This window comes from Nicotiana tabacum, chromosome 11 (assembly GCF_000715075.1).
Source record: "Nicotiana tabacum cultivar K326 chromosome 11, ASM71507v2, whole genome shotgun sequence".
NCBI classification, from domain to species: Eukaryota; Viridiplantae; Streptophyta; class Magnoliopsida; order Solanales; family Solanaceae; genus Nicotiana; species Nicotiana tabacum.
Window position 1 is genome coordinate 17308475 of NC_134090.1, and position 72089 is coordinate 17380563.

Below are 72089 nucleotides of genomic sequence, written 5' to 3' on the forward strand. Positions count from 1 at the left end.
GAGATATTTCTTGATATAAACGTCGTCGTGAAAACATTAAGATGAACATCTACTCATTATATTTGTGGTCTTTCAAAATGCATGAGTTCGTCTTAATTTTGTCATCCTGCAGATGGGATATCAACGAAATTGATCGGCTTCCTGATTACATGAAAATCAGTTACAAAGCTATTCTAGATCTTTACAAAGATTATGAAAAGGAATTGTCTAGTGCTGGAAAATCTCATATTGTCAGCCACGCAATAGAAAGAGTATGCTTGATCAACTTAACTATCGAAATATGTTTTTTCCTTATTCCATTTCTCACTTTATTTTACCTTGTATACGTCTTTTAGTGATCATAAACTTGATACAGTTAATCAAAAATTTCTAACATTTGAACATGTATGTTTTGTATTCACAGATGAAAGAAGTAGTAAGAAATTATAATGTCGAGTCAACATGGTTTATTGAAGGATATATGCCACCTGTTTCTGAATACCTAAGCAATGCACTAGCAACTACTACATATTACTACCTTGCGACAACATCATATTTGGGTATGAAGTCTGCTACGGAGCAGGATTTTGAGTGGTTGTCAAAGAACCCTAAAATTCTTGAAGCTAGTGTGATTATATGCCGAGTTATTGATGACACAACATCATACGAGGTATGAGTTATATCTCACGATAGTATATCGATACTTATATGAGATTTAGACAAACAAAATGTTTGTGACGACAATTGAGGCAATATAAAAGCTAACCCCTAATCTATCTGCCTTTCAGGTTGAGAAAAGTAGGGGACAAATTGCAACAGGAATTGAGTGCTGCATGAGAGATTATGGCATATCAACAAAAGAGGCAATGGCTAAATTTCAAGGAATGGCTGAAGCAGCATGGAAGGATCTTAATGAAGGATTTCTTAGGCCCACCCCTGTATCTACGGAGATTTTATGTCGTATTCTAAATCTTGCTCGTATTGTTGAGGTTACATATATACACAATTTAGATGGATACACTCATCCGGAAAAGGTCTTAAAACCTCACATTAATGCCCTACTTGTGGACTCCATCGAAATTTGAGCTGCCATTTGTTGCTCACCTTAAGGTTCATTCTTCTATGTTGAGAAAGTAGTTACATATTTGTTTCATTTTAACTCAATTGTATATTAAGCTGTTAGGGAGTTACGGTTGGCAGTACACTTCCTAATTAGGACCTCCTTAAGATCCTTGTACGAAATAATCTACAAGTATTATGAATCCACTTGCATTGTTGAGAAATCTTTTTATATAACAATAGATTCTTATAAATAGATTCTCTTGGAAACTATTTTTCAGTGTATGAAAAAATTTGAGCCTTTTTCTCGTTCTTGCTTTAGTAAGAATTGTTTCGCTAATCATAATAAATTATACATGATTAAGTTATTTTAATAATGATCGGGTTTAATCAAGAGATGATGATAGAAAGTTGAATCATAAGATCACTCGATATTAAGTTTCAATTATTGACAATCTCAAACAATATCATTTTTTACATATTATAATTAAAATTTATATTATAATATACATGTGGAAAAATGACATATATAAGATAGAAAGTTAATAAAAATTAGTTATATTTTTATGAATGTAAGTTAATTTTTCTATGCTTAGAAATTAAACTTAATGCTTTTCAATCATAAGAAAGATTAAGAGGGACTATTTCTACCCAATTATTATTATTTTTATTATTTTTCAACACACATAAAATAATACAACTAAAATAGCATAGGAAATCACACAAACAGTCTCTTCACTACCCCATATTTAAACTCTTGCTCGTTCTCGAGCAACTTAAAATTAAGCACATGGCAAGTAACCCAATTCCAAAACAAACTCAAGCATCATAGCAATGACAATGGTTTGTATCAACGCTTAGAATCCAACATAAGGGCTATTGACATCTTTCCTCATTTTTAGACCAGTGCCAAGACTATTTAAAATATTTATGTGACTCTTCTAATATCTTAACCTCAAAAATTGACTCCTCTACGTTCCATTCTATAACTTGCTTCTTGTGCCAACTCAAAAACCAAGAACTTCTCCAATCCTTTGCAAATCATGTGCACTCACCACCAAACTACAGGGAGAAATAGTCCACAGACTTAAATATATATAAGTTCAAGTATAATCTAAGGACTCAAATATTGAAAAACTTCACTAGCTCTCACAATAAAACTCGTATGCCTCACAAGTCCGTACCATAGTCTTGCCCATAGTATAAAACTTGACTAATTTAAGCTTGAAAAATTTAGGATCAAGTAGGACTTTGTAGGTTGTAATGTAGGCTAAAGAACAAGTAGGATATATATAGAGAAAAACAGTGACTAACCCTCCTAAGCACTTTAGTATATCACACTTCACTTTTAAGCACATTTTCTTGTCATGACCAATTCAAAATCTTGCTATGAACTATACACAATTAAGCCATTCTTCATTAAGCACATCAAAATATAGATACACACTAGCCCAAATAAAGATATGGGAGGTGTCATTCATTTTTTATTTTCTATTTTTTTCTTTCTTTTTCACTCTCCTTAATTTGGTATTTGTGGCGAGTACATCTCTTAAATAGAAGTGCACCTTTTCGTCCTTTCTATGGTTCCACTAAAAAGCTACCAAATTTATTTCTTTACTCTTTCAGCGACTTAAGTGCTTTCGGAAGTAAAAGGTAAACAAGATAAAATTTAGAACAAAATAGAGGTTGGCTTGTAATGTTAGTGCCAAAGAAAAAGGTCTATAGGCTCAAAAGGACTGACTACGGATAATGTTATCACTGGTAGGCAAATAGGTTCAAGGGTCAATCAAAGAAATGCCTATATCATTTCCTCAACTCACAAGACTTAATCTTTTTGCTTCGACTCACACACGGGGAAAGTTCTAGACTAACAAAGGATGATACAGAGTACAACCAAAATCTCACCTCACACAATGCACATGATTTACTTAGGATAGCTAAGACCTGACTCTCAAGTTAAAGCAACTAGCACAGTCATTATATAATCCAAACACTAGAAAGTAACAATAGGATTCAATAAACGAGTCCAAGCGTCAAAAGAAAGTCACACATATTCTCGAGGCATATAGTCGCAAAAATCAAGAAGAAGATACGCATCACAAATGCTCCACCTCTAAGCCCCAACATAAAACATGTCAAAAGGCATAGATACTCAAGTTCTCCCCATTCCATTATCAGTTGAAAAAAAAAATCTTTTTGTATTTTTCTTTAGACTTTAAACCCTCAAGAAAACTGTCTAGTCAATCGTAGGGAAAAGTCCAAAACCGTTTAAAAATTCTACCTACCAAAAAAAATACTACGTGGTTCAAAGAGTCAACCCTTGGAAAAGAACCGTGGCCATAAGAAAAATCAAGAGGGATTATATCTAGCTAATTATTATTTTGATATTTATTTTTATTATTTTCTACACACATAAAATAATACAACTAAAATAGCATAGAAAATTACACAAACAGTCTCTTCACCCCACACTTAAAATTGTGCATTGTCCCTAATGCACACCCAAAAATACAAGAGGGTAAAAGAAACTCCCTAGTAGGCCAAAGGCCGAAGCATTAGCAGCTCAGTGGGTACCCAGACTTCTCCCAGACATGACTCTTGTGCGGGTACCCCACACTTAGTTCTAACCATCTAGCTTGTTGTGGCATCCTTCCAATAGCTTTTGCTTCCCATTCTCCAAAAAAAGCGACACTACAAAAAAAAATACAAATAAAAAGACTAAAAATAAAAGAAAGCGGTAAAGTTGGATTGCCTCCCAATAAGGTCTTGATTTAACGTCGTGGCACGATATGAACCACGTTTTGCCTCCACCTCGAGCTTATAAATTGGACCCCCAATTTGGCTTCAAGTTTGCATTTATTCACCAGGGGTGGTGGAATAAATCTTGTTGGCCCAAATAACCACTGTACTATTCTACACTTTTTTGCCTTTAGATGAGGTACGTAATCTTGTCTTTCTCTCATGAAAAGTTCTAGAATGTATGGTTCGGATAACTCTATTTTCATATCATCATTAAAACCTAATGTGAAAAAATGCTTGGAGTGAGGACCAATGTGCACTCCAGGACTTTCAACATCCTCAATATCAATGACACTAGAATCAACAAAATTTGTATCTTTACTATCCTCGGCTAACTCAAGTATCATGTCTTCAACACCGGCTTCCTCAAGTTATAGTTGGATAGGTTGTTGGTATTCTACTTTAACCTCCTCCACCAGAGTGTCAACTGTTGACTCTAATTCATATTGTTTTCGGCTTCTATCCACAATATTGACTTTTGGAACATTCAAAGCTTCTACCATTCGACTCACTTGAGTCTTCAAGTTGTGAATAGTTGCCTCTTGCCTTTGTATCCGTAATTGAGTGTCATTATTTTTTTCCACATGGTACCTTAGCATATTCTTGGTCTCTTTTAGGTCAGCATTCCCAGGTTCTTTGTTCCTATTAACCTTAGAAGTAAAAGTAGAACCATCATAATAAGGGATGAAGGATAAGAAATATAATACCACCATAAAAGTGACTATCTTGACTACCAAACATATCACATACATTCCACATATAATATTGAGTTGGCGCCCATAACTCACTCTCTGAAATATTTTGATAATTTTGTCATGTTTGGTTTCCTCCATAATATGCAAAAGAAGGATCAAAAGTAGAATTACTAACATCAAACCTCACATAATTCCCAAGATTCCATGTCTCTCAAATAAAATTAAAAAAAATACAAATAAAACAAAATAAAAGTTCAAACTTGACACCAAGCAATATTTATAACTACAACTACACCACTAGTTTCCCGACAACAATGCCAAAATTTGATTACGCCCAACTCTAGTCCTAGAAAGGATAAGCGATCGCTGCAAATATTATTCATTCTAAGAGTCCGGAGTTGAATCCCACAGAGAACTAAGGTTTAGCTACAATTTTTTATTATCACCAAGAATACAAGCTCGAACAATTCCTAAGTTATTGATGTTTTATACTTCAATACCACACAGGAGGGGGGGGAGGTGACCAATTTTTTGCTTAAACTGATTATGGAAGGACCTGGTTCTTTTAAGTGTTCCTTAACCTACTATTGCAGAAATAGTAAATGTGGAAAGTAAAGAACACAAGTATTTTATGTGGAAAACACCTGGCTCAAAAGGTGAAAAAGCCACGACCTACTTTCCAGTAGAACTTTTCCAAACTCTCCACTAAAATCACGGAGCCAAAAACTGCATTAAAAAAACTCTTTTGTAAACCTAGGACTAACTTTAATCCCTTTGTAGCACACGGCCTATAACTGTTGCGACAACTTCAAGTTAACTCTAACTTGAATACTCTGAGTACCTATTACAATTGCCTCTAGATAAAGCTTAAAGGTACAATATAAAACCATCTACTACAATTGAACTAGAATAAAAGACAGACACTTGGAACTAGTGGATGCTCCAGCAGCACTAGTTCAGGCACCAGCTGTGCCCATCGTGATTTCGGGTCTTCAAGAGGACTTGGCACAGATCTTATCAGTTTGCATTGGCCTGGCTTAGGCAGTTTCATCCACTACAGCAGTAGCTACTTCACAGGCCGGGGGAGGCAATCAGACCCCCGCTGCTCGCACACCTGAGCAGGTAGTGTAGGGACTACAGACAACGGGGGCACCTCCAGCTCAGTCGGTTGCACCAGCTCAGGAGTTTGTTGTGCCAGTTATGCCGGATGATGAGTAACGTCGTCCTGAGAGGTTTGGTAGACTCCAGCCTCCGTCATTCAGTGGTGTTGAGGGCGAGGATGCCTAGGGTTTTATTGATAAGTATCAGCGGATGCTTCGTATAGCAGGGATTCTTAAGACTAGTGGTGTGGCATTTACCACCTTTCAGTTTACTGGGGATGCCTTCACTTGGTGGGAGGCGTATGAGAGGCGTAGGACGGTTGGAGCAACGCCCCTTAGTTGGCATGAGTTCTCCACTCTCTTCTTGGAGGAGTATGTACCACAGTCCCACAGAGAGGAGCTGCGTAGACAGTTTGAGTGGTTATGACAGGGGGATATGACTGTGTCACAGTATGAGTCGAGGTTTTCTGAGTTGGCTCGTCATGCCGTCTGGATGGTTCCGACAGATCATGAGAGGATCAGGAGATTTGTTGATGGCCTTAACTACCATCTCCGTATTCTGATGACTAGAGAGAGAGAGTGTTGGGTGCTACGTTCGAGGAGGTGGTTAATATCACTCACGAGATTGAGACGGTTCGCCGTCAGGATCGGGAGGAGAGGGAGGCCAATAGGCCTCGAGGATTTGGCAGTTACAGTGGTGCTCCTTCGAGGGGCCAGTTCCAGCATGGTAGAGGTTGTTCTTAAAGGCCTGCTCAGTCAGCCCGCCCAGGTTATCGTGGGACATCTTTAGGTCATGGTTATCACGGTACTCAGCAGGGCCAATCATCACTTAGTGCCTTCCAATGTATGGTTCGGATAACTCTATTTTCATATCATCATCAAAACCTAATGTGAAAAAATACTTGGAGTAAGGACCAATGTGCACTCCAGGACTTTCAACATCCTCAATATCAATGACACTAGAATCAACAAAATTTGTATCTTTACTATCCTTGGCTGACTCAAATATCACATCTTCAACATCGACATCCTCAAGTTAGTTGGCTAGGTTGTTGGTATTCTACTCTAACCTCCTCCACCAGAGTGTCAACTGCTGGCTCTAATTCATATTGTTTTCAGATTCTATCCACAATATCTACTTTTGGAACATTCAAAGCTTCTACCATTTGACTCACTTGAGCCTTCAAGTTGTGAATAGTTGCCTCTTGCCTTTGTTTTCATAATTGAGTGTCATTATTTTGTTGCACAAGGCACCTTAGCATATCCTTGATCTCTTTTAGGTCAGCATCCCCAGGTTCCTTGTTCTTATTAACCTCACAAGTAAAAGTAAAACCATCAAAATAAGGGATAGGGGGAGGATAAGAAATATAATACAACCATAAAAGTGACCATCTTGACTACCAAACATATCACATACATTCCACACATAAGATTGAGTTGGCGCCCATAACTCACTCTCTGAAATATTTTGATAATTTTGTCATGTTTGGTTTCCTCCACAATATGCACAAGAAGGATCAAAAGTAGAATTACTAACATCAAACCTCACATAATTCGCAAGATTCCATGTCTCTCAAATAAAAATTAAAAAAAAATACAAATAAAACAAAATAAAAGTTCAAACTTGACACCAAGCAATATTTACAGCTACAGCTACACCACTAGTTCCCCGACAACAAGGCCAAAATTTGTCCCCGACAATATTTACAACGCCGAACTCTAGTCCTAAAAAGGATATGCGATCGATGCAAATATTATTCGGTCTAAGAGTCCGGAGTTGAATCCCACAGAGAACTAAGGTTTAGCTACAACTGTTTATTATCACCAACAATACAAGCTCGAACAATTCTTAAGTTGTTGATGTTTTATACTTCAATACCACACAAGAGGGAGGGGGGAGGTGACAAATTTTTCGCTTAAACCGATTATGGAAGGACCTAGTTCTTTTAAGTGTTCCTTAACCTACTATTGCAGAAATAGTAAATGTGAAAAGTAAAGAACACAAATATTTTATGTGGAAAATACCTGGATCAAAAGGTGAAAAAATTACGACCTACTTTCCAGTAGGATTTTCCCAAACTCTGCACTAAAATCACTGAGCCAAAAACTGCATTAAAAAAAACTCTTTTGTAAACCTAGGACTAACTCTAATCCCGCTGTAGCATATAGCATATAACTGTTGCGACAACTTCAAGTTAACTCAAACTTGAATACTCTGAGTATCTATTACAATTGACTCTAGATAAAGCTGAAAGGTACAATATAAAACCATCTACTACAATTGAACTAGAATAAAAGATAGACACTTGGAACTGGTTCTTCTATTTGGTTCAAGTAGCTTCAGGTTTGCACATTTGAATCACACACGAACTGCTTGCAAAATTGCCTTGCTATTTTGCTCTCAATTCACGTTTAAATTCTGCTTATGTACGTTATCTGTAAAAGAGAACAACACTGATATTTATAGAGTTAGTAAATAGAGATTGACAAGAATTCTGATGCAACTCTCCCTTGGTGGAAGAGTTCTAGTTAATCTTAACATCTAACTCCTTCCCTTTCTTAACTCGTGTTCTCTTTGAGTAAGGAGTCCTTCTCCTTATCCAATATGCAACCTTTTCGATTAGGATCAGGAGATATCACTTCTGTCAAGTTAGGTTTATCTCCTTCATGTGCATCCCACATGCTTAAGTCTATCCGTATATGTGCTCCACTGGGATGGACTTGGTTCGCCTCCTCGGGTGTTTTCTTACCCTAAAGTAGTGTCCCCTTTAAAAGGACGTTTTATGATGTATCTATATCAATTAGGGTTGATGTGGGGTGTCCTTGATATCTCGTAATTCGAAAAGGATACGCTGAGTCGCGTGCTAGAGTTGGTGCAACGCGCAACTTCTAGCACACTCCCAGCTAAATTGTGTAGTTTGACTAGTTTATATGCTTAGCCAAACACCCTCTCATTCAATTTATTACGGCTTTCATATCCAAATTATCTAATTCTACTTTTAAATTGCCATTTAACCACATTACAAATTGGAGAATCGGAGAAGGGTAACAACATCTAAGTTTTACTCGTTAATTAACTTAGAACTCTAACGAGAAGTATCACAAATTTCCAATATTGTTCTCAAGTGAATGTTTTTAAATGATTCTTGAAAAGCAAAACAAGATATTTAATATAATTCGAATAGACGTAGTACTCTGTAAAATTTATACTTAACTGTTTTAAAGGAAACTTAATTCTTCGTTTTTTAGAAAGAAAATATATATTTTTTTATTTTTATTCTGTTGTATAAGTAAGTTGTTAGGGGGCTGCTTTTGTGTGTTGTGCAGTGCATTTCCCTATCTAGGATCTCCTTTAGATCCTTGTAATCACAATATTTTGTATCGATGAGAATCAAATTTTTTGTAGTCGTCAACCATTTGTCCTTATATACTAATTTTATGTTTTCATCCATTTGTCCTTATATACTAATTTTATGTTTTCATTCTTGACCTTAATCTGAAAATCTACTTCTGTCTTGTCTGTTTACAAGAAAAATTTAAGATCTACTCACTAGATACCTGTGTATTGATAGGGAGCTGTATATGACATCTAGGATGCAATAATAACTCTAAATAATATTTTCTCCGTTCCAATTTATATGATAACCTTCATGTTCGTTCTAAGCTCGAAGTACTATTTGTACAAATAAAAATTCCCTGCTTTACATGATTTCTTCTTCATGTAAATAGACATAGGATTTATGAGGCAATTACTTAGAAGTATGCTTTGTGCTACAACCTTCCTATCTGATAGAAAAGGATCCATGATCCTGAGCCGATCTTATAACCTGGGCTCCCAGTCAGAAAGCAGTTAGCCTTCCTCTACAAGGAACGGAAGTGTGGATGAGTACACATCAAATATAGGATTGTTGTTGTACACGATCGATCTCCATTTTAGTAGTCCTAGCTATCCACTCCACTATGCGGTAGAGTGTTCGTCCCCACCCCTTCGCTTGTTCTAAATGTTTGACACCATTTTATTGTTATATACAATTTTCATAACTTTCAAGAATTCAAGTTCATTAAACTATTCAAATTAAAGTTTAAAACTTTGGTATGTTTTTCCTATCACACTCACTTTCAAACCATTATTTTCATAAATACTTCTGTCACTTATATGTATGTATAAGTCAATTTAGCACCTAGGTGTATGGCTGTGACGACCCGGCCAGTCGTCTCATGAGTTATCGCTCCGTTTTCCCCATTTCTGCTTCTTTATGCTTTGTTATCCGTGCTTTGTGTGGTCGAGTTGATTGGTTTGCGTTTGGTATGGTTTTGGTAAGAAATAAGACACTTAGTCTCTTTTAAGAAGGCTTAAATTGAAAAAGTCAACCGGATGTTGACTTATGAGTTAGAGGGCTCTAATGTGAGTTCCGATGGTTTGGTTAGCTTCGGGAGGTGATTTGTGACTTAGGAGCGCGATCGGAATGTGTTTTGGAGTTGTAGAGAAGATTTAGGCTTGAATTGGCGGAATTGATATTTTGGCAATTTCTGGTTGATAGGCGAGATTTTGATATAAGGGTCGGAATGGAATTCCGAGAGTTGCAGTAGCTTCATTTTGTGTGCAAAATTTCTGGTCATTCGGACGAAATTTTATAGACTTTTTGAGCGAAAGCATAATTTAAGTGTTCTTGGAGTTCTTAGGCTTGAATCCTATGTTAAATTGGTGATTTGATGTTGTTGTAAGGTTCCGAAGTGTTGAACAAGTTTGAACGATGTCATGGGATGTGTTGGTACAATTAGTTTGAAGTTTTGGGGGTCCCGGGCAGGTTCCGGGATGTTTTAGGTCAAAAATTATAGTTGTAGCAGGTCCAGGAGGGTTGCAGGCCTCGAAAACCACCCGCGCAGTCCGCACAAAAAGAAGTGCGGCCGCGGTATGTGCTGTGCGGACCGGACAAAAAGAAGTGCGGCCGCGGTAGGTGTCATGCGGACCACACAAAATAGTGTGCGGCCGGTGGGGAACGATTCGCTGGTCCTACTTCAGAAGCTCATATCTTTGATCTATAAGGAATTGTGAGATGATTCAAAAAACAAAAATTGTAGCCCTTCGTGTCTAGTTTCTAGAAAGATAAAGATATTGCAATTTAGACATCTGTAGAAAAAGTTATGGCTAAAATACTAAAGTATGTCACTGCAGAGGAAGGCCTGTGCGGCCGCGGTTGTTTTACGCGGACCGCACTGGCTTGTGCGGACCGCGGTCGATTTGGTGTGGAGCGCGGAGGCTGAAATCTGAGGGGTACTCTATAAATATGAGCTTTTGGGTTTTATTTAATATTTTGACCTAGAGAGCTCGGATTTTGGCGATTTTTCGAAGGTTTTTCAAGAAATTCATTGGGGTAAGTGATTTTAACTCAGATTTGGCTAGAATACATGAATCTATCACTGAATTCATCATTTAATTCGTGATTTGGGATAGAATTTGGGAAGAAAATTGTGAAACCTTTCAAAAATGTAAAATGATGATTTGAAGGACCAAATGGTATCGGAATTGAATAATTTTGGTATGGTTAGACTCGTGAGGGTATGAGGATTCTGAAAATGTAAAATTTACCCGATTCCGAGATGTGGGCCCGGGGCTCGGGTTTTGGTAATTTCGGGAATCATGCCCTTTGTTTATTGTTTTCGCTTGGGCTTTGTTCCCTTAGCATATTGCGACGTATTCGTTCTGATTTCGGATAAATTCGACGCTCGTGGAGGCCAATTTGAGGGGCAAAGGCATCGCGAGCTAGAGATTTATCCGATTCGTGGTGAGTAATGATTACAAACCCCGGATTGCACATCGTAGTGCTATATTGAGGCAAGATACGCGTTGGATGATGAGCGTGGGTTTTTTTACTACTGGGGATTGTGACTTGATCAGTCCTGATTGATGATTTTACCGCGTATTTGAATGAAATTCATTTGTTATCATCATGATTTGGGCCGATTGCCATATTTGGGTTGCGTGCCTACTATTTGAACCATTCGGTGATTTTTATCACTGTTTCCTCACTGCTTGACTTATTATTTGAACTCAGTCCTGTTGATATCTATTGTTTTACAAATTCAGCTACTTTTACTCAGATTTGAAACTTAAATGATATTTCTACATCATGTTTTGGGCTGAGAACTACTGTTTTTCTAATTCCCAAGGGGTTTGTGATGATTTTTGGACTGAGTGAGGCCGAGGGCCATATGTGAGGATATGCTGAGTGATATGAGGCCAAGGGCCTGAGATACTTTATATGCCACGAGGTAGCTTGAGTGATGTGAGGCCGAGTACCGAGTGATGATGCCACGAGGTTGCTTGATATAGCGCTTGAGCTGTAAAGGGCCCCTCCGGAGTCTGCACACCCATAGTGAGCGTGGGTTTCCATAATGATCTTAGAGTGAGCCCGAGGGGCTGATACTGTTTTGAGTGATTGATACTGTGCCCAAGGGGCGGATTTCTACTTGATATTTACCTGTTAAGATTTCCTATTTTACTTGTTTTAAAAAGGGATTTCATTTGACTTCTTCACTGATTTACTACCTTAAGTGATTTACTGCTTGATATGGAATTCCTTTGTACCTTTACGTGTTTTCATACTTTCAGCCATTATTTATAATTATTACTCACTGAGTCGGAGTACTCACATTACTCCCTACACCATGTGTGCAGATTCAAGCATCGCAGAGTCCGCTCCTGAGTGTTGATTCACCCAGTCCAGGCAGTGATTCGGAGACTACGAGGTAGTTGTTGGCGTTCGCAGCCCTGTGCCTCCCTTATCTTATCATTTTCATGTTTATAGAACTATCGTATCGGATTTAGTGTTCAGTAGACTTATATCCGGATTCCTTAGTTGCTCATGACTTGTGACACCCCGGTTTGGGCTGTGTCGGTATGGTTTCCACTGTTGTTATCATTAAATTTTTGCAATCTATGGATATTATATTATGTTTATTACTGTTTATGATAATTAACTACTTAAAGAGGTGTTTCGTTTTGGTCTGGCTGGCCTTGTCTTCACGAGAGGTGCCATTACGACCGGGTTCGGGAATTCCGTCGTGACAAGTTGGTATTAGATCCTAGGTTACATAGATCTCACGAGTCATGAGCGGGTTTAGTAGAGTCTCGCGGATCGGTACGGAGACGTCTGTATTTATTATCCTCGAGAGGCTGCAGAACCTTTTTAGGAAAAACTTCATATTCTTGAAACTTTTGTCGTGCGAAATTGTTGGTCCGAGTACTAAACTTCTGTAATCCTATTCTCTCACAGATGGTGAGGACACGAGCTACCGGACGAGGCGGACGACCACCAATGCCACTAGTGGAGGCCACCAAAGGTCGTGGACACGGTCGTGGTCGTGGCAGAGGCAGAGCAGCCAGGGCAGCACCTGTAGATCCACCAGCTGCCCTAGCTCCGGATCAGGCTCCAGTTATGGATGCTTCAGCAACACCAGTTGTGCCCATCGTGATTCCGGGTCTTCAGGAGACCTTGGTACAGATCTTATCAGTTTGCACCGGCCTGTCTCAGGCAGTTTCAGCCACTACAGCAGCAGCTACTTCACAGGATAGGGGATGCAATTAGACCCCCGCTGCTCGCACACCTGAGAAGGTAGTGCAGGGACTACAGACACTGGGGGCACCTCCAGCTCAGTCGGTTGCACCAGCTCAGGAGTTTGTTGTGCCAGTTATGCCGGATGATGAGTAACGTCATCCTGAGAGGTTTGGTAGACTCCAGCCTCCGTCATTCAGTGGTGTTGAGGGCGAGGATGCCCAGGGTTTTATTGATAAGTATCAGCGGATGCTTCGTATAGCAGGGATTCTTAAGACTAGTGGTGTGGCATTTACCACCTTTCAGTTTACTGGGGATGCCTTCACTTGGTGGGAGGTGTATGAGAGGCGTAGGACGGTTGGAGCAACGCCCCTTAGTTGGCATGAGTTCTCCACTCTCTTCTTGGAGGAGTATGTACCACAGTCCCGCAGAGAGGAGTTGCGTAGATAGTTTGACTGGTTGCGATAGGGGGATATGACTGTGTCACAGTATGAGTCGAGGTTTTATGAGTTGGCTCGTCATGCCGTCTGGATAGTTCCGACAGATCGTGAGAGGATCAGAAGATTTGTAAATGGCCTTAACTACCATCTCCATATTCTGATGACTTGAGAGAGAGTGTTGGGTGCTACGTTCGAGGAGGTGGTTGATATCGCTCGCGAGATTGTGACGATTTGCCGTCAAGATCGGGAGGAGAGGGAGGCCAAGAGGCCTCGAGGATTTGGCAGTTACAGTGGTGCTCCTTTGAGGGGCCAGTTCCAGCATGGTAGAGGTCGTTCTTTCAGGCCTGCTTTGTCAGCCCACCCAGGTTATCGTGGGGCATCTTTGGGTCATGGTTATCACGGTACTCAGCAGGGCCAGTCATCACTCAGTGCCCTTCTAGCCCAGAGTTCATCTCGTGCCCCATCAGATCAGGGTTCTTCTATGCCGAGTGCATCAGTTGGTCACTCCAGTGCGAGGGGTTCCCTTTAGTCCCCTTCTCCAGCCCCTGGGAGTTGTTTTGAGTATGCAGAGTTTGGACATGTGTGGAGACAGTGTCCTCATCGTGTTGCTAGCTCATCTCAGCAGAGGGGTCATCCCTCGACTTCTGCTCCAGTTACTTCACCACCCGCTCAGCCAGCTAGGTGTGGAGGTCAGGCAACTAGGGGTCGCCCCCGAGGGGGAGGTCAATCAAGCGGTAGCCAAGCTCATTTCTATGCACTTCCAGCTAGACCCGATGTTATTACTTCAGATGTTGTTATTATAGGTATTGTTTCAGTCTACCACATAGATGCCTCTGTATTATTTGATCCCAGTTCCACCTTTTCTTTTGTGTCATCATACTTTGCTCGTTATTTGGGTACGCTCCGTGAGTTTCTTGCTTTACCTGCTTATGTATCTACCCCGGTGGGCGATACTGTTGTTGTAGACCGTGTGTACTGGTCATGTGTGGTGACTATTGGGGGTCTGGAGACCCGAGTGGATCTATTGCTATTGAGCATGGTGGATTTTGATGTCATTTTGGGCATGGGTTGGCTATCTCCGTGTCGTGCTATTCTAGACTGTCATGCTAAGACAATCACTTTGGCTATGCCGGGTGTACCGCGGATCGAGTGGCGTGGTGTGACTGATTATATCCCTAGTAGAGTGATCTCTTTCTTGAAGACCCAACGTATGGTTGGGAAGGGTTACCTTTCATATCTAGAATTTGTGAGAGATGTTGAAGCTGAGACTCCTAGTATCGATTATGTCCTAGTTGTGAAGGATTTTCCCGATGTGTTTCCTACAGACCTGCCGGGCATGCCACCAGACAGGGATATTGATTTTGGTATTGACCTGGTGCCGGGCACTTAGCCCATTTCTATTCCACCATATCGTATGGCACCAGTAGAGTTGAAAGAATTGAAAGAGCAGCTTTAGAAACTCCTAGATAAGGAGTTCATTCGGTCTAGTGTGTCACCGCGGGGTGCGCTGGTTCTGTTTGTGAAGAAGAAGGATGGCACAATGAGAATGTGCATTGATTACAGGTAATTGCACAAGGTAACAATTAAGAACAAGTATCCTTTGCCTCGCATTGATGATTTATTTGACCAGCTTCAGGGAGTGAGGGTGTTCTCTAAGATTGATATCCGTTCGGGCTATCACCAGTTGAAGATTAGGGATGCAGATATTCTTAAGACTGCTTTCAGGACTAGATATGATCACTATGAGTTTCTTGTCATGTCTTTCGGGCTGACCAATGCCCCAACAATGTTCATGCATTTGATGAACAATGTATTTCGACCTTATCTGGATTCGTTCGTTATTGTATTGACTGATGATATTCTGGTGTACTCGCATAGTCAGGAGGAGCATGCGGAGCATTTGAGAGTTGTATTGCAGAGATTGAGGGTGGAGAAGTTTTATGCAAAATTCTCCAAGTGTGAGTTTTGGCTCAGTTCAGTGGCTTTCTTGGGGCACGTGGTGTCCAACAAGGGTATTTAGGTTGATCCGAAGAAGATAGAGGCGGTTCAGAGTTGGTCCAGACCATCTTCAGCCACAAAGATTCCTAGCTTTCTTGGGTTGGCAGGTTATTATCGCCGGTTTGTTCAGGGATTCTCGTCTATCTTATCTCCCTTGACCAAGTTGACTCAGAAAGGTGCTCCATTTATATGGTCGGACGAGTGTGAGGAGAGCTTTCAGAAGCTTAAGACAGCTTTGACCACAGCTCCAATGTTGGTTTTGCCATCAGCTTTAGGTTCATATACCGTGTATTGTGATGCTTCGAGAGTTGGGATTGGTTGTGTATTGATGCAGGAGAGTAGAGTTATTGCTTATGCTTCTCGTCAGTTGAAGCCCCATGGGAAGGACTACCCTGTTCATGATTTGGAGTTGGCTGCCATAGTTCATGCATTGAAGATTTGGAGGCACTACTTGTATGGAATATCTTGTGAGGTATTTACTGATCATCGCAGTCTTCAACACTTGTTCAAGCAGAAAGATCTTAATTTGAGGCAGCAGAGATGGTTAGAGTTGCTTAAGGATTATGATATCAGTATATCATACCATCCGGGAAAGGTCAATGTGGTGGCCGATCCGTTGAGCCGAAAGGCAGTGAGTATGGAGAGTTTGGCATATATTCCAGTTGGGGAGAGACCCCTTGCAGTTGATGTTCAGTCCTTGGTCAATCGGATTGTGAGGTTGGATATTTCTGAGCCCAGTCAGGTGTTGGCATGTGCGGTTTCTCAGCCTTCCTTATATGATCGCATCAAAGAGCGCCAGTATGATGATCCGCATTAACTTGTCCTTAAGGACAGGGTTTAGCATGATGATGCCATAGATGTGACCATCGGTGATGATGGTGTGTTGAGGATGCAGGGCTAGAGTTGTGTGCCCAATGTGGATGGTCTTAGAGAGTTGATTCTGGAGGAGGCCCATAGCTCGCGGTATTCTATCCATCCGGGTGCCGCGAAGATGTACCAGGATTTGAGGCAGCACTATTGGTGGAGAAGAATGAAGAAAGATATTATGGGATTTGTAGCTCGGTGTCTCAACTGTCAACAGGTAAAATATGAGCATAAGAGACCGGGTGGCTTGCTTCAGCAGATGGTAATTCCCGAGTGGAAGTGGGAGAGGATCACTATAGACTTTGTGGTTGGACTTCCTCGGACTTTGAAAAGGTTTGATGCTATTTGGGTGATTGTGGATCGGCTGACCAAGTCCGTGCACTTCATCCCTGTGTGTACTACATATTCTTCAGAGCGGTTGGCAGGGATTTATATCCGGGAGATTGTTCGGTTGCATGGTGTTCCAGTTTCCATCATCTCAGATAGAGGTACTCAGTTTATTTCCCAGTTTTAGAAATCTGTTAAGCGAGAGTTGGGTACTCAGGTGGAGTTGAGCACAACTTTTCATCCTCAAACGGACGGACAGTCTGAGCGTACGATTCAGATATTGGAGGACATGTTGCATGCTTGTGTTATTGACTTTGGAGGTTCATGGGATGAGTTTCTACCGCTTGCAGAGTTTGCTTACAACAACAGCTACCAGTCGAGTATTCAGATGTCTCCGTATGAGGCTTTGTACAAGAGGTGGTATAGATCTCCAGTTGGTTGGTTCGAGCCCGGCGAGGCTAGACTATTGGGGACAGATTTGGTTCAGGATGCCTTAGAGAAGGTGAAGGTGATTCATGAGAGGCTTCATAGCAGTCGCTTCAGAAGAGTTATGCGGACTGGAAGGTTCGAGATGTGTCCTACATGGTCGGTGAGAAGGTCTTGCTGAAGGTTTCGCCCATGAAGGGTGTTATGAGGTTTGGGAAGAAAGGGAAGTTGAGTCCGCGGTTCATTGGGCCTTTTGAGGTGCTTCGGAGGATGGGGGAGGTGGCTTATGAGCTTGCCTTGCCACCTAGCTTGTCGAGTGTGCATCCAGTATTTCATGTTTCTATGCTCCGAAAGTATATTAGGGATCCGTCTCATGTTTTGGACTTCAGCACAGTTCAGTTGGATGATGATTTGACATTTGATGTGGATCCAATAGCTATTTTGGGTCGCCAGGTTCGGAAGTTGAGGTCAAAGGATATAGCTTTAGTGAAAGTGCAGTGGAGAGGTCGACCCTTAGAGGAGGCTACTTGGGAGACCGAGCGTGAGATACAGAGCAGATATCCTCATCTGTTTGAGGCTTCAGGTATGTTTCTTGACTCGTTCAAGGACGAATGTTTGTTTTAGTTGGGGAGGATGTGACGACCCGGCCAGTCGTCTCATGAGTTACTGCTCCGTTTCCCCCATTTCTAATTCTTTATGCTTCGTTATCCATGTTTTATGTGGTCGAGTTGATTGGTTTGTGTTTGGTGTGGTTTTGGTAAGAAATGAGACACTTAGTCTCTTTTAAGAAGGCTTAAGTTGGAAAAGTCAACCAGATGTTGACTTAAGAGTTAGAGGGATCGAATGTGAGTTCCGATGGTTTGGTTAGCTTCGGGAGGTGATTTGTGACTTAGGCTCTATCAGAATGGGTTTTAAAGTTGTAGAGAAGATTTAGGCTCGAATTGGCGGAATTGATATTTTGGCAATAACTTCGTTGTGTCATTTGGGATGTGTGTGCAAAATTTTAGGTCATTCAGACGAGATTTGATAGACTTTTTGAGCGAAAGCATAATTTAAGAGTTCTTGGAGTTCTTAGGCTTGAATCCTATGTTAAATTGGTGATTTGATGCTGTTGTAAGCGTTCCGAAGTGTTGAACAAGTTTGAACAATGTCATGGGATGTGTTGGTACAATTAGTTTGAAGTTTCGGGGGTCCCGAGCAGGTTCTGGGATGTTTTAGGCCGAAAATCATAGTTGTAGCAGGTCCAGGAGGGTTGCAGGCCTCGGAAACCACCCGCGCAATCCGCACAAAAAGAAGTGCGGCCGCGGTATGTGCTGTGTGGACCGCACAAAAAGAAGTGTGGCTGCGGTAGGTGTCATGCGGACCGCACAAAATTGTGTGCGGCCGCAGTGGGGAACGATTTGCTGGTCCTACTTCGGAAGCTCATATCTTTTGATCTACAAGAAAGTGTAAGATGATTCAAAAACGAAAGTTGTAGCCCTTCGTGTCTAGTTTCCAGAAAGGTAAAGATAGATTAATTTGGACATTTGTAGAAAACGTTACGGCCAAAATACTAAAGCATGTCACAGCAAAGAAAGGTTTGTGCGGCCGCGGTTGTTTTTGCGCGGACCGTACTGGCTTGTGCGGACCGCAGTCGATTTGGTGCGGCACGCGGAGGCTGAAATTTGAGGGGTACTCTATAAATACGAGGTTTTGGGTTTTCTTTTATTATTTTGACCTAGAGAGCTCGGATTTTTGCAAATATTCGAAGGTTTTTCAAGAAATTCATCGGGCTAAGTGATTTTAACTCAGATTTGGCTAGAATATAGGAATCTACCATTGAATTCATCATTTAATTCGTGATTTGGGATGGAATTTGGGAAGAAAATTGTGAAACCTTTCAAATATATAAAATGATGATTTGAAGGACCAAATGGTATCGGAATTGGATAATTTTGGTATGGTTAGACTCGTGCGGGTATGAGGATTTTGAAAATGTAAATTTTACCCGATTCCAAGACGTGAGCTCGGGGCTCGGCTTTTGGTAATTTTGGGAATCGTGCCCTTTGTTGATTGTTTTCGCTTGGGCTTTGTTCCCATAGCATATTGTGACGTTTTCGTTCTGATTTTGGATAGATTTGATGCTCGTGGAGGCCGATTTGAGGGGCAACGGCGTCGCGAGCTAGAGATTTAGCCGGTTCGAGGTGAGTAATAATTGTCAATGATGTCCTGAGGGTTTGAAACCCCAGATTGCACATCGTAGTGCTATATTGAGGCAAGATACGCGCTGGATGATTAACGTGGGGTTTTTTTACTACTGGGGATTGTGACTTGGTCCGTCCTGATTGATGATTTTACCGCGTATTTGACTGAAATTCATTTGTTATCATCATGATTTGGGTTGATTGCCATATTTGGGCTTCGTGCCAACTATTTGAACCCTTCGGGGATTTTTATCACTTCTTCACTACTTGACTTATTATTTGAACTCAGTCATGTTGATATCTATTGTTTTAAAAACTCAGCCACTTTTACTCAGATTTGAAACTTAAATGATATTTCTACATCATGTTTTGGGTTGAGAACTACTGTTTTACTAATGCCCAAGGGGCTTGTGATGATTTTTGGACTGATTGAGACCGAAAGCCATATGTGAGGATATGCGGAGTGATATGAGGCCGAGGGCCTGAGATACTTTATATGCCATGAGGTGGCTTGAGTGATGTGAGGCAGAGTGCCAAGTGATGTGAGGCCGAGTGCCGAGTGATGATGCCATGAGGTGTCTTGATTTAGTGCTTGGGCCGTAAGAGGCCCTTCCGGAGTCTACACACCCAAAGTAAGTGCGGGTACCCATTATGATCTAAGAGTGAGCCCTAGGGGCTGATACTGTTCTAAGTGATTGATACTGTGCCCGAGGGGCGGAATTCTACTTGATATTTACCTTTTAAGATTTCCCGTTTTACTTGTTTTAAAAAGGGATTTCATTTTACTTCTTCACTGATTTACTGCCTTAAGTGATTTACTGCTTGATACGGAATTGTTTTATGCCATTACATGTTTTCATACGTTCAGCCATTATTTATAATTATTGCTCACTGAGTCGAAGTACTCACATTACTCCCTGCACCATGTGTGCAGATTCAGGCATCGCAAAGTCCGCTCCTGAGTGCTGATTCTCCTAGTCCATGCAGTGATTCGGAGACTACGAGGTAGTTGTTGGCGTCTGCATCCACGTGCCTCCCTTATCTTATCATTTTCATGTTTATAGAACTATCGTATCGGATTTAGTGTTCAGTAGACTTGTATCAGGATTCCTTAGTTGCTCATGACTTGTAACACCCCAATTTGGGTTGTGTCGGGATGGTTTCCCCTGTTGTTATCGTTAAATTTTCTCAATCTATGGATATTATATTATGTTTATTACTGTTTATGATAATTAACTACTTAAAGAGGTGTTCCGTTTTGGTCTGGCTGCCCTTGTCTTCACGAGAGGCGCCATCATGATCGGGTTCGGGGATCGGATCGTAACACGTTGGTATCAGAGTCTAGGTTACATAGGTCTCATGAGTCATGAGCGGGTTTAGTAGAGTCTCGCGGATCGGTACGGAGATGTCTGTATTTATTATCCTCGAGAGGCTGCAGAACCTTTTTAGGAAAAACTTCATATTCTTGAAACTCTTGTCGTGCGAACTTGTTGGTCCGAGTACTAAACTTATGTTATCCTATTCTCTCATAGATGGTGAGGATGCGAGCTACCAGACGAGGTGGATAACCACCAATGCCACCAGCGGAGGCCACCAGAGGTCGTGGACGCGGTCGTGGTCGTGGCAAAGGCAGATCAATGAGGGCAGCACCTGTAGATCCACCAGCTTCCCTAGCTACGGGTCAGGCTCTAGCTATGGATGCTCCAGTAGCACCAGTTCAGGCACCAGTTGTGCCCATCGTGATTCCGGGTCTTCAGGAGGCCTTGGCACAAATCTTATCAGTTTGCACTGGCCTAGATCAGGCAGTTTCAGCCACTACAGCAACAACTATGTCACAAGCCGGGGGAGGCAATCAGACCCCCGCTGCTCGCATACCTGAGCAGGTAGTGCAGGGATTACAGACACCGGGGGCACCTCCAGCTTAGTTGGTTGCACCAGATCAGGAGTTTGTTGAGCCAGTTATGCCGGATGATGAGCAACGTCGTCTTGAGAGGTTTGGTAGATTCTAGCCTCCGTCATTCAGTGGTGCTGAGGGAGAGGATGCCCAGGGTCTTCTTGATAAGTGTCAGCGGATGCTTCATACAGTAGGGATTCTTGAGACTAGTGGTGTGGCATTAACCACCTTTAAGTTTACTGGGGCTGCCTTCACTTGGTGGGAGGCATATGAGAGGCGTAGGCCGATTGGAGCAGCGCCCCTTACTTGGCATGAGTTCTCCACTCTCTTCTTAGAGAAGTATGTACCGCAGTCCTACAGAAAGGAGTTGCGTAGACAGTTTGAGTGGTTGCGATAGGTGGATATGACTATGTCACAGTATGAGTCGAGGTTTTTTGAGTTGGCTCGTCATGCCGTCTGGATGGTTCCGATAGATCATGAGAGGATTAGGAGATTTGTTGATGGTATTAACTACCATCTCCGTATTTTGATGTCTAGAGAGAGAGAGTGTTGGGTGCTACGATTCGAGGAGGTGGTTGATATCGTTCGCGAGATTGAGACGGTTCGCCGTCAGGATCGGGAGGAGAGGGAGGCCAAGAGGCCTCGAGGATTTGGCAGTTACAGTGGTGCTCTTTCGAGGGGCCAGTTCCGGCATAGTAGAGATCGTTCTTTCAGGCCTGCTCAGTTAGCCCACCAAGGTTATCGTGGGGCATCTTCGGGTCATGGTTATCACGGTACTCAGAAGGGTCAGTCATCACTTAGTGCCCTTCCAATGTATGGTTCGGATAACTCTATTTTCATGTCATCATCGAAACCTAATGTGAAAAAATGCTTGGAGTAAGGACCAATGTGCACTCCAGGACTTTCAACATCCTCAATATCAATGACACTAAAATCAAGAAAATTTGTATCTTTACTATCCTTGGCTGACTCAAGTATCACGTCTTCAACATCGACATCCTCAAGTTCTAGTTGGCAAGTTTGTTGGTATTACACTCCAACCTCCTCCACCAGAGTATCAACTGCTGACTCTAATTCATATTGTTTTCGGCTTCTATCCACAATATTGAGTTTTGGAACATTCAAAGCTTCTACCATTCGACTCACTTGAGCCTTCAAGTTGTGAATAGTTGCCTCTTGCCTTTGTATCCGTAATTGAGTGTCATTATTTTATTCCACAAGGCACCTTAGCATATTCTTGATCTCTTTTAGGTCAGCATCCCCAGGTTGCTTGTTCCTATTAACATCACAAGTAAAAGTAAAACCATCATAATAAGGGATGGGGGGAGGATAAGAAATATAATAGAACCATAAAAGTGACCATCTTGACTACCAAACATATCACATACATTCCACACATAAGATTGAGTTGGCGCCCATAACTCACTCTCTGAAATATTTTGATAATTTTGCCATGTTTGGTTTCTTCCACAATATGCACAAAAAGGAACAAAAGTAGAATTACTAACATCAAACCTCACATAATTCCCAAGATTCCATGTCTCTCAAATAAAAATTAAAAAAAATACATATAAAATAAAATAAAAGTTCAAACTGAACACCGAGCAATATTTACAGCTACAGCTATACCACTAATTCCCCGGCAACAACGCCAAAATTTGATCACGCCCAACTCTAGTCCTAAAAAGGATAAGCGATTGGTGCAAATATAATTCGGCCTACTTTCCAGTAGGATTTTTTCAAACTCTCCACTAAAATCACTGCGCCAAAAATTACATTAACAAAAACTCTTTTGTAAACCTAAGACTAACTCTAATCCCGTTGTAGCACACAGCCTATAACTGTTGCGACAACTTCAAGTTAACTCTAACTTGAATACTCTGAGTACCTATTATAATTGCCTCTAGATAAAGCTGAAAGGTACAATATAAAACCGTCTACTACAATTGAACTAGAATAAAAGACAGACATTTGGAACTGGTTCTTCTATTTGGTTCAAGTAGCTTCAGTTTTGCACACTTGAATCACACACGAACTGCTTGCAAAATTGCCTTGCTATTTTTCTCTCAATTCACGTTTAACTTCTGCTTATGTGCGTTACCTGTAAAAGAGAACAACACTGATATTTATAGAGTTAGTAAATAGAGATTGACAAGAATTCTGATGCTACTCTCCCTTGGTGGAAGAGTTCTAGTTGATCTTAACTTCTAACTCCTTCCCTTTCTTAACCCGTGTTCTCTTTGAGTAAGGAGTCCTTCTCCTTATCGAATATGCAACCTTTTCGATTAGGATCAAGAGATATCACTTCTGTCAAGTAAGGTTTATCTCCTTCATGTGCATCCCACATGCTTAAGTCTATTCGTATCTGTGCTCCACTGGGATGGACTTGGTTCGCCTCCTTGGGTGTTTTCTCACCCTAAAGTAGTGTCCCCTTTAAAAGGACGTTTTATGATGTATTTATATGAATTAGGGTTGATGTGGGGTGTCCTTGATATCTCTTAATTCGAAAAGGATACGCTGAGTCGCGTGCTAGAGTTGGTGCAACGCACGACTTCTAGCACGCTCCCAGCTAAAATGTGTAGTTTGACTAGCTTATAAGCTTAGCCAAACACCCTCTCATTCAATTTATTACGGCTTTCATATCCAAATTATCTAATTCTACTTTTAAATTGCCATTTAACCACATTACAAACTGGATAATCGGAGAAGGGTAACAACATCTAAGTTTTACTCGTTAATTAACTTAGAACTCTAACGAGAAGTATCACAAATTTCCAATATTGTTCTCAAGTAAATGTTTTTAAACGATTCTTGAAAAGCAAAACAAGATATTTAATATAATTCGAATAGACGTAGTACTCTGTAAAATTTATACTTAACTGATTTAAAGGAAACTTAATTCTTCGTTTTTTAGAAAGAAAATATATATTTTTATTATTTTTATTCTGTTGTATAAGTAAGTTGTTAGGGGGCTGCTTTTGTGTGTTGTGCAGTGCATTTCCCTAACTAGGATCTCCTTTAGATCCTTGTAATCACAATATTTTGTATCGATGAGAATCAAATTCTTTTGTAGTCGTCAACCATTTGTCCTTATATACTAATTTTATGTTTTCATCCATTTGTCCTTATATACTAATTTTATGTTTTCATTCTTGACCTTAATCTGAAAATCTACTTCAGTCTTGTCTGTTTACAAGAAAAATTTAAGAACTAATCACTAGATACCTGTGTATTGATAGAGAGCTGTATATGACATCTAGGATGCAATAATAACTCTAAAGAATATTTTCTCTGTTCCAATTTATATGACAATCTTCATGCTCGTTCTAAGCTCGAAGTACCATTTGTACAAATAAGAATTCTCTGCTTTACATGATTTCTTCTTCATGTAGATAGACATAGGATTTATGAGGCAATTACTTAGAAGTACGCTTTGTGCTACAACCTTCCTATCTGATAGAAAAGGATCCATGATCCTGAGCCGATCTTATAACCTGGGCTCCCAGTCAAAAAGCAGTTAGCCTTCCTCTACAAGGAACGGAAGTGTGGATGAGTACACATCAAATATAGGATTGTTGTTGTACACGATCGATCTCCATTTTAGTAGTCCTAGCTATCCACTCCACTATGCGGTAGAGTGTTCGTCCCCACCCCTTCGCTTTCATTAGCACGTTCTAAATGTTTGACACCATTTTATTGTTATATACAATTTTCATAACTTTCAAGAATTCAAGTTCATTAAACTATTCAAATTAAAGTTTAAAACTTTGGTATGTTTTTCCTATCACACTCACTTTCAAGCCATTTTTTTTATAAATACTTCCATCACTTATATGTATGTATAAGTCAATTTAGCACCTAGGTGTATGGCTGTGACGACCCGGCCAGTCGTCTCATGAGTTACCGCTCTGTTTCCCCCATTTCTGCTTCTTTATGCTTCGTTATCCATGCTTTATGTGGTCGAGTTGATTGGTTTGCGTTTGGTGTGGTTTTGGTAAGAAATGAGACACTTAGTCTCTTTTAAGAAGGTTTAAGTTGGAAAAGTCAACCGGATATTGACTTATGAGTTAGAGGGCTCGGATGTTGAAAGAAGGTTAATTAATCTTGAGCTTTCTATCTTGAAATACCAGAAATTTTAAAAAAGGTTAATATTGTGTATTCTTCCTTGAAAACCAGAAATTTTCAGCAAATTCCAAGATGAAAATGGCAAATTCAAGGAGTCTCTTGCTAGTGATGTCTTAGGATTATTGAACTTGTATGAAGCTTCACACATAAGGACTCATGCTGACGATATCTTAGAAGACGCACTTGCTTTCTCCACTATTCATCTTGAATCTACAGTTCCACATTTGAAATCTCCGCTTAGAGAGCAAGTGACACATGCCCTTGAGCAATGTTTGCACAAGGGTGTTCCTAGAGTCGAGACCCGATTTTTCATCTCATCAATCTATGAGAAGGAAAAATCAAAAAATGATGTGTTACTTCGATTTGCCAAATTGTATTACAACTTGCTCCAAATGTTGCACAAACAAGAACTTGCTGAAGTATCAAGGTACGATATATAAAAACGATGGACCCTTTTTTGATTGATCATATCTCAAGTATTGATGGTAATTTGTTATGATGTAGGTGGTGGAAAGATTTGGATTTCGTAACAACACTTCCATATGCTAGAGATCGAGTAGTTGAATGCTACTTTTGGGCATTAGGAGTTTATTTTGAGCCTCAATACTCTCAAGCTCGCGTCATACTCGTTAAGACCATATCAATGATTTCGATTGTCGATGACACCTTTGATGCTTATGGTACAGTTAAAGAACTTGAGGCATACACAGATGCCATACAAAGGTATGAACTTCATCAGTTCACTTATTCTTTGATAGTGAATGTCGTTGTGAAAAGAATAAGACGAACTTCTACTCATTATAGTTGTGCTCTTTCAAAATGCATGAGTTCACCTTAATTTTGTCATCCTACAGATGCGATATTAACGAAATTGATCGGCTTCCTGATTACATAAAAATCAGTTACAAAGCAATTCTAGATCTTTACAAGGATTATAAAAAGTAATTGTCTAGTGGTGGAAGATCTCATATTGTCTGCCATGCAATAGAAAAGGTATGTTTGTGCAATTTAACTATTGAAATATGTTTTTTCCTTAATCTATTTCTCACTTTGTTTTACCTTGTGTACGTCGTTTAGTGATCAAAAACTTGATACAATTCAATTAAATTTTCTAACACTTGAACATATATATTTTGTATTCGTAGATGAAAGAAGTAGTAAGAAATTATAATGTCGAGTCAACATGGTTTATTGAAGGATATATGCCACCTGTTTCTGAATACCTAAGCAATGCACTAGCAACTACTACATATTACTACCTCACGACAACATCGTATTTGGGCATGAAGTCCGTTACGGAGCAGGATTTTGAGTGGTTGTCAAAGAATCCTAAAATTCTTGAAGCTAGTGTGATAATATGCCAAGTCATTAATGATACAGCCACGTACGAGGTATGAAATGTATCTCAAGAAATTATATAATTATATGAGATTTAGACAAACAAAATGTTGTGACAACAATTGAGGCAATATAAAAGCTAACCCGACCCCTAATCTATCTACCTTTCAGGTTGAGAAAACTAGGGAACAAATTGCAACAGGAATTGAGTGTTGCATGAGAGATTATAGCATATCAACAAAAGATGCAATGGTTAAATTTCAAGGAATGGCTGAAGCAGCATGGAAGGATATTAATGAAGGATTTCTTAGGCCCAATCCTATATCTACGGAGATTTTATCTCGTATTCTCAATCTTGCTCGTATTGTTGAGGTTACATATATACACAATCTAGATGGATATACTCGTCCGAAGAAAGTCTTGAAACCTCACAATATTGTCCTACTTGTGGACTCCATCAAAGTTTGAGCTGCCAATTGTTTCTCATATTAAAGAAACTTCATTCTTCTGTGTTGAGAAAGTAGTTATATATGTTTTTTTTAATTGTATAATTAAGTTGTTAGGAAGCTGGTTTTGCGATTGTGCAGTGCACTTCTTAACTAGGACCTCCTTGTAAGAAGTAATCTTCAAGTGTTATGAATTCTCTTGTGACCTAATTTTCAGTGTATGAAGTAATCTGAGCCTTTTGCTCGTCCTTCCTTTAGTATTTCTTTTTATCATACTTGATCTCACAAAACGTACATATAATGCATCTTTTAAATTAATGTCTTACCACTATCAAAAGAAAATTTTAACAGATAATACGACAAATTACATAAAGTCATTGTGGAGTTGAGGTACAAAACATTAAATAGATCATAATAAGTCAAAACACTGAATAATAAAATTAAGATTGCATTCAATATATATATATATATATATATATATATATATATATATATATATATATATATCTTAAGATGTATATATAGTATATAAATCGAATTATTCATGTAAAATATATTATATAATACAAGAATTATACAATCTATAAAGGAACCGAACCAGCTCAAATGGAGAGCATACTGTTATTTTCAGTCAATTATATATAACCATTTAATACTAATTAAATTTCAAACACACTACACATATATGTGTTCATGCAACTTGAATAGAAAATTTTGATGGAAAAAGAACTACTCATGCAGCATACACATGTAATGCCAAACTATTCACTAAAATAAATTAAAAAAGACCCAACTCAGATGAAGAGTATACCATTAATTTATGTCAAGTGAACGCCATAATTAATATCTCTAGTTCTATTGATCCAACATGTATACTCAGATGGAGAGTAAGTACATGCTATCACTCACTAGTATTTCACCTAATTACCTAACAATAAATTTATCCGATATGGAGGAAGACCTAAAGTTAACGGGTAAATTTATTACTCACTTAAAATTAATAGTGGAAGATCATAGAAATATATTTCTATCACCACTTAATCATGATTTCCTTTTAATTACAAAATAAGAATTCAACCTTTAAATTCAGATAGAGAGTCAATATAGGTTATCAATAACTAGTAACTTTACCGAGTGAGTACATAATAAATTAAATTTATGTGATATGGAGGAAGACTAAAGTCAACATGTAAATTTATTATCTCACTATAATTAAAAGTGGAGACCATACGGTTTAACTGCTATCACCACTTGATCACAACTACGAAATTTTTTCTAATGATTAAGTTCCATAATTCCAAAAAATGATCAAACCCATCTAAACAGTCTTAAAACGCTAAAGTCGAGACTTAATTCTTCATCTCATCAATCTACGAGAAGGAGGAATCAAAGAATGACATGTTACTTCGATTTTCCATTTATTGAACGAAGGTTAATTAATCTTGAGCATTCTATCTTGAAATACCAGAAATTTTCAGCAAATTGCAAGACGAAAATGACAATTTCAAGGAATCTCTTGCTAGTGATGTCTTAGGATTATTGAACTTGTATGAAGATTCACATGTAAGTACTCATGCAGACTATATCTTAGAAGACGCACTTGCTTTCTCCACTATCCATCTTAAATCTGCAACTCCACATTTGAAATCTCCACTTAGGGAGCAAGTGACACATGCCCTTGAGCAATGTTTGCACAAGGGCGTTCCTAGAGTTGAGACTCGATTCTTCATCTCATCAATCTACGAGAAGGAACAATCGAAGAATACTGTGTTACTTCGATTTGCCAAACTAGATTTCAACTTGCTCCAGATGTTGCACAAACAAGAACTTGCTGAAGTATCAAGGTGCGATAAAATAAAAAAGATGAACCTTTTTGATTGATCATATCTCAAGTACTGATGTTAATTTATTATGCCGCATGTGGTGGAAAGATTTGGATTTCGTAACAACACTTCCATATGCTAGAGATCGAGTAGTTGAATGCTACTTTTGGGCATTATGAGTTATTTTAAGCCTCAATACACTCAAGCTCGCGTCATGCTCGTTAAGACTATATCAATGATTTCGATTGTCGATAACACCTTTGATGCTTATGGTACAGTTAAAGAACTTGAGGCATACACAGATGCCATACAAAGGTATGAACTTCATCAATTCACTTATTCTGATATTCCTTGATAGTGAATGTTGTCGTGAAAAGATTAAGACGAACATCTACTCATTATCGTTGCGCTCTTTCAAAATGCATTAATTCACCTTAATTTTGTCATCCTGCAGATGGGATATAAACAAAATTGATCGGCTTCCTTATTACATGAAAATCAGTTATAAAGCTATTCTAGATCTTTACAAGGATTATGAAAAGGAATTGTCTAGTGTTGGAAGATCTCATATTGTCTGTCATGCAATAGAAAGAGTATGTTTGAGCAACTTAACTATCTTTATTTTACCTTGTGTAAGTCTTTTAGTGATTAGAAACTTGTTATAATTCAATCAGAATTTTCTAACACTTGAACATATATGTTTTGTATTCACAGATGAAAGAAGTAGTAAGAAATTATAATGTCGAGTCAACATGGTTTATTGAAGGATATATGCCACCTGTTTCTGAATACCTAAGCAATGCACTAGCAACTACTATATATTACTATCTTGCAATAACATCATATTTGGGTATGAAGTCTGCTACAGAGCAGGATTTTGAGTGGTTGTCAAAGAACCCTAAAATTCTTGAAGCTAGTGTGATTATATGTCGAGTTATTGATGACACGGTAACATATGGGGTATGAGTTGTATCTCACGATAGTATATCCTTATATGAGATTTAGACAAACAAAATGTTGAGACGACAATTGAGGCAAAGCTAACCCCTAATCTATCTACCTTTCAGGTTGAGAAAGTAGGGGTCAAATTGCAACAGGAATTGAGTGTTGCATGAGAGATTATGGCATATCAACGAAAGAAGCAATGGCTAAATTTCAAGGAATGACTGAAGCAGCATGGAAGTATCTTAATGAAGGATTTCTTGGGCCCACTCCTGTATCTACGAAGATTTTACTTCGCATTCTCAATCTTGCTCGTATTGTTGAGGTTACATATACACTACTAGAAATCCGGAAAAAAGCGACCAAAATTGGTCTATCAAGAAAAGCGACCAAAGTTGGTCGCTAAATTGGAGAAAATAATTAAATAATTATTCTAAATACATTAGCGACCAAGGTTGGTCGCTTTTTGGTTGATAATTTCGTCAAAATATTAACCGGACTGGTCAGACTTGCTTGGTCAAAGAAATACTGAGATTAGCGACCAACGTTGATCGCTAAAGTGGGACCCACATGTAAAATTTTAATAATTATAATATTATTTTAAAAAAATTATAAAATATAAATAAATATAATTTAAAATTAGCGACCAAAGTTGGTTGCTCATTAAAGGATAAGCAGATAGAGACCAACTTTGGTCGCTAATATGGGACTCAGTTATAAAATTTTAATAATTATATTATTATTTAAAAAAATTATAAAATATAAATAAATATAATTTAAATGTTTAACAATTATATTATTGTTTTAAATATTATATAAAATATAAATAAATCTGATTTAAATTTAGCGACCAACTTTGGTCGCTAAATATAATTTCTGGAAAAGTAGTGACCAAAGTTGGTCTCTTTTCAGGTCAACATTGGTCAAAATTAAAAATCACTCTTGTATTTACTATCTAAATAATATAAATGTAAGCCGTTAACACTTTTGTAATACAAGGGATGAATACACTAAAATATACTCTAACATGCTATATATGCAGTTAAGTAGTACAACGAAGCGTGCGTGTGTGTCTATATATATATATATATATATATATATATATATATATATATATATATATGAAGCGCTCGGAAACACAGGGCCGGATTCTTAACATGCTATATATGTAGTTAAGTAGTACAACGATGCATGTATATATATTAAAAACAAAACGTCTCGACTTATATCAATTAGTATGTTATAATTGATTCATCGACTTATAACCTAGTGAAGAATCAATGTAATTCATTAACTCTGTTACAATAAGTCGATGAATCAATTATAACATTGTCACGACCCGGATTTCACACCCTCGAGAGCCGTGATGACGCCTACTGGTGAAAGTTAGGCAAGCCAAATTATCCTAATTACTTAACCTTTTCCAATTTTAAACCATTATCAGTGATGAGTAGATATCATTGTTGTTGATCCCTTGCCGGGATAGTTGCAAGACTTGCTTGAGAAGGGTTTCATTAGGCCGAGTGTTTCGCCTTGGGGTATGTTGGTGTTGTTTGTTAAGAATAAGGACGGATCAATGAGAATGTGTATTCATTACCGGCAGTTGAACAAGGTTACAATCAAGAATAAGTATCCATTGCAGAGGATTGATGATTTGTTTGATCAGCTTCAGGGTGCCAGGGTATTTTCGAAGATTGACTTGAGATCCGGCTACCATCAGTTGAGGATTAGGGCATCTGATGTCCCTAAGACAGCTTTCCGCACTCGGTACGGGCATTATGAGTTCTTGGTTATGTCATTCGGGTTGACAAATGCTCCCGTAGCTTTTATGGATTTGTTGAACTGAGTGTTCAGGCCTTATTTGGATTTGTTCGTGATAGTCTTTATTGATGATATTTTGATATATTCCCGTAGCTGGGAGGAGCATGAGCAACATCTTAGAGTGGTTCTTCAGACCTTGAGGGATAGTCAGTTATATGCTAAATTCTCGAAGTGTGAGTTCTGGTTGAGTTCAGTTGCATTCCTGGGTCATGTTGTGTCTGCAGAGGGTATTCAGGTTGATCCGAAGAAGATTGAGGCAGTCAAGAACTGGCCTAGACCAACATCAGCTACAGAGATTCAGAGTTTCTTGGGATTGGCAGGCTACTATCGCCGGTTCGTGGAGGGATTTTCATCTATCACAACCATGATTACCAGGTTGACCCATAAGGGTTCCCAGTTCAGATGGTTGGGCGAGTGTGAGGCGAGCTTTCAGAAGCTCAACACAGCTCTGACTACAGCACCGATGTTGGTTTTTCCCACAGGTTCAGGGCCTTATACAGTTTATTGTGATGTTTCTCGTATTGGGCTTGGTGCAGTATTGATGCAGGATGGCAAGGTCATTGCCTATGTTTCACGGTAGTTGAAGATTCATGAGAAGAACTATCCAGTTCATGATTATGCTTCACGGCAATTGAAGATTCATGAGAAGAACTATCCAGTTCATGATTAGAGTTGGCAGCCATAGTTCACGCATTGAAGATTTGGAGGCATTATCTGTATGGCGTGGCATGTGAGGTGTTCACGGATCACAAAAGTCTTCAGTATTTGTTCAAACAAAAAGAGTTGAATTTGAGGTAGAGGAGGTGGTTGGAGTTGTTAAAGGATTAAGATATCACTATCTTATACCACCCGAGAAAGGCCAATGTGGTGGCCGATGCCTTGAGTAGGAAGTCAGCCAGTATGGGCAGCCTTGCTTATATTCCGGTCGGTGAGAGGCTGCTTGCTTTGGATGATCAGGCTATGGCCAATCGGTTTGTGAGGTTGGATATTTCTGAGCCTAGTCGTGTATTGGCTTGCACGGTCGCTCGGTCTTCTTTATTGGAATGTATCCTTGATCGGCAGTATGATGATCCTCATTTGTGTGTCCTTAGAGACACGGTGCAGCGCGGAGGTGTCAAGCAGGTTACCTTAGACGATGATGGAGTTTTGAGATTGCAGGGTCGAGTTTGTGTGCCAAATATGGACGGGCTCCGAGAGTTGATTTTAGTGGAGGCCCATAGCTCCCGGTACTCTATTCATCCGGGTGCCGCAAAGATGTATCAGGATTTGCAGCAGCATTATTGGTGGCGGAGAATGAAGAAGGATATCGTTGCATATGTAGCTCGGTGTTTGAATTGTCAGCAGGTTAAGTACGAGCATCAGAGGCATGGTGGTTTATTTTAGAGGATTGAGCTTCCCAAGTGGAAGTGGGAGCGGATCACTATGGATTTCGTTGTTGGACTCCCGCAGACTCGAAGGAAGTTCGACGCAGTATGGGTCATTATTGATAGGCTGACCAAGTCAGCGCATTTCATTCTTGTGGCGGTCTCCTATTCATCCGAGAGGTTAGCTGAGATCTATATCCGGGAGATTGTTCGTCTTCATGGTATGCCTGTATCTATCATTTCAGACCGAGGTACGTAGTTTAACTCGCGTTTCTGGAGAGAAGTTCAGCGAGAGTATGGCACCCAGGTTGAGTTGAGTACAACATTTCATTCTCAGACGGATGGGCAGTCCGAGCGGACTATTCAGATTTTGGAGGATATGCTCTGAGCTTGTGTCATTGACTTTGGAGGCTTGTGGGATCAGTTTTTGCCTTTAGCGGAGTTTGCCTACAACAACAGTTACTAGTCGAGTATCCAGATGGCTCCTTATGAGGCTTTATATGGTAGGTGGTGTCGATCTCCGGTTGGATGATTTGAGCCGGGAGAGGCTCGATTGTTGGGTACGGATCTGGTTCATGAGGCTTTGGACAAGGTCAGGATTATTCAGGATAGGCTTCGTACAGCTCAGTCCGGGCAAAAGAGTTATGCAGACCGCAAGGTTCGAGATGTGGCTTTTATGGTTGGAGAGTGGGTATTGCTCCGAGTGTCGCCTATGAAGGGCGTGATGAGATTTGGGAAGAAGGGCAAGCTTAGCCCTAGGTTCATCATTCCGTTTGAGATTCTTGATCAAGTGGGAGAGGTGGCTTATATACTTGCATTACCGCCAAGCTTATCAGTCGTGCATCTAGTGTTTCATGTGTCTATGCTTCGGAAATATGATGGCGATCCATCCCACGTGTTAGATTTCAGCACTGTCCAGTTGGACAAGGACTTGTCTTATGAGGAGGAGCCGATAGTTATTCTAAACCGGCAGGTTCGTCAGTTGAGGTCGAAGAGTTTTCCTTCTATTCGTGTTCAGTGGAGAGGTCAGCCTCCCGAGGCATCGACTTGGGAGTCTGAGTCCAATATGCGGAGCCGTTATCCCCATCTTTTCCTCGACTTAGGTACTTCATTCTTCTGTCCGTTCGAGGACGAACGGTTATTTTAGAGGTGGAGAATGTGATGACGTCATCACTTGTGTTGCAAGTGCATTCAGTGTTCCGAAGCCTAAAAACCTCCTTTTTTTGCCCCACCTTGATTTATGTGCGTGCTCCGGACCTATATTCGGAAAGCCTTCTATGTAAAAATATGAGAAATAGAAATTTTAGAGTTAAAACTTTGATTATGGTTGACTTTAGTCAACATTCTTAACAAACGGACCCGGATCCATGTTCCGACAATCCCGGGAGGTCCGCAGTAAAATATGGGACTTGGGCATATGCCCGGAAATGAATTCCGAGGTCCCAAGCCTTAGAAATCAATTTTTGAAACAAATTGTTTTACTGAATTATCTAAGGAATAAAGAAAAGAATTAATGTTTGAAACCATTGTTATCAGGGCCATATTTTGGTTCCGAAGCCCGGTACAAACATGTTATAGTATTTGAAATATAACTGTGAAATTTGGTGGAAAACAGAGTTTATTTGACGTGAGTTGGACTTCCGGTTGAAGAGTTATGAACTTTGAGAGTTCTTGATGAAAATGTTGAGTTTTGAGGTTTAATTCATGATTTTACATGTTATTTTGATGATGTGATCGCACGAGTAGGTCCATATGATGTTTTTGAGTTAGTATGACATTTGGTTTGGAGCCCCGAGGGCTCGAGTGAGTTTCGGGGTGTTTTTACACTTAGGAAAGAAAAGTTGCAGATTCAGAGAAGTTGCAGGTCTCTGAAGCCAGGTCTCGCGGTTCGCGGTAGAAGCTTCGCGGCCACGGTGGGGACTCCGCAACCGCGGTGGGATTTGTGCGGTCCGCGGTGAGCAAGGCCAAGCCTTCACGACCGCGCTCGATTTCTTGCGGGCCGCGGTGGAGCTCCACGGTCGCAGTCTTTTTTATGCGGTCCGTGGAGAGGGTCTGAGAGGAGTATATTAAACGGACTTTTCAGTTATTTTTCACTTTTTAAAACCCTAAAACATAAGAGGCGATTTTTTTCAAACAACCTTTCTTCTCCAAATCAATTGTAAGTCGTTTTTAATTAGTTTTCTTCAATCATTAACATCTTTTAACATGATTTCAACTGCAAATCAATTATTTTCATGGGGGAAATTGGGTGTTTTGGGTAGAACCTAGGTTTCTCAAAAATTGGGGATTTAGACCTCGATTTGAGGTCCGATTTCAAAACAAATTATATATTTGGGTTCATGGGGGAATGGGTAATCGGGTTTAGATTCGAACCTCGGGTTTTGACCATGTGGGCCCGGGGGGCGATTTCTGACTTTTTGGGTAAAACTTTGGAAAACTCATTTTCATGCATTCAAATTGATTCATTTAGCGTTTATTGATGTAATTAAGTAACTTGTGGCTAGATACGAACGAATTGGCGGAGTAATCAAGGGGTAAAGCTATAATTGAAACTTGAGTTGTGTTCGAGGCATCGAGGTAAGTGTTTGGTCTAACCTTAGCTTGAGGGATTAGGAGTTGCGTCCTATTTGCTATTTGTTTCTTGTCGAGTACGACGTATAGGCATGGTGACTAGTATCTATGCGTTGGTGTCAAGCATGACTGTGAGTCTTATCTTGTGATTTTCATGATCTCGTGTCATGCCTTGGAGAAGATTTCTAATTGTAGTGCAAAGTTGTGGAAAGAATTGTGACCTATGAACATTGAGGTGCGTTGGCTCCAGTTGTATAACGAATTGTGAAAGTATAAGTGATAATCGAAACTCTAGAGTATTGGCTCGAGTTGTGAAGTGAATTGTAAAGTAAAAGTGAGAAAGAGAAGAGATTATTATGTTGTCCCTTGCTGGGCTATTGTTGAGTTAAGGTTCCCTTACATTGTGTTCTTAATCGATATTACGGACGCTTAGGTTGATGATTCTTCGTGTTAGGTGTTGTAACAAGTTTGGTTACAGCTGGGTAGTTAGGTGTTTTAGTTATATCTGAGATAGTTAGATGCTAAAACTAGTTGAGTTATAGTTGAGATAGTTAGGTGTTGGAACAAGTTTGGTTATGGTTGTTTCTCCCTTGCCAGGACATATATACTTGTACTGTTGAGTTTCCTTGCTGGGATAGTATAGTCTATTGCTGATCCCTTGTTGGGACAGTTAATTATGATTATTGTTGACTATATATTTGGAGTAGGTTGCGCGCCGCAACATTATTAGATATTATATTGGATAGGATTGCACGCCACAAGGGATATTATATTGAATTGGGTTATACGCCGCAACAACTATATATATGGATCGGGTTGCACGCCGCAACAGAAATTATATTGGCTCGGGTTGCACGCCGCAATAATTATATATGTGGATCGGGTTGCACGCTGCAACAATGTTAAATGATAAGGGATCGGGTTGCGCTCCGCAACAGTATTGTTATTGTATTGATTGTAGACATCGAGTGTTCTTTCATACTTTATTAAGTTTATGATAGAATTGATATGTTTCCCCCAAGCATGTTTCCCCTTCCCCTTTAAACTGTTATTAACTGTTTATATTTAGGCTGTATATTATATAACTGCACAGGTTTATCTGGAGTCTGGTCCTAACCTCGTCACTACCTCGCCGGGGTTAGGCCAGACACTTACCAGCACATGGGGTCGGTTGTACTGATACTACACTCTGCATTCTGTGCAGATACCGGAGCGGCACTTGATCAATAGCAGTAGGGGAGCCAGCCTTCAATCCACCGAGATACCGAGGTAGCCTTGCAGGCGTCCGCAGGCCCGCCTTCTCCTCTATCATTTATTATGTTCTGTTATCTCATGTATCCGAGACAAACAGTGTTATTTTTCCTTCAAACTATTGTATGTAGTACTCTTAGTTGTTCGTGGATATTGTGACACCAGTTTATGGATAGAGGCATGTGTTGACTTTCGAAACATTTTGTTTTAATATTTATTTAAGACTTCCGCTTAAATATCATATTCTGCTGTCATTTAGATGTTTATCACTTGTTAAAATGAGTTGTAAAAAGGATTAACACAGAAGAGTTAAAAATTTCTAAGTTCATGGCTTGCCTAGCTTCTACGAGTAGGTGCCATCACGACTCCCGAGGGTAGGAATTTCGGGTCATGACAAAAAATAATTAAGCGGAAGACAAAATCTGACAATTTACCTTAATACAAAACTGCGGAAGTCTAAATACAACTCTACCCAGAATTTTGTGTCACAGCTTCACAGACGGTCTAAGAATACTACATACAAAGTCTGAAAGATAAAACAAACACTGTTTCTGAAATGACTAAAGGAAACAAGATAAAGGAAAAGATAGGAGGTGACGCCAAGGCCCGCGAACGTCTGCAGGACTACCTCGTGTCACCTGTGTGGGATGAAGACAGCACCCTCACTACGGTCCAAGCACTCCGGTATCAGTATCTGCACACAGTGCGGAGTGTAGTATCAGCACAACCGACCCCATGTGCTGGTAAGTGCCTAGTCTAACCTCGGCGAAGTAGTGACGAAGCTAGGACCAGACTACCAAATAAACTTGTGCAATATAGCGTACAAAAATAATAGGAAGCAGATAACAATGATGGCAACAATGATCAACCAGTGATATAAATAGCAGGTAACAAGAACACCATAAATGTTTCTCAACAAATAATAGATACAAGTGCAATCAATTTATCAAGTCCTTCAAATATAAATCTTCCGCCTATAAATCCTTCAAGTAATAATCTCTAAGATAATATGCTTTTCAATGAATATATTTCCTTTAAATAAATATCTTTCAAAAAGGCATCTTTCGAATATAATTCTTTCGAGTAAAGGTCACCTTGTGACGCCTCATTTACTTAACATAAAGTAAAGTACAGCTTCCAACCCAATTAGGAAATCAACAAGAAAAGATGAAGTTATTTTTAGAAATTATTTGATAAATAAGATACCCTTTTCAATTAAAGTACAAATATCGAATGAATCATTACCTTTAATACGAGAAATCAATAAATCAAAACATAGTAGAAATTCCTTTTAAAGTAAAGTACAACCTCAAACGGTTTAAGGAAAATTTAGTTGAGAAATCAATTAAGTTAAAAATGTAACAATTGTTGAAATTTGGAGTATTGAACATAAAAAAAAGGTGAAAACAGAATATCAAGAGAATTATAAAGGAATCAAAATCCAACCACTAACAAGAATAAGGAAAACAAAGGCAGATTTCACTTTCTTTTCACATCTTGGTGCAGGCGTGCAACCCGATCCCATTTCCTGTATCTCGTGGCAGGCGTGCCACCCGCTCCCATTTCATGTATCTCGTGGCAGGCGTTCCACCCGCTCCCATTTCATTTATCTCATGGTAGGCGTACTACCTGCTCCCATTTCATTATATCTTGTGGTAGGCGTACCACCCGCTCCCATTTTATTATATCTTGTGGTAGGCGTACCACCCGCTCCCAGTAACAAGCCAACAATAATCACAAGGAATCCCGACAAGGGGACAAGATCAATATAACAACTTTCCGGCAAGGGAATAATGATATTTCAACAACATCCCGGCAAGGGAACAATAATATCAAACAATGTCATGACCCGGACTTAACACCCTCGAGATCTATGATGGAGCCTACTAGTGAATGCTAGGCAAGCCAAATTATCCTCATTACTTAACCTTTTCCAGTTTTAAACTATTATCAGTGATGAGTAGATATCATGCAAATAGAGAAAATAATTAATCGGAAAACAAAATCTAACAATTTATCTTAATACAAAACTGCAGAAGTCTAAATACAACTCTACCCAGAATTTGGTGTCACGGCTTCACAGACGATCTAAGAATACTACATACAAAGTCTGAAAGATAAAATATACATTGTTTCTGAAATGAGTAAAGGAAACAGGATAAAAGAAAACATAGAAGGTGACGCAAAGGCCCGCGGACATTTGCAGGACTACCTCGTGTCGCCGGTGTGGGCTGAAGACAACACCCTCACTGCGGTCCAAGCACTCCGGTATCAGTATCTGCACACAGTGTGGAGTGTAGTATCAGCACAACCGACCCCATGTGCTGGTAAGTGCCTAGCCGAGGCTAGGACCAGACTACCAAATAAACCTGTGCAATATAGCGTACAAAAATAATAGGAAGCAGATAACAATGATGACAACAATGATCAACCAGTGATATAAATAGCAGGTAATAAGAACACCATAAATGTTTCTCAACAAATAATAGATACAAGTGCAATCAATTTATCAAGTCCTTCAAATATAAATCTTTCGCCTATAAATCCTTCAAGTAATAATCTCTAAGATAATATGCTTTTCAATGAATACATTTCGAATATATTTCCTATAAATAAATATCTTTCAAATAAGCATCTTTCAAATATAATTCTTTCGAGTAAAGGTCACCTTGTGACGCCTAATTCACTTAACATAAAGTAGAGTACAGCTTCCAACCCAATCAAGAAATCAACAAGAAAAGATGAAGTTATTTTTTAGAAATCATTTTATAAAGAAGATACCCTTTTCAATTAAAGTACAATATCGAATGAATCATTATCTTTAATACGAGAAATCAATAAATCAAAACATAGTAGAAATTCCTTTTTAAGTAAAGTATAACCTCAAACGGTTTAAGGAAAATTTAGTTGAGAAATCAATTGAGTTAAAATGTAACAATTGTTGAAATTTGGAGTATTGAACATATAAAAAAAAAGGTAAAAACAGAATATCAAGAGAATTATAAAGGAATCAAATCCAACCACTAACAAGAATAAGGAAAACAAAGGAAGATTTCACTTTCTTTTCACATCTTGTTGCAGTCGTGCAACCCTCTCCCATTTCATGTATCTCGTGGTAGGCGTACCACCCGCTCCCATTTCATTATATCTTGTGGTAGGTGTACCACCCGCTCCTATTTCATTATATCTCGTGGTAGGCGTACCACCCGCTCCCATTTCATTATATCTTGTGGTAGGCGTACCACCCGCTCCTATTTCATTATATCTTGTGGTAGGCGTACCACCCGCTCCCATTTCATTATATCTGGTGGTAGGCGTACCACTCGCTCCCATTTACAAGCCAACAATAATCACAAGGAATCCCGGCAAGGGAACAAGAGCAATATAACAACTTCCCGACAAGGGAACAATGATATTTCAACAACATCTCGGCAAAGGAACAATACGTTCAAAACAAACATCCCGGCAAGGAAACAATAATATCAAACAAACATCCCGACAAGGGAACAATGGTGATAATAACATATGAAGCGCAATAAACCACAACGGAGTCATAATAATTATAATACAAGACTCACTGTCATGCTTGATGAGAATGTTGAGTTTTGAGGTTTAATTCATGATTTTACATGTTATTTTGATGATGTGATCGCACAAGTAGGTCCATATGATGTTTTTGAGTTAGTATGACATTTGGTTTGGAGCCCCGAGGGCTCGAGTGAGTTTCGGGATGTTTTTACACTTAGGAAAAAAAAGTTGCAGATTCAGAGAAGTTGCAGGTCTCTGAAGCCAGGTCTCGCGGTCCGCAGTGGAAGCTTCGCGGCCACGGTGGGGACTCCACAACCGCAGTGGGATTTGTGCGGTCCGCGGTGCGCAAGGCCAAGCCTTCGCGGTCGTGCTCGATTTCTTGCGGTCCGCGGTGGAGCTCCACGGTCGCAGTCTTTTTTATGCGGTCCGCGGAGAGGGTCTGAGAGGAGTATATTAAATGGACTTTTCAGTTATTTTACAATTTTAAAAACCCTAAAACATAAGAGGCGATTTTTTTCAAACAACCTTTCTTCTCCAATCAATTGTAAGTCATTTTTAATTAGTTTTCTTCAATCATTAACATCTTTTAACACGATTTCAACTGCAAATCAATTATTTTCATGGGGGAAATTGGGTGTTTTGGGTAGAACCTAGGTTTCTCAAAAATTGGGGATTTAGATCTCGATTTGAGGTCCGATTTCAAAACAAATTATATATTTGGGTTCATGGGGGAATGGGTAATCGGGTTTAGATTCGAACCTCGGGTTTTGACAATGTGGGCCCAGGGGCGATTTCTGACTTTTTGGGTAAAACTTTGGAAAACTCATTTTCATGCATTCAAATTGATTCATTTAGCGTTTATTGATGTAATTAAGTAACTTCTGGTGAAAATTGAGTTGTGTTCGAGACATCGAGGTAAGTGTTTGGTCTAACCTTAGCTTGAGGGATTAGGAGTTGCGTCCTATTTGCTATTTGTTTCTTGTCGAGTACGACGTATAGGCATGGTGACTAGTATCTATGCGTTGGTGTCAAGCATGACCGTGAGTCTTATCTTGTGATTTTCATGATCTCGTTGTATTATCCATGCCTTGGAGAAGATTTCTAATTGTAGTGCAAAGTTGTGGAAAGAATTGTGACCTATGAACATTGATGAGCGTTGGCTCTAGTTGTATAACGAATTGTGAAAGTATAAGTGATAATCGAAACTCTAGAGTATTGGCTCAAGTTGTGAAGTGAATTGTAAAGTAAAAGTGAGAAAGAGAAGAGATCATTATGTTGCCCCTTGCCGGGCTATTGTTGAGTTAAGGTTCCCTTACATTGTGTTCTTAATCGATATTACGGACGCTTAGGTTGATGATTCTTCGTGTTAGGTGTTGTAACAAGTTTGGTTATAGCAGGGTAGTTAGGTGTTTTAGTTATATCTGAGATAGTTAGATGTTAAAACTAGTTGAGTTATAGTTGAGATAGTTAGGTGTTGGAACAAGTTTGGTTATGGCTGTTTCTCCCTTGCCAGGACATATATACTTGTACTGTTGAGTTTCCTTGCCGGGATAGTGTAGTATATTGTTGATCCCTTGCTAGGACAGTTAATATGATTATTGTTGACTGTATATTTGGAACAGGTTGCACGCTGCAACATTATTAGATATTATATTGGATAGGGTTGCATGCCACAACGGATATTATATTGGATCGGGTTACACGCCGCAACAACTATATATATGGATCGGGTTGCACGCCGCAACAGAAATTATATTGGATCGGGTTGCATGCCGCAATAATTATATATGTGGATCGGGTTGCACGCTGCAACAATGTTAAATGATAAGGGATCGGGTTGCGCACCGCAACGGTATTGTTATTGTATTGATTGTAGACATCGAGTGTTCTTTCATACTTTATTAAGTTTATGATAGAATTGATATGTTTCCCCCAAGCATGTTTCCCCTCCCTTTTAAACTGTTATTACCTGTTTATATTTAGGTTGTATATTATATAACTGCACAGGTTTATCTGGAGTCTGGTCCTAGCCTCGTCACTACCTCGTCGGGGTTAGGCCAGACACTTACCAGCACATGGGGTTGGTTGTGCTGATACTACACTATGCACTCTGTGTAGATATCAGAGCGGCACTTGATCAGTAGCAGTAGGAGAGCCAGCCTTCAATCCACCGAGACACCGAGGTAGCCTTGCAGGCGTCCGCAGGCCCGCCTTCTCCTCTATCCTTTATTATGTTCTGTTATCTCATGTATCCGAGAAAAACAGTGTTATTTTTCCTTCAAACTGTTGTATGTAGTACTCTTAGTAGTTCGTGGATATTGTGACACCAGTTTATGGATAGAGGCATGTGTTGACTTTTGAAACATTTTGGTTTTAATATTTATATAAGACTTCCGCTTAAATATCATATTCCGCTGTCATTTAGATGTTTATCACTTGTTAAAATGAGTTGTAAAAAGGATTAACACAGAAGAGTTAAAAATTTCTAAGTTCATGACTTGCCTAGCTTCTACGAGTAGGCGCCATAACGACTCCCGATGGTGGGAATACCGGGTCATGACAAAAAATAATTAAGCGGAAGACAAAATCTGACAATTTATCTTAATACAAAACTGCGGAAGTCTAAATACAACTCTACCCAGAATTTGGTGTCATAGCTTCACAGACGGTCTAAGAATACTACATACAAAGTCTGAAAGATAAAACAAACATTGTTTCTGAAATGAGTAAAGGAAACAAGATAAAGTTAAATATAGGAGGTGACGCCAAGGCCCGCGGACGTTTGCAGGACTACCTCGTGTCACCGGTGTGGGCTGAAGACAACACCCTCACTATGGTCCAAGCACTCCGGTATCAGTATCTGCACACAGTGCGGAGTGTAGTATCAGCACAACCGACCCCATGTGCTGGTAAGTGCCTAGTCAAGGGAATACATTCCACGTCTTGTGCAATATAGCGTACAAAAATAATAGGAAGCTTGTGCAATATAGCGTACAAAAATAATAGGAAGCAGATAACAATGATGGCAACAATGATCAACCAGTGATATAAAAAGCAGGCAACAAGAACACCATAAATGTTTCTCAACAAATAATAGATACAAGTGCAATCAATTTATCAAGTCCTTCAAATATAAATCTTTCGCCTATAAATCCTTCAAGTAATAATCTCTAAGATAATATGCTTTTCAATGAATATATTTCGAATATATTTCCTTTAAATAAATATCTTTCAAATAAGCATCTTTCGAATATAATTCTTTCGAGTAAAGGTCACCTTGTGACGCCTCATTTCATAATCATAAATAATATAGGTCTCAGCCCACTTTCGAAATCAACAAGAAAAGATGAAGTTATTTTTAGAAATCATTTGATAAATAAGATACCCTTTTCAATTAAAGTACAATATCGAATGAATCATTACCTTTAATACGAGAAATCAATAAATCAAAACATAGTAGAAATTCCTATTTAAGTAAAGTACAACCTCAAACGGTTTAAGGAAAATTTAGTTGAGAAATCAATTGAGTTACAAATGTAACAATTTTTGAAATTTGGAGTATTGAACATATAAAAAAAGGGTATAAACAGAATATCAAGAGAATTATAAAGGAATCAAATCCAACCACTAACAAGAATAAGGAAAACAAAGGAAGATTTCACTTTCTTTTCACATCTTGTTGCAGGCTTGCAACCCGATCCCATTTCACATCTTGTTGCAGGCTTGCAACCCGATCCCATTTCATGTATCTTGTGGTAGGTGTGCCACCCGCTCCCATTTCATTATATCTTGTGGTAGGCGTACCACCCGCTCCTATTTCATTATATCTTGTGGTAGGCGTACCACCCGCTCCCATTTCATTATATCTGGTGGTAGGCGTACCACTCGCTCCAATTTACAAGCCATCAATAATCACAAGGAATCCCGGCAAGGGAACAAGAGCAATATAACAACTTCCCGACAAGGGAACAATGATATTTCAACAACATCTCAGCAAGGGAACAATACGTTCAAAACAAACATCCCGGCAAGGGAACAATAATATCAAACAAACATCCCGACAAGGGAACAATGGTGATAATAACATATGAAGAGCAATAAACCACAACGGAGTCATAATAATTATAATACGAGACTCACTGGCATGCTTGACACCAACGTAATACTCGTCAACATGCCTATACGTCGTACTCCATAATTAACATGTAGCAAATAAGACACAACTCCTAATCCCTCAAGCTAAGGTTAGACCAAACACTTACCTCGCTTTACAACCAATTCGAAATTCCAACAAGCCTTTGCCTCGCGAATTCGTGCCCGAAATTCTCAAATCTAGTCATAAATAATTTGATTCAGTCAATAAAAAATATAGGAATTAATTCCATATGAAATTCTACATTTTCCATTAAAAATCCGAAATTGCACTAAAAAAATTCGCCTGTGGGGCCCACAACTCGGAATTCAACGAAAGTTGCGAAATATGAAACCTCATCCAACTCCGAGTCTAACCATACCAAAATTACTAAATTTCGATAATATTTCGACCATCAAATCCTCAAATCTATCTGAGAGGGTTTTCAAACTCTTCCAACTAAATTCACAGATTTAATGCCAAAACTAGTAATAGATTCGGGTAATCTAACCAAAATTAAGTTAAGAACACTTACCCCATTTTTTTCTCTGAAAATCTACCGAAAATCGCCTCTCCCTGAGCTCCAAGTTGATAAAAATGGAAAATGGGAGAAAACATTATGTCCAGAAAACGTTCGGGTACTGTTCGCGGGTACTGTTCACGAATATTGTTCCCATGCTGTGGAAAAAATCAACAGCTATCCAAAGAGAAAATTCAGCAACCTTTTTTATATCCGTTAACCTTCCGAAATCCACCCGAGGCCCTCGGGACTTCAACAAAATACACCCAAGTCCTAAAACATGATTCAAACTTAGTCGAAACCTCAAATCGCATCAAATAATGCTAAAACCATGAATCACACCCCAATTCAAGCCTAATGAAACTAAGAACGTCCAACTTCTATATTCGATGCAAAAAACTATCAAATCAAGTCCGATTGACTTCAAATTTTGCACACCAGTCACAAATGGCATAACGAAGCTATAAAAATTTTAAGAACTGGATTCCGATCTCGATATCAAAAAGTCAACTCTCCGGTCAAACTTAAGAAATCTTTAGCCTTAGATTTCTAGATTTCGTTAAATGGCGATAATTTGATCTAGGGACTTCCAAATACCTTTCAGGCATATGACCAAGTCCCATTTCACAATACAGAACTACTAAAATGGTCAAAACTTTTATCCGGGTTCGTTTGCTTAGAATGTTGACCGAAGTCAACTCAATTGAGTTTTTAAAGCTCTAGTTCACAATTTAATCCATTTTTTACATAAGAACCTTCCGAAAAATTATACAGACTGCGCACGCAAGTCGAGAAATTATTGATAGCGCTTTTCAAGGTCTTAAAATATCGAGATAATTATTTAAATTAAAGATGACATTTTGGGTCATCACATTCTCCACCTCTAAAACAAACGTTCGTCTCTTAAGACGACCGGCCAGGTCGTCTCAATGTAGCTTATATACTATATACTATATTATACTATATATATCGAATATACCTTGTATACTATGCACTTAGTATATATAATACACTATACTATATATATAGTATAGTGTATTATATAATACACTATACTATACACTTAGTATATATAATACACTTAGTATATATATACTATTGTGTGTGTGTGTGTGTGTGTGTGTATATATATATATATATATATATATATATATATATATATATATATATATATATATATATATATCGAATATAGCTTATATATCTTAAGTTGTATATATACATACTTAGAATATGTATGATATATATATATATATATATATATATATATATCTTATATACTATATAATATATTATACTATATATAGAGAGAGAGTATTGATTAGAAACAAAACGTCTTGACTTATATCAATTAATATGTTATAATTGATTCATCGACTTATTGTAACAGAGTTAATGAATTACATTCATTCATCACTAGGTTATAAGTCGATGAATCAATTATAACATATTAATTGATATAAATCATTATACTATATATATCGAATATACCTTGATATATAATACACTTAGTATATATACTATACTATACTATGCACTAAGTATTAGTGCATTAGCTAATATTATATCGAATATAGCTTATATATATACATATATTAATTGATATAAGTCGAGATATATATATATATCTATATCTATATATATATATACATAATATTATATACATATACATATATATATATATATATATATATATATTATGTATATTATATACAAATATACTTATACTATATTATACTATATATATATATATATATATAATTTAATTTTTTTTAGAAATAGAGACAAACTTTGGTTGCTATTTTGGTCAAACGATCAAATAATAGCGACCAACTTTGGTCGCTATTTTGGTCAAACAGTCGAAACTTATTTTGCTACCAAAATGCGACCAAAGTTGGTCACTATTTCTAATTCCAATGTCAAAATCGGGTTTCCCCTCCCATTCTCTTATTTTCTTCAAAATATTTCCCCAAACTCTCGCTTTTCTCTCTCACACACAAATCCCCCCCGACTCCCAGCAACAGCGGTGCCACCGACGCCCACCGATGGCAGCAGCTCCACCGCCGGCGACTTCCACTTCCCAGGTAGGTTTCCTCTCCTTCCTTTGTTTTTTTCGAAATACACTAATTATTTTTAATTCCTCCTAGTTTGATTTGTAAAACTTAATTGTTCTTAGCTAAATTAAATCTATGATAACTGTTAGTAGCTAAAATATTTAGTTTTACCTACTAATTTAGGGATAACATTAGCAATACCTAAATATTAGGGTTTTTGGTTCGAAGCCTTCACTGTGTAATCCCGTATGGTTGGCATTCCACTGTGTAATACCACTGGGATTTTACTCTGCTCTTGGCATACCATTGTGTAATCCCGTATGGTTGGCTATAAGGAGCTATAAACACTATTTAGGTACACTATAAACACTATATTTATCAAAATTGTATAAATTAAGCCAAAAAACTTTAGCAAGGATGAATCCTACCACTCCATGCATTCACTTTATACCAATATTATACAAATAGAAATAAAAGGTTATATTAAAGACTACCCAAGAAAAAGTCATAAGATAACATTAGCAATACTTTTAGTTCTTGTATTAATTTATATTGAGTTCAATTGGACTTTTAGTTAACTAAAAAAAATTAGGATATGAATTAACTAAATTAATTTGTTCTTGTTTTATTTGTATAGATAGAACATCGTACTAGGATGTACGATAGGAATTATCCTAATCGGAAGGGATTGCGGGAGAATTTTGTAGAAGGGGTGGATGAATTTATTAGACATGCAATGTCATGTCCACCATACCTAAGTGAAGGAGTAATTAGGTGCCATTGTGTTAGGTGCGACTGTATGAAGTTTAGAAAACCAGTGGAAGTTAAGCATCATCTTTATATGAAGGGGTTTATAGCAAATAACTTTGTGTGGACTAATCATGGATAGATCGATGGTAGCCATGAGATATTTCAAAATATGGTTGTGGGTGAAAGTAGTAGGTCAGTGGAGAATACAAATCGTGATTCTAGAATTCATGATATGGTTGCGGATGCTTTTGGGATTCACTTAGGGGGTGAGCCCAATGAAAATGTTGAACAAACTCTTAATGATGACGCAAAATATTTTTATGAACAGTTAGAGGCAGCCAGTCGTCCACTACGTAATGGAAGTCCGCACTCTGAGTTGTCTATTGCAGTTAGATTACTAAGTATCAAATCTGATTGGAATATTTCTCAAGCAGCCATGGATTCTTCCATTAACCTTATGAGTGAACTAGTTGACTCTAATATCAAATTATCTACTGATTTCTATAAGGCAAAGAAATTAGTTTCTAAGTTAGGACTTTCGTCAATGAGAATTGATTGTTGTGAAGATGGTTGCATGTTATAGTATAAAGATGATGCAAATTTAAGCAATTGTAAATTTTGCGAAAAGCCTCGTTTCAAGAGGCTTTCCAGCAGGAAGATGGTCGCTATCAAGGCAATGCAGTATTTACCTCTTATACCTAGGTTAAAGAGGTTATATGCATCGATGAGTTCTGCTCCTCATATGAGATGGCACTTTGAAAATAGAAGACCACCTGGTGTTATGTGTCATCCTTCAGATGGAGAAGCTTGGAAGCACTTTGATAGGACATATCCAGATTTTGCTAGAAAACCAAGGAACATTTGGTTAGGTTTGTATGCGGATGGTTTCACGCCTTTTTCTGTATCTGTGACACCGTATTCATGTTAGCATGTCTTTCTTACACATTATAATCTACCACCCGAGTTGTGCATGACTAGTCCATATATATTCTTAAATTGTATTATCCCCAGTCCACGTAATCTGAAAAGTTTGATAGATGTATATTTGAAACCTTTGATTGATGAGCTGAAACAATTGTGGTATGATGGTGTTGAAACATATGACATATCAACCAAGAAGAATTTCAATTTGCGTGCTAATTTAATGTGGAAAATTAGCGATTTTCCTGCGTATGGAATGTTGTCTTGGTGGATGATTGCTGGGAAGCTAGCTTGTCCTTACTGCATGGAAAATAGTAAAGCGTTTACTTTGAAACATAGCCGAAAGCAATCATGGTTTGATTGTCATCGTCAATTCTTGCCTCCTGATCATGAGTTTAGAAGGATGAAAAATGCATTCAAAAACAATAAAATGGAATATGATTCTCCACCTCCGATACTTTCAGGTGAGGTAATTTGGGAGAGGGTCCAGAACTTCAGTAAAGTTACTGAAGCTCCACCTTATAGATTCTCCGGATACGGTGTTACTCATAATTGGACGAAACAGAGTATATTTTGGGAGTTTCCTAATTGGAAGGATAATCTTCTCCGTCACAACCTTGATGTCATGCATATTGAGAAGAATTATTTTGACAATTTTTTCAACACAGTGATAGATATTAAAGGTAAGACAAAGGATAACCCGAAGGCTAGAATGGACTTACAAGAATATTGCAGGCAGCGTGAATTATACTTGCAGACAACAAACAATGGGAAGATATTCAAGTCCAAAGCAAGTTACACATTCACTTTGGAGGAAAGACGACAAATTTGTGATTGGGTAACAAAATTGAAGATGCTTGAGGGTTATGCGTCGAATCTTGGGGAAAAAGTTGATATAGAGGTAGGGAAGTTGAGCCATTTGAAAAGTCATGACTATCATGTTTTCATGGAGACCTTAGTGCCTATTGCATTTTGTGGTTTGCCTGAAAGAATCTGGAAACCCACAACAGAGATTAGTTTGTTTTTCAAAGACTTGTGTTCTTCCACATTAAGGGAAGAAAACCTGCTCCGGATGGAGTAGAACATTCGTGTAACTTCTAGTAAGATTGAAAAGATATTTCTATGTGGTTTTTTTTATGTGATGGAACACCTTCCAATCCACCTTGTACACGAGGCACGACTTGGAGGGCCTGTTTAATGCAGATAGATATATCCTTTTGAGAGGTAATATTATAAGATTGATGTGATTTTCTATTTTATTTGAATGTTTTTGGCTAACTTGAAATTATGTAGGACAATTGGCAAATGCAAACAATTTGTTAAGCAGAGGAATAGGATTGAAGGATCTATATGCGAAGCTTATCTTGCAAAGGAAACTGCTCATTTTTGTTCTTAATTTTGAGAGTAATGTGCCATGTGCTAGGAATAGGCACACGGTCGAATGTGTGAATGATCCATTATATCCACCTATGTCCATACTCAATCAACCAGGCCGATGTTCTAAGGATGTTAGAAAGAGAAGTTTGAGTGATATGGAGTACAAGTCTGCTACACTTCATGTGTTGCTAAATTGTCCCGAAATTGTACCATTTCTCAAGTAAGTATTGATTTAGTAGTTATCAAAATATAAAATTACTGTGATTACATCTCAATACAACTACAAAAAATAATTTGATGTGTCACAGACATTTTGTGGCTCAATTTGGCCATAATGTTGTATATACGACATTTGATACGTGGTTCAAACAATTTGTAAGTTTATCTTTAAAATATTCTAACACTATGTAGGTAAACAATGTTTGGAAGTTATGCCAACTTATGAATTTTTTTAACAATATGTAGGTAACTGATCCAAATAATGGTGTAAATCAATTTTTGAAAGATATATCTTAGGGACCTGGGCTTCAGGTCACAACAATGTCTAAGTACGTTGTGAATGGTTATAAGTTTCATACAAAGGAATGCTCTAAAAATAAAAATAGCAACAGTGGGGTGTGGGTTCAAGGTGGTGATGGCAACCAAGTTGGAGATATTGATTATTATGGTGTGCTCAAAGAAATAATAGAACTAGAATATACAAGTTGGCCATTTAAGAAATTGATACTCTTTAGATGCAAGTGATTTGACCCAAATCCAACAAGAGGTACAAGAGTACACAATCAATACAACATAATTGAGGTTAACTATACGAGGGAGTATGATCGCTATGATTCTTTCGTAGTTACACATAATGTTTGGCAAGTGTATTATGCTCCTTATCCATTGCGGCGCAATAAGTCCGATTGGTGGGTTGTAATCAAAACTAAGCCTGTAGGTAGGGTGGAAGTCGAGAATGTGTTAGATGTTGCATATCAAAATGATATCTCCAGTGTTCACCAAATAGTGGACAACTTTTAGAAAATAATTTGGAACATCCTGAACACATATTGGAAGAAGTTGATATAAATAAAGTAAGAATTATAGAAAACGAAGAAGAAGAATCAACTGATGAAGCTCAAACTAGTGAGGAAGAAGAATTCTCTGACGAGGAACAATACGTCGATGAGCTTTAAAAAGTTCGTTTATTTAATAACTCTCGTTTATAGCTAGTTTCTTTATATGTTTCAATCTAAATATGTATTATATTATGTAGATGACAGGAAAGGGTCGAGCTAACAATGGCCATAGTGGTTCTCGGGGTCGAGAAAAGGCTAGGAAACCAAAGAGGAGGGTAGAAGATAATACTCAATGTTTTCCACCCTCTTCTGATGTACCTATGCCTATGCCTATGTCTTTGCCTCCATCCCAGGGCTATTCTGAGTTGCCACAACATCACACTCCCCACACCTTCGAGCAGACACCAGGTCTTTTGTCATAGGGCCATAGGACTATACGTACGACATAGAGTCCACTTGCCTCACTACCACGTGGATCACACCCATCAGTATAACATGGATCGCATCGATCCATATCACAGCCACATAGATCACAGCCATCAGTATCACAACCACTCGGGTCACAGCAATCAATATCACATCCACTAGCGGTCCATACTGCTATGTCGCAGTCACGGGGATCGCATCCATCTTCATCAGGGACTCCATCTATTCTAGGCCTTCGACTGCAAGATACTAGCTCTGACCCCACCCCCCCTACACCTTCCACACATGCCTCTAATATACATGTTTCGGACGGTGATGTTGATGATGACGAGGAGGCGCATTATGATCAATATGGCAGGATCATCATAGTCCCTAAGGGTGATGGGTAAGAGTTATTTGTTATTTTTACGTTTATTGTTTTGTACAGTTTTTACTAAGATATTAAAGTGTTTTTTTATTAAATTGTAGGTTCATCCCGAGTAATATTACTACGAGGATAATCACAAAAGAAACCAGAAAGCTTTATAATGGCCCTTATGCGTCTTGGAGTGAATTCTTATTCTCGCTGAAGGAGCAAATTTTCAATGAATTTAAGGTATAAATGTTCTTTTAAACAGTATAATTATTTATATTTATGATATTTCCATATAATATTTAACTTTTGAAATATAGAGCAAGTGTGTATGGGAACACCGCTATAGCACGGACGTGGCTGCAAATTTTCATCTCAAATCTCGCAAGCAGTTGTCACATACTTTCTCCAAAGCTAGAAAATTGAACTAGAAGCCTGACTGGTTGCTTCATTATTTATGGGAGGATTAGCAAAGGCAATGGCTTACTGCAAAGTTCTTAGAGAAGAGCGAAAAAGGAAAGAAAGCTCGCGCATCTGAGAAGGGAGGATCCTTGCACACTGGAGGTGCGATCAGCCTAGGGACAATAAAAAGAAGAATGGTACGTAATTGCTTAATTTATTTTAATTTTCAAAGTATATATATTCTATTTATTAACTAAAATTTATGAGTTTTCAGGAAAAGAAGTTGGGGCGTCTGATGAACCAAGATGAGCTATTCAAGGAGACTCATATTGTGAAGAAGAAGAAAGAGACGGATCAAGAAAGGTGGGTCGAGGGACGAGCCTCGACTGTACATGTAAGTTTACACTTTTCATTAAGTATTTTGATTTACTTTTATATAAATTTTGATATACTAATTCAATGTAATTTTTCTTATAGGATCGCTTCACGGCTGAAGTGGAGGAATTCATACGCAGTCAGCCACCTAATGAGTCGGGCGAGTCAATCCAACCTTCAGACGAGGATGCTGAAAGAATGTGGACGGAGGCTGCTGGCGGTCCAAAATGGGGGAAGGTATACAAGCTTCCTATTAAGAAATTCCATCGCTATAAGTGTGGAATGCAAGGAATAGGGACTTCCTCGCAAGCCGAGCAACTTTATGGCAAGAGCCTCTCCGCTATGCGGGAGACTGTGACAAAGCTCACATCCGAGCTAGAAGCGGCCAAGGAAAGAGAAAAGCTTAGAGATGCTCAGTACATTGGCGTGGTCGCTCAGTGCCAGGGCATGCAAGACCAGCTCAAATCTCTCCTAGCTTCTGGAGGTTTTCCGATTCCCCGGTCTCGTGACTCATCGCCAGAGGCTCGCCTTCCCCGTGCTCGTTCCTCCCGTCCTCCAAGTGCTCGTTCCTCCTGTCCTCCCTATGATCGTTCTTCCCATCCTCGACAAGTAGACCATTCTGGATACCGTCTTGCTGATGAAAGTTCATCAAACGGTGATGATAATGATGTACAAAACACTCATTGACTTTTATACACTTTGAACTAGACAATACAATCGATTTTCGAATGGACTTGTAATAAGAGTTAACTTAGTTTAGTTAGCTTAATGTGGTGGTTCTATTGAACTTTATACTTTGTTGGTTTTAATGTTGTTTTTGTGTTGTTGTTGTTGTTGTTGTTGTTGTTGTGTTATTGTTGGTATTGTTGTTGTTGTTGCTTGTAATAGGGATTTGGTATGCTAGCAGGTGGTGTAGCTGTCAAAAGAGGCAGTTTCTGCCAAAATGATACCCAGAAAAGAGATCAACTTTGGTCGCTTTTCTATTAAAAAAAAATATTTTCTGGGAAATAGAGACCAAAGTTGGTCGCTAATTAACCAGATTTCTCAAAAGCGACCAACTTTGGTCGTTATTCCATTAAAAAAAATAATTTCTGGAAATATAGCGACTAACTTTGGTCGCTTATATTTAAAAAAAAATTCTTGAAATTAACGACCAACTTTGGTCGCTTTTTTTAAAAAAAAAATTAAAAAAATTAATAAAAAAGTGACTAACTTTGGTCTCTATTTTCCAGATTTAAAAAAAAAATCAATTAGAGACCAAAGTTGGTCGCTATATTTTGATTAATAATAAATAAAAAAAAACGTAATTTACATGTAGAGATCAACTTTGGTCGCCAAAATTATATTATTAAAATATTAAAGCGACCAAAGTTGGTCGCTATAGTCTTTACCTGGAAATATTTGGTCCTTTTACCTTAGAGACCAAAGTTGGTCGCTAATTAGCAACCAACTTTGGTCCCTAAAATAAAGGGACCAGCAATATAGCGACCAGGCATGTTTGGACGTTTTTTGACCTATAAGCGACCAACTTTGGTCGCTTTTTGTGATCACTTTTTATCAGATTTCTAGTAGTGATATACACAATCTAGATGGATATACTCATCGGAAGAAAGTCTTGAAACCTCACATTATTGCCCTGCTTGTGGACTGCATCAAAATTTGAGCTGCCATTTGTTGCTCATCTTAAGGTTCATTCTCGTATGTTGAGAAAGTAGTTACATATTTGTTTTATTTTAATCTATTGTATAATTAAGTTGTTAGGGAGCTGCTTCTGCGGTTGTGCAGTACACTTCCTAACTAAGACCTCCTTAATTAAGATCTTTGTAAGAAATAATCTACAAGTGTCATGAATGGCCACTTGCATTGTTGAGAATTTTTTTCATATAACAATAGATTCTCTTGGAAACTATTTTTCAGTGTATGAAAAAATCTGAGCCTTTTCCCCGTCATTGCTTTAGTATTTTTTTAATCATACTTGGTCTCATGAAGATTGGTTTTTGGCACTTTGTTTTTCCTTGTAGCGCATGTATGGGTGAATCTTTTATATATATATATATAAGAATCAACACTTTTGTTGATTCAATTATGCATGTCAACGTTTCTTTCTTATATATATATATATATAAAAGAAAGAAAGCGTTGACATGCATAATTGAATCAACACTAGTGCTACATTATGTGCTATGTGTTGGCATACAATAGCTATTTTTGTATTTATGTTATCCTGTGAATGTCATCACTGATTTTCCTTTTGAAAATAAACGACTAGTCCGTCTTAAGCACTCTTTTAATTCCATATAAGCTGGAGGGAATGAACGGACCTGTAGGACGTCTAAAAGCCATAGTGCAGCAAGCGAGTTAGAACAAAAACTAAGTATCTTGTTTTTTTTCGCTGCTTTTTTCTTTTCTTTTACATGAGGTCCGCAAGAAAGTGGTTACTAATTAAGTTTTGTAGCTTTCTTCTATCAATGATCAAATTTCGGGCTGAAGCTGTTACTGGATTCCCGGGAAGTCGCATGTTAGTCTCTAGATCCTCCACTGGTCATAGAGATTTTCATGTCGCGCATTAGAGGGATTTACCCCCTTAGTGAACTTTATGACAACGCAAATTTATCGAATTAGTTATTTAGTCGAATAAGTGAGATTTGAATACTCGATAGATAAACAAAACGAAAGAAAAAATTACTCTTGACAATGGGGTGGTTTTGCCATGGTGCAAATTAAATGCAATTCACCGGATGTGTGACACTACAAAAAATTTGGTAAATTGTGCGGTTTATTTATGGTGGTCATAAAAAACTCCCACTATACGTTTGTTTTGTGGCGTTTGAGCCAACCCCCACAAAATAATTCTTATTGTGGCGGTTTAAGTGTGGGGGTCGTAAAAGACTCCCTCTATACATTCAATTCGTGGCGTTTGTTCCGACCTCCTCAAAAAATTTCTTATTATGGCGGTTTTTTTGTGAAGGTTTTGATAACCTCCACAAATATATCAATTCCAGGTATTTGAGAAATTGTTATTATTAAAAAAAAATCAGTTATTTTTTCCACCTTATTTCTTTAAAATTAAATCAAAATACATATTTTAGTTAAAACTTTGCGAATTAATGCAATTTACGTCAATATCTATACCTTCTAGTTTGTAATTTTTATCTCTACATTTTCTTCAACTACAAAAAGAAAGGTTTCCATTATTTCTCTATGTCTTACTCGCTAGTTTTTCTTTGATTGTCTTTGTGAATTTCTTTAATTCATCTCTCTATATTTAGCAAAAAATAACAATGACTTCTATTTCATTTCTTCCTCTTAGGTTTCTTATTTCTAGATTTATACGAAATGTCTACCCATAAATACGAAACATATATAATTGATAACCCCGTGAGTATCGTGAATCTTTATGTGCAAAAAAAAAAGAAATTTATCTAACATTGGACCACAATATTAGGTAACAAAATAATAATGCAAAATGAGCCATCACAAAAGTTGAAATGTGGCTCAACAAAGGCAAGAAATGACCGTTGATTCAATTTGGTCTCACCGTCACAAGCGATACTTGTCTCCAAAGAAAAAGACAACAATACAGAGAATTGAATGCATCAGGTATTCAATGAATCTCACTGAACAAATATGGTCGACGAGGTCTAATATAAACGAAAAATATGCTTTAGATTAATCATAAATAATATCTGCATTCATAAGTAACGACTGCACATCCAATAAACAACAGATGCAGGAGAGACATCCAAGTGTTGTAATTATCTACAAAAACATTTGATTTTATTTTATTTTGTTTGAGATAATTTAAAATTTAAAGGGATATAAATAATTGCAAGAATTAGCATGCAGATTTTCTTTATTTTTATTATAGTAGGTGTTCTATGTTCAAATAGTATTTTTAAAGGAGGGTGTGAGGCAAGCTATTTTACTACGGGACGAGGCGTAAGCCCGATACCTTTAAATTGTTTAATTTATTAATGACGCATAATAAACCAAAAAAAAGTATATTAGAGTTTAAGAAATTAAAAAAAAACTCATAAAAAATAAAATATCTTGTATGTTTTTACAAGTATAAATAATACAATAGTGTTAAAGTTACTGTGAGATACAACTATAACGTCTTAACTGTCAAGCAATTAAAAAATTATAATTTCTTTAAAAATGTATCAAGTTATACATTTTACCTCCCTAAAAGTAATTAATCAAGAAAATTTCATATTCATCTTGCCCGATCGATTTCAGCATATATATCTTGAGAATATTATGGAGATACAGGACATGGAGCATATGACAACAATACTTCGAGAAAGTTCAAGTACATGCATAAGTTGAAAGTACATCTAGAGGTATATTTAAGATTTAAAATTTATAGGTTCCTACGAGGATATCAGACTTCCATTCAAATATTGATAAATATTTTATAAGTTTCTTATTATATAAATATGATTTGGGTAGAAGGTAGTTACTAGGTTCACGTAACCCGGATACAATCTAAATCCGCCATGGCATACATGCATCTAATTGTACAACAACAACAACAATAACAATAATAACCCCGTAAAATTCCATAAGTGGGGTCTGAGGAGGGTAGTGTGTACGCAGACCTTACCCCTACTCCGAAAGAATAGAGAGGTTGTTTCCGATAGATCCTCAGTTCAAGAAAAGTACATGCATCTAATTGTACAGCAACAACAACAACAATCCCGTAAAATCCCATAAGTGGGGTCTGAGGAGAATAGTGTGTACGCAGATCTTATCCCTACTCCGAAAGAATATAGAGGTTATTTCCGATAGATCCTCAGTTCAAGAAAAGTACATGCATCTAATTGTACAACAACAACAATCCCGTAAAATTTCATTAGTGGGGTCTGAGGAGAATAGTGTGTACGCAGATCTTACCCTACTCCGAAAGAATAGAGAGATTGTTTCCGATAGACCCTCGGCTCAAGACTACATGCATCTAATTGTACTATCAAAAAATCTTAAAACCAAGACTAAGAAGAAGTTTTCAACTTGATCCAACAACCAAGATTCAAGGCAATTTTAGTAGTATAGAAACCATAAGAAAGAAAATAAAATGACTTCCCTTAGCAATCAACCGATAAGCAAGCCCAATATCTTTGCAATTCTTGATCAACCAAGTTATTTGAGTTCACTGTTAATGACTGATCATTATCCAAAACTGTTTTCTGAACATCAACAAAAAGCTGGCTAAAATTTTGACTTTGCTCAATAAGTCCTCTTACTCCTTCATTAATCACACGCAAATAATCTCCAATTTCTGATATACACTTTTGTGGTGTTTCTGCTAATAAATAAATCTTCTGCAATTTCAGAAATTCATTTTTAATTTCCCAACTTCTTCATAGCAGCTTTCAACATCTCTTTTTCTTTTCTTTTTTTCTGCTTCCTTCACCTGTTCTTCATATTTTGATGCTATGCCATTTAATACTTGTAGATTGCTTTGAAGGCTTTGCCAATTGTACTCAAAGCTGTCTTGATAGTTCCTTGTGGGATTTGTGAAAGAATCTACCATTTCAGCCTCCATATCCTTTTTTTTTTCAAAATTGTCCTGCATATAATTTAAAAATAAAAAAATCAGATAATCGTGTTGTAGACAATAAATTGCGTCAAGAAAATAAAATCAAGCCAATGAATATCGCAACAATCGTAGTATTTCATTTCGAATATTTGAGTGTTACAATCTCTATGAATCCTCTGATTCTTCTTTTCAATATTAAATAAATTCAAGGGCATTTGAGCTTGATCTTGAATCTATGTTTGTTGCCACGAATGATGATCTTGTTCTTGAGCTTGAGCTTGGTTGCTTGAACTAGACCTTGATTTGTTCTTCGTTCTTGAGCTTGAACTTGATTTCTTGAACTTGAACTTGATTGCTTGAAGCTTGAAACTTGGAGAGAAATTTGCGGCGTTTGATCCACGAGCTCTCTCTTGCTTCTTGTTATAACTTGTGGCATCTTTTCTAGGTTATGAAGACCCCTATTTATAATTGTAGAAGGGAAGAGTTATGATAAAAACAAACTCTTTCCGACCAATCAAATTGAAGTGTGACATGACCACATTTGATTGCCAGAACATGTCACTTGCACGCGTGGCGCGATTTCATTGGCCCTTTAATTTGACCTGGCATGCCTTGTCATTTTGACACGTGGCATGATCTTATTGGATCTTTTATTTGACTTGGCGTGCCACGTCATTTCACGCGTGACACCAAACTGGGCCTCTAGAAAGATGATATCTTGGGCCTAATGAAGTGGGCTCATCGTTTGTAGCCCAATGGATTAAGACTTACTTATTTAAGAGAAATTTTCATAAAGCACTATCTTTTAGTAGTAATTAGCTATCTATAGATATCATTTTCTATATTACGGAATATAGATACCTTTTCTGTAGTTATAAGATGTATTTGATGTATTTAAGCTATTGTATTCATGAATACAATAGCAAAAATAAGCGTGAATCAGGGAAGTCCAGCTAATCAGTTGTTGTATTCGAGTGTATTCGACTGTATTCATAGAGTGAAACATGGGATTACAACTAGATAGATTATTGTATTCGACTGTATTCACGACGTGAAATAGGGGATTACAACTAGATAGATTATTGTATTCGACTGTATTCACGACGTGAAATAGGGGATTACACTTTTTTAAAACGGAAAGTGAATCAATTAACATAATAGACGCCTAATATAACTCAACAAACTCAATTATAACACACAAATTTTGTATTTTTAGTTATAAAAAAGATTCTCAATCGAAAAATACCCGAAAAACATAGCAATCTTTAGAGAAATTATATAATACATCCTGAATACATAAATTATATTAATTAAAAAAATACATATGAATACATTCATGGCCTATAGCGAGACAGTGAATACAATGAAATACATTGAATACAGCGGGATACATTGAAATACAATGAGAAAAAAGACAGTGAATACAATGAAATACATGGAATACAACGAGATACATTGAATTACAATGAAAAAAAGACAATGAATACAATGAAATACATAAAAAATACAGCGCGATACGTTGAAAATACATTGAAATATATTAACAGAAAATCAAATTGCTCAGCCCCAAAATCTATTGTCTTTGTTCAAAACAAAGAACAAACCCTAATTTCCAGCTACTCCTATTGCAGCAGATGCAACAATAACGTCAGAAGCAGCAACAACAACAGGAAGCCATGACTCGTTTCCCTTCTAACATCGACGTTCATCTCCGTCCTCAGCAGCTACTTCACTGTCCAGGGTCAAATTCACTGTTTAGTACTTACAATTGAGCCTTTGGGGTTAAGAAATTGTTTTCCCCCATTTTTGAATTTGAGAATTGAGATAACCAAGTTCAAATCTGACGGAAAATCTAGGAGATGAAATGAGACAGAAAGAGAGCCGAACAACTGGATTTCGCCGGAGAGGAGGAGGTTCCCAAATCCCAGCCAAGAGAAGTGGTGGTCGGTCAATGAATCCGGTATTATTTGGAAGAGAGAATAATATGTATCAAATTAGAGAGAGAAAGAAAATAGTGTAACTGAATAGCATATTTAGTGGCTTACGGGTAGGAGGTACCAAAAATAGATATTTTGCTATAAACAGTAAAAGATATTAATCCATATATATTGGACTTATATAATTAGTTCAATTATATTAGCCCATAATAGTTATTTGGACCAATATATCTTGAATTTAAAATATAGTCCAAAATATTTTATTTCATTTAAATTCAATAAATTTTGCATGCCAACAAATGCCCCCTACTTCAAGATTTATCGGGATAACTTTATTAAAACTTAGGCAAGGGTTGAAGTATTAGTATGGCATCTTTTATTTTCCCTCATATTGTAACATCTAAATTATGCCAAACACTTATGGACTTGAGGATTCCCTTAATCATTCAGTTGGTTACTTGAATAATCTAAAATAACATTTCTTTCATCGGTGCAGATCTTCGTATCATCGATCATGGTACTGCACAATTTTATAAATCGGCAAGTTTCAACTAAGCATCTCCTCTTTGGAGATTACATGTAAGCAACAGAAGCGTTCCTTTGCCCAAATATATTATTTACCATTAAGAGTGATTTTATGATGTGCCTTACATAACTGACATTAGTTGTGTGGGATCTCTTTTTATCTCACACATTTGTGGACCCATATCTTACACATTTGGGCTCACAAAATTCTGGGACCACAAAGTTGTGAGATAAAAAGGAAGCCTCACACGACTAGCGTCAGTTGTGTGAGGCACAAAATAAATTTTTTCATGCTAATGGTAAAAAAAAGGTTATAGAAACTCATAATCACCCGTCATATCAACAAGTAGTGTTTCTCTCTTGTCTGGTCACACCCATGGCCTGTTCTAGGCTGCCTGAAAGCATTCTCTTCCAAATACACCCTTATCCAAATCCGAACTAACCGAAGAGTTTAACCCTAATTAATGTGGGATTCTATATAGCCATTTAAGATAGTAAAAAGAAAAAAGGCAGGAAACTAAAAGAAGATTTTTATCTGAATTCTCGTTAGATTTTAGTTAGCCACTTAGAGTGTGTTTGGTAGGAAGGAAAATATTTTTCTAGAAAATATTTTTATGGAAAATGAGTGGTTCTATAACTTATATTTTACTCACCTACCAAATAAGGAAAAATAAGTGATAAAATCACTCATTTTCTAAATATTTTCCTTCGTACCAAACACACCATTAGTGTAAAAAGGAAATTAAAATAACGCATTTTAACTAATATTGGGATTTTGATATTTCCCCTCCACTATGTACCCAGGTTTCTTCTAGATCGGTGAATAGGTTAAGCATGTTTTCTTTAGCCCGTGTTACGTACTAGTAAATACATAAATTTCATTTTTTAATTTTTAGAATAATCGATAGGGTTCACTTATAATTTTTATTACCTTACTTTTTATTATATTCCAATGCTTGTAATGAGTATTTTGATTTTCATGTGTGCTTGATAAGTATTCTACAGAATGAATTGATGATTGAACTTGTTTGGGCACAATAGTAAAATAACTTAGGCATCAATAATGAGACATACTTCAGCAATTTTTTCTTTAATCGCCCATTTTTGTAGGGCAAATAAAACATGAACTAGAACTGAATAAATAATAATTCAGGAATTAAATACACTACTTTTTATTCTTAAAAAATTAAAATAAATGAAATGTCATATTGTTTAAGTTTCCGTTGGTGGAGGTTTTCTAAAACTTGCATGCAATATATGTATTTTTCGGATAATGAACAATGGTAAATGATTTGTTCGTTCAGCAATTTAGTTACAATATAGAAAATCAGAAATCAAAGAAAGAAGGAAAACTAGTTTCCCAAATTTCCCAGATAAGCCTAATAACCCTAAATTCCCAAATTTCCCACATGACCTAAAAACTTAAGAAGTGGTAAACTTAGTCACAGCCTTGGTTCCTTCAGAAACAGCATGCTTAGCCAATTCACCGGGTAGCACCAATCTGACCGCGGTCTGAATTTCCCTGGAAGTAATAGTCGGTTTCTTATTATACCTCGCAAGTCTAAGCCAATTTCTCAAAAATATCATTGATAAAACTGTTCATAATATAATTCCCATAGCCTTGCTTGAGATCCCGATATCTGGATGAACTTGCTTGAGCACCTTAAAGATGTAGATCTTGTAGGCTTCAACACTCTATAGGTTCCTTACAGAAAAAACTTCAAACATCACTAGAACTCTTCCGGTTAGAATTTCTTGGCATGCACCCCCAATAGGTTGGTATAAGCTAAATACTGATGGCTCCTTTCATAGTACTGCTACATCTCCAGGTATTGGAGGACTGTTCAGGAATGCTGATTCAACTTGGATCCTTAGATTCATGAAGTCAGTGTATTGGGAAAAAACTGAATTTATATTAAAAATAATGTGGCATGACACGTGGATTAGTTGAATGGTCAAAGAACACCAATTGACTAAGAGGCACGGTGAAAACAGCCACGGGAAAAAGAATTTAAATAGGCACGAGACGATGTATAGATACGAGTCTCGTACCAATTTAAATTATTTACAGCCAACGGATTAGAAGACATTGAAAGCAAGGATCAGATGACTGAAAGGAGTCCAAATTCATTATTAAATGTCTGATACGTTATAAAGTTGGTATTTAATAGGAATGATTGTATAACGGCTTATTTAACGTCATTTATTGCTCATGATTATATCATTAAAGCTGATGCTTTATTCCTTTACCTAGAATGATCTATAAAAGGAAGAAGTATCATCATTTGTAAGGACACAGAATACTATTGAGAATTTATTGAAATACACATCTATTTGCTTCTTTACCATCGTTCTCAAAAGTATTTTATTTTTGTCTCCTGATTATCAGTAACCCGAATTTCCTTTTAGCTTTGACCAAAAACTCAGATTTTTGGTTAAACAAATTGGTTCCGTTACCGGGAATCTGATAATCTTTCCTTTTTAAGCTATATCTTATCTATTATCGTCACCATGTCAAACAATAACGCCGACAACAACAGTAACAACACATTGGGAAACCATGAGAATCAAATACATCAAAATCAAGATACCGTGGTTCCCTCTCCTTTAAATTCACCACGTCAATCTCGTGAAGGCACTCCTGTTACTGAATCCCGTGCTGATCAACAAGAGCAATCTGAACATTTTGAAGGAGTTACAACTGAAGCTTTGCAAAAGCTAATCGATGCACAAGTCGGCAAAGCTCTTCAGGCACTTGTTAGTCGATTGCCTGCTGCGCCACCTACACCGACTCCTAATAATAATACATTGGAGAACCCCCGTTCTGGTCTTGATAATTCTGGAAATGGAGCAACCCCCAGTGAACCACAAGAAGGGGGACCAGGTAATTTAAATAATTCATATTTGCAAAATTTAGTACTAACCTTGCAGAAACAGCTGAAGGAACAAAATGAGCGAATAGAACAAATCCCTGGAGTTCCACCTGTAATAAAAGGAGTAGACATGGACAAATACTCACAACAACCATGGAAGCCTAGTGCTGCTCCCCTTCCAATTCCGAAAAAATTCAAAATGCCTGACATCCCGAAATATGATGGTACTACAGACCCACGTGACCACGTGACTGCATTTACAACCGGCGTGAAAGGCAATGACTTGACCAAACAAGAAATTGAATCAGTATTGGTCAAGAAATTTGGAGAAACACTCACCAAGGGTGCATTAACCTGATATTCTCTTTTACCTGAAAATTCTATTAATTCTTTTGCTGAGCTTGCAGATTCTTTTATTAAAGCACATTCGGGAGCACAAAAAGTTGAGAAAAGGATGGAAGATATTTTCAAAATCAAACAAGGGGATTTGGAGTTGCTTAGAAACTTCGTTGATAGATTCCAACGTGAAAGAATGACTCTACCTCGTGTGCCAGACAATTGGGCTGCTATAGCTTTTGCAAGTAATTTAAATGACAAAAGTTCTGAAGCCACGAGACGACTCAAAGAAAGTTTTCGAGAATTTCCTGCAACCACATGGAATGATGTTTACAACAGGTATAGCACGAAGCTGCGAATCGAAGAAGATACCGTACCTAAGCTCCATCATGAAGAAAGGGGCAGTACCCGAAGGTCAGATTCCGAAAAAAGATCAGGTAAAAACAGGTACGATCCATATATGGGACCCGCAGGAAAGGACCCACGATCGAAGCAAGATAACCAGCAATACGATCAAAAGTCAAGGAACCGGGATTCTGGCTCTTCTTCAAAGTTCAGGAATGATCGGAATAGACAAGAATCACGTGATGATGACAGGAGTTTAAAGGCACGATTCGATGGATATAATTTTAACGTCTCTACCTCCGAGCTCGTAGCTGTTTTAAGAAGCATGGGAGATAAGGTACGGTGGCCGAAAGAAATGCGGTCAAATCCAAGTAGACGCAATCCGGATCATTGGTGCGAATTTCACAACGATCACGGGCACAAAACTTCAGAATGCAGATTCCTGCAAAGTGAAGTAGATCATTTATTGAAGCAAGGATACCTCACTGAGTTATTTAGTGAGAAAGGAAAACAAGTTTATATGAAAAACAGACAAGAACCACCACAACCTCCTTCACCCAAGAGGACAGTGAATGTCATAAGCGGGGGAGAAGATATTCATGGCATAACTTACACATCTTCCAACAAGGTTTCTAAGGTAACGATTATACACGGGAAACGGGTGCGGCAGGTCCTTGACAATGAAAGCATTTCGTTCGATGACGCAGATAACGAAGGAGTGACAACTCCACATAATGATGCACTGGTAATATCATTACTTGTATATGATACTAATGTAAAGCGAGTTTTGATTGATCCAGGAAGTTCTGTAAATATTATATTACTAAGGGTACTGCGGGAAATGCAAGCTGAAGAAAAAATGTTACCCAAGGTGCACACCTTGTCAGGCTTCGACAATTCAAGTGTAGTAACAAAAGGTGAGGTAATACTAACAACTTTTGCTATGGGTGGTGTGAAGGAAACTAAATTTCAGGTAGTTGATATGGAAATGGCCTACAATATGATCATGGGAAGGCCATGGATACACGATATGGATACTGTCCCATCAACCCTGCATCAGGTTATCAAATTCCCATCACCATGGGGAATTTTTCAAATTCGTGGGGATCAGCAAATGGCCAGAAATGTCAACGCTGTAACAAGTACGAGCGCCGCAAATAAAGCAAAATAGCAATTACAGGAAACAGTTGAAAGTAAAAAAGATCAAACTTCAACTGAACAAGAGAAAACAGATTTGGACTCAAGGCCTGACACAATTCAAGAACCTGAAGAGAATGAAAGCATCAAAACGACGATTGAAGAGCTTGATGCAGTGATGTTATTTGATCAACAGCCTGAACGGAAGGTTTATATCGGGGCTAATTTAAACACGAACATGCGAGGTATGATAATCGAATTTTTAAAAGCTAACTTAGATTGCTTTGCTTGGTCCCATGCTGATATGACAGGGATACCACCAAATGTGATGACTCACAAACTCAACGAGGACCCTTCTTTCACACCAATAAAGCAAAAGAAACGGAAACAAGGTGCTTTCAAGAACCAGATGATTCAGGATGAAGTCCAAAAATTATTAAAAATCGGATCAATCCGTGAGGTAAAATATCCAACTTGGTTAGCTAATACGGTGGTTGTACCCAAGAAAAATGGTAAGTGGCGTGTTTGTGTAGATTATACTGATTTAAATAAAGCCTGTCTAAAAGATTCCTTTCCTTTACCACATATAGATCAACTAATTGATGCGACCGCAGGTCATGAACTTTTAAGTTTTTTAGATGCATACTCAGGATATAATCAAATCAAAATGGATCCTGGTGATGAAGAAAAAACTTCTTTCATCACAAACAGGGGGACTTATTGTTATAAAGTAATGCCCTTTGGTCTCAAAAATGCTGGGGCAACCTATCAAAGGTTGGTCACCAAAATGTTCCAAGAACATTTAGGGAAAACAATGGAGGTATATATAGACGATATGCTCGTCAAAACCCAGCAATCTCATGATCATATTCCTCATCTATCTATTACTTTTGAAATTTTGCAAAAATTTAATATGAAACTCAACCCAGAAAAATGTGCATTTGGAGTTGCATCAGGTAAGTTTTTGGGTTTTCTTGTTTCTAACCGTGGTATTGAAGTGAATCCTTCTCAGATCAAAGCAATAGAAGAAATCCCGGATATCCTTACTAATAAAAAGGAAGTACAACGATTAACGGGAAGAATTGCAGCTTTGGGGAGATTTATTTCCAAATCCTCAGAAAGGTGTTTTAAGTTTTTCTCTGCACTTAAAAAGCAAGATCATTTTGAATGGAATGAAGATTGTCAGCAAGCCCTTAGAAATTTGAAAACTTATTTGTCAAAACCACCGTTGTTGGCAAAACCGAAGGTAGGGGAAAAACTTCTCATTTATCTGGCCGTATCTGAAGTCGCGGTAAGTGCTGTTTTAGTCCGCGAGGACCAAGGTAAACAATCTCCTATTTATTACGTAAGTAAGTCCTTATTGGAAGCTGAGACACGATACCCACAGCTAGAAAAATTAGCATTAGCTTTGGTCATGGCATCTAGAAAGTTAAGACCTTATTTCCAATGTCATCCCATTGTTGTAGTTACTGCTTTTCCGCTTCGAAATATTTTGCATAAACATGAACTTTCAGGAAGATTAGCAAAATGGGCTATAGAACTAAGTGAATATGAAGTTATTTATCAACCCAGACCGCTATAAAGTCTCAAGTACTAGCTGATTTCGTGGCTGATTTTAGCCAGGGGATGCATTTAGAAGCAGAAAAAGAATTATTAGTTTTTAATGGTGCGAACCCGGGGACTTGGGTTTTATACACTGATGGTTCATCTAATGTAAAAGGGGCAGGCTTAGGAATAGTCCTCGTACCACCTGCGGGTGAGACCATTAGACAGGCTATAAAATATCATTCTATAACTAACAATGAAGCAGAATATGAAGCTGTAATTGCAGGTTTAGAATTGGCACGAGAACTCGGCATAACACAGATTATAATCAAGAGTGATTCACAACTCGTGGTTAATCAGATGCTGGGGACTTACACAGCCAGAGAGTCACGAATGCAAGAATACCTCGCAAAGGTACGGGAGTTAATAAAGCAATTCCAAACTTGGAAAGTAGTGCAAGTCCCAAGAGATGAGAATGTAGAGGCAGATGCTTTAGCAAACCTTGCATCCGCAGCAGATGTGGCAAACAATACAGATGCTTCAGTCATACATCTATTTCATTCCGTTCTTGAACCTGACAAAAACGAGGTAAATTTTAATCATCTAACATGGGATTGGAGAAATGAAATTGTTGCCTTTTTACAGCACGGAACCGTGCCTAATGACAAAGGAAAGGCTTACGCGCTTCGCAAAAAAGCTGCACGATATTGTTTATATCAAGATAATCTTTATCAAAAGATGTTCGGCGGACCACTAGCAAGGTGTCTCGGCCCTTCTCAAACCGAATATGTCATGAGAGAAGTACATAAAGGACATTGTGGGAATCACGCAGGAGGACGGTCACTGGTAAGAACGTTAATTTGCACAGGATATTATTGGCCTAAGATGGAAGAAGAGGCAACCAGTTTCGTGTCCAAATATGATAAATGTCAAAGGTACGGCAATAATATGCACAGACCAGCTGAGTTACTACATCCTGTTTTAGCTCCTTGGCCCTTTATGAAATGGGGAATGGATATCGTAGGTCCACTTCAACAAGCAAAAGGTCAGGTAAAATTTCTACTTGTACTTACAGATTATTTCACTAAATGGGTAGAAGCAGGGGCATTTAAACAGGTACGAGAAAAAGAAGTTAAAGACTTCATATGGCGAAATATAATATGCCGCTTTGGAGTACCAAAGGAGATCGTATGTGACAATGGACCACAGTTCATTGGAGCACAAGTTACAGAATTTCTTCGAAGTTGGCAGATCAAAAGAATAACTTCTACGCCATATCATCCAGTGGGGAATGGACAAGCGGAATCAACTAACAAAGTTATTATCAATAACTTGAAAAGGAGGTTACAAGATTCAAAAGGTAATTGGCCTGAGGTGTTACCCGGAGTACTATGGGCTTATCGTACAACGACCAAAACGGGCACTGGAGAAACACCATTTTCGATGGTTTATGGTACGGAAGCCTTAATACCAGTTGAAATAGGTGAGCCAAGCACACGATACGATCAGTCAACGGAGGAATCCAATAATGAAGAGATGCGGGTTAGCCTAGATTTACTTGAAGGAAGAAGGGAAGCTGCTTTGATAAGGATGGCAGCACAAAAGCAAGTAATAGAACGATATTACAACAGGAAAGCACGCCTCAGATTTTTCAAAATTGGGGACTTCGTGCTTAAAAAGGTGTTCCAATCTACAAAAGCTGTTAACTCAGGAAAGCTAAGTCCAACATGGGAAGGACCATACAAAGTCCGTGGCATTGCGGGAAAATGAGCATACCAGTTGGAAACAATGGATGGTAAAGTTTTACCCTCACATTGGAATGTTGTCCACTTAAAAAGATATTACTTTTAAGAACGTACCTACGGTCAGGTATCATCATGTAAAAATTCTTCTCTTGGTTTATTAATATTTTACTAACGATTTTAGATGCTAGGCTAAATATCCTAACTCGTGCCAAATGATGAGTCACAACCTGCAAGGCAAAATGGAGTATGCTTAAATTCCTAGCCCAGGGTTACAATTAATCTGATGGAAATACATACGAGTTAGACAGTCTTCATCTATAATCACACCGTCGAGTCCCGTATATCTTTCTGTTTCAGGAAAAGGGCCAAAGTAAAAGAAATAAACAAGTGTTCGAGGCTTCATACTTCACCGCTCAAACACTTGGGGGACTACATATTATACACAGATAGGTGCAAAGAAACAGATACGAGTATCGAATAAAAATCGGCCACAAAGAAGCAAGTGTTGAGAAGAAGTTATGAAGTCTTCAGCATTCATGAGAACAACAGAGTCATCTCTCAAACTCATAAACAAAGTCACCTCTCAAACCCTTCTTAACATGTAAAGATAGGGTCATGACTATGTACTGAAACAGGTTATAAAAAAACCTTGTTTAGTTTATGTTATTTACAAATCTGTTACAAGAAAAATAGTTACGAGAAAAGTTGTAGATGTATTGTAATACATGTAACAGTCAAACACTTGTTAAAAGTTTATGAATGAAAACTTTCCAAAGTTGTTTCATACAAAACGTGTGTTTTCCTATTACTTTCATCGTATTTTAACACCATTATGAAGTTGAGACGTCTTCTTCATTAAGTGTCGATAAAATAAAAGGGCCCTCTTTTATAAGCCTCATGTCAATAAGTCATGGGAAGAATCATAAAAGCATTTTCAAAGGATAAAAATGCTAAACTATTCTATAAGTCCTAAATAAGTAAAGAAAAGGCAAGAGTAGAACACATTGAAGTACTAATAAAACTTCTTGATATAATTAAAAAGACTAAGTAGAAACTTAGTCAATAAAAGTTTATACAATTGCCCCATTATGATAACTGGGGACTTTCACCAAAAAATCCTTTAAAAAAAACTAAGGGATAAAACCACCATTCAATTGAGGGGATTGTCACGGAAGCTTCAACTTCCACAGACTGGGTTGTAGAAGTTTCACCCTCTGAAGCTGGAATAGCAACATTTTCAGGAACTTCAAGGGCAGGAGAAGGAGTATCAGTAGACTGTTGGCTTTTCTCGATGGTATCTATGACTTTGGCCAGTTCAGACTGCAAGTCAAAACCCTCTTGAGCAGCTTCCGTCAAAGCATCACGACGAGAATTCAGAAAAGCCCAACTCACTTCTATGTTAAAATTTTCCTCTAGAAGTCCATATTCCTTTTCCCACATAACAAGATCGTTTTTTAAAATTTGATTTTCAGCTAAATGGGAATCAAGGGAAGCTTCAAGAGAAGCATGAGAACTCTTCAAGGCTTGAATCTCGTCAGAAGAAGTCTGTAAGTCAGCCTGAGCTTGAGTCAAGCTTTGCACTAATTCTCCTGCATATTCTTCCTTTTTAGCCAAAAGTGCCTTCAGCTCTCTAACTTCTTCACTAGCTCTGGATAATTGTTCTGACAAAGAGCATTCCAAAAGCTCTTTGTCTCTTTTCAATTGGCTTGAAGAGGCTTTGACTGTTGCCAGTTCAGAAGTTAAACCACGGTTTTGCTGCTCTAGGAGGTTTTTATCTTCTTGCAACTCTTCTATAGTCCCTTGAGCATTTTCGAACTGCTCCTTCCAGTTGGTTGCTTCAAGTTGGGCTCCCCTAGCTATTTCCTCAGCCTCGTGGACAGACTTTTCAGACTCACGAGCTTTTCTTTCCAGTAAGGAAATTCTTCTCATTAATTCCGTGCTAATAAGGTTAGCCTACAGAGGTAAGTCATGGAAATGAGAAATTGAAGATAATTTTAAAAAAAAAAACTTGTTGGTTGAAATACCTTCAAAGTAGAATGAACTACGTCGTTCATCAAAGTTAAGCAGCTATGGCTCTCCATCTTCTTCTTCTCGATATCTCCAATAAGAGGTTCGAGCCAAACATCGGCTCTGCCGGTTTTCCTCAGGAGGCTATGATTGGCAGGAACCTCCAAAGTAACACTTTCATTGTTATATTTCCGCTGCTAGAACCTGTCTCTGTATGATGAACAGAGGGAAGAGGAGCAGCGGAAGGAATGGAGGGAAAAGATGTAGAAACCAACACCGGAGCAGAAGCAGGTGCGGTTGAAGCAGCCAAGGGAACAAATATAGGAGCAGTAGAAATTGGCAAACAAACGGAAGTTGTTAAAGCTGGTAAAGAAACACTTACGGCTGGCAGAGGAATGGAGGAAATAGGAACAAATGAGGAAAGAGGAGCTTCATCAAAAACAGGTCCGAGCTCGCCACTCCCGAAACCACTGTAAAAAAGGTGCTGAATTGACTCATTATTATCTCTTGGTTCGGCATCCTCATCAGATTGAATCAAAACAGGCTCGGTGGCGGAGGTACGAGCAGGAATGTTTTCAATTTCATTATCAATGATTATTCATCTCCTGGCCCTTGGCCTGGTAATTAGGGAGGTACCCTCCTCTTCTTCTTCAGAACTTTCCTTTGTAGCTTTTCTTTTAGGCATCAAGGCTCGAGCCTTATCTAAATCCAGAGCAGCTTTCGCAGACATGCGAATGGCCATAGCTACTTCAGTTGTCATTCCTCTAATGCCAAATCCTGATTAAAGAATGGATATACATGATTAAAGTTGAGGAAAAAGTGCTTAACATGTAAAACAAAATTTTTTTTTTTTAAAAGGGTGGATACCATGTGTTTTGACTTTCCAGCCATGTAAAGAAGAAATTGATTTCCAAGTTCTCTGCTCCCTAGTAGCAATCTTCAAAAGTGAGTCTACCCAACCACGAAAGTTGGGAATAGGTTCCACATCTCCCATGGTTGCTACAAAAAACCAAGAAGGGACGAGGTTAAAAACAACATTCTTTTGAAATTCTCAAAAGTAGGTACGGTAAATAAGAGGAAACTTACATTCAAAATTCCACTTCTCAGGAAAGGGAATATTTGTTTCGCCAATCAAATCCACTGTATGGACAGCAACGTAACGGATATACCATCCACGATCTTTGTCATCCTCAGGGTTTACTAA

At 38.2% G+C, this 72089-nt stretch overlaps 1 protein-coding gene and 2 pseudogenes across 1 annotated transcript in view; all 3 read left to right on the top strand.

Annotated features, from left to right (window-relative positions):
• Positions 1 to 1292, top strand: part of LOC107760760 (5-epi-aristolochene synthase 3) — a 2637-nt gene extending 1345 nt beyond the window's left edge. The window contains exons 5-7 of the mRNA XM_075224833.1: positions 113 to 251; positions 404 to 649; positions 768 to 1292. Of these exons, the coding sequence (XP_075080934.1) occupies positions 113 to 251; positions 404 to 649; positions 768 to 1064 (682 nt within the window). The 3' untranslated portion in view covers positions 1065 to 1292. The remainder of the gene's footprint in view (positions 1 to 112; positions 252 to 403; positions 650 to 767) is intronic.
• A 24108-nt stretch (positions 1293 to 25400) lies between these two features.
• Positions 25401 to 27426, top strand: LOC107760759 (5-epi-aristolochene synthase 3-like; annotated as a pseudogene).
• A 752-nt stretch (positions 27427 to 28178) lies between these two features.
• On the top strand, positions 28179 to 54559 carry LOC107815114 (5-epi-aristolochene synthase 3-like; annotated as a pseudogene).
• The last annotated feature ends 17530 nt before the right edge of the window (positions 54560 to 72089 follow it).